Raw genomic sequence first — 71,730 nt, 5'->3', positions numbered from 1 at the left:
GGACATGCCCTCATGTTCCTCTGTGTGTGTGTGTGTGTGTGTGTGTGTGTGTGTGTGTGACAGACAGACAGAAAAGGTTTTCACATAGAAGTCAGTACATAATAGTAGAGATCATCGCTACATACACACACACACACACACACACACACACACACACACACACACACACACACACACACACACACACACACACACACACACACACACACACACACACACACACACACACACACACACACACACACACGGGTTGCGTCTCAATCTACCGCATCCACATCTGTGGTGGAAAATGTGGCCGAGCTACAGCGGTGTTTGTCAGACCATGAGACATCCCAAAAATCGATAATCTCGCGAAAACGTCTATAGCGTCCCGAACGGTTTGATAACTAATAACTGATACATATTACCCCACTACACACACACGCACACACACACGCACGCACGCATGTATGGAAAGAGTCACACGATGGTGTTCTCTGTTTTGCTCTACATTTTGCTCGACGACCCCCACAAGTATCACAGGACTCATTTGAAAGTAACCGGTACCGTTTGTTTTACATGGAAGTATGGAAAGTGTAAAAAAAAAAAAACGTTAAATATTTGCTTAGCTTTCTAATATCTCATTATGTCTCCTACTTTTTGACTGTGTTAAGGCTGTGTAAGGGAGGCGAAGTGCAGGAGAGCAGAGTAAAGTAAACAGGCGCACTTTTATTCCGTTCAACAATAGGCACAAAAAATGACATAAGTGCCCAAAACCACAGAACATAAACTATAAAAGTATCGTGAGTGAACATACACCATTAACAATGAACAATTACACACAAAGACATGATGGGGAACAGAGGACTAAATACATGTAGATTGATTGGGGAATGAAAACCAGGTGTGTATGGAACAAGACAAAACAAATGGACATATGAAAAATAGAGCGGTGATGGCTAGAAAGCCGGTGACGTCGATCGCCGAACGAACAAGGAGAGGAGCCGACTACAGAGGAAGTTGTGACAGACTGTCTGTTTTGCCATTTATGAATGTGTTACTCAATGCGTTTCTATGGGCTCTAGCAGTAAAGGCAAAATTATATATTTTATCAAATATTTTTTTTTATATATACAGTACCAGTCAAAAGTATGGACACACCTACTCATTCAAGGTTTTTTATTTCTTGTTATTTTCTACATTGTAGAATAATAGTGAAGACATCAAAACTATGAAATAACACATATGGAATCATGTAGTAACCAAAAATGTGTTAAACAAATCAAAATATATTTTGATCACAGATTTGCACATTCTTGGAATTCTCTCAACCAGCTTCATGAGGTAGTCATCTGGAATGCATTTCAATTAACAGGTGTGCCTTGTTAAAAGTTCATTTGTGGAATTTCTTTCCTTCTTAATGCGTTTCAGCCAGTCAGTTGTGTTGTGACAAGGTAGGCGTGGTATACCTAAGATAGCCCTATTTGGTAAAAGACCAAGTTCATATTATGGCAAGACCACCTGCGGGACACACTATTCAAATTTCTCAAACATACAACTATTATATCCCATTTTAAAGATACACTTCTCGTTAATCTAACCACATTGTTCAATTTCAAAAAGGCTTTACGGCGAAAGCATAACATTAGATTATGTTAGGACATCGCCGAGACAAGAAAAACCACACAGCCATTTTCCAAGCAAGGAGAGGCATCACAAAACCAGAAATACAGCTAAGATTAATCACTAACCTTTGATGATCTTCATCAGATGGCCCTCATAGGACTTCATGTTACACTATACATGTATGTTTTGCTCGATAAAGTTCATATTTATATAAAAAAAAACATTTTACATTGGCATGTAATGTTCAGAAATGTTTTTCTGAGCACATCAATTTACAGAAATACTCATCATAAACGTTGATAAAATATTCAACTGTTATTCAAAGAATTATAGATTCACTTCTCCTTAATGCAACCGCTGTGTCAGATTTCAAAAAAGCTTTACAGCGAAAGCACACTTTGCAATAATCTGAGTACGGCGCTGTCACAAAACCAAACCCGCCATTTTATGGAGTCAACATAACCCAGAAATAGCATTATAAATATTCACTTACCTTTGATGATCTTCATCGGAATGCACACCCAGGAATCCCAGTTCGACAATAAATGTTCATTTGTTTCGATTAAGTCCATCCTTTATGTCCAAATACCTCCTTTTTGCTTGCACGTTCAGTCGAGTAATCCAAATCCACTGCGCTTGCGCAGTGAGTTCAGACGAATAGCCAAAAAAGTTACATTACAGCTCGTAGAAACATGTCAAACAATGTATAGAATCAATCTTTAGGATGTTTTTATCATAAATCTTCCATAATATTCCAACTGGACGATTCCTTTGTCTTCAAAAAATAAAAGGAACACAGCTAACTCACCTGGGCGCGCGCCACTGAGCTCATGTAATTTTTTTCAGTCATCTGATTCCAATGGCTCTTATTCTCTCCCCATTCACAGTAGAAGCATGAAACAACGTTCTAAAGACTGTTGATATCTAGCGGAAGCCTTAGGAAGTGCAAAATGACCCCACAGACACTGTATACTGGATAGGGAATCACTTGAAAACTACAAACCTCAGATTTCCACACTTCCTGGTTGGATTTTTTTCTCAGGTTTTTGCCTGCAATATGAGTTCTGTTATACTCACAGACATCATTCAAACCGTTTTAGAAACTACAGAGTGTTTTCTATCCAAATCTACTAATAATATGCATATCTTAGCTTCTGGGACTGAGTAGCAGGCAGTTTACTCTGGGCACCTTCTTCATCCAGACGTCAAAATACTGCCCCCTACCCTAGAGAAGTTTTAAGACATGAAGGTCAGTCAATACGGAAAATGTCAAAAACGTTTAAAGTTTCTTCAAGTGCAGTTGCAAAAAGCATCAAGTGCTATGATGAAACTGAGTCTCATGAGTACCGCCACAGGAAAGGAAGACCCAGAGTTACCTCCGCTGCAGAGGATAAGGTCATTAGAGTTAACTGCACCTCAGATTGCAGCCCAAATAAATGCTTCACAGAGTTCAAGTAACAGACACATCTCAAAATCAACTGTTCAGAGGAGATTGCGTGAATCAGGCCTTCATGGTCGAATTGCTGCAAAGAAACCACTAATAAAGGACACCAATAAGAAGAGGAGACTTGCTTGGGCCAAGAAACATGAGCAATGGATATCAGACCGGTGGAAATCTGTCTTTTGGTCAGATGAGTCCAAATTTGAGATTTTTGGTTCCAACCGCCATGTCTTTGTGAGACGCAGAGTAGGTGAATGGATGATCTCCGCATGTGTGGTTCCCACTGTGAAGCATGGAGGAGGAGGTGTCATGGTATGGGGGTGCTTTGCTGGTGACACAGTCAGTGATTTATTTAGAATTCAAGGCACACTTAACCAGCATGGCTACCACAGCATTCTGCAGTGATACACCATCTTATCTGGTTGGCACTTAGTGGGAGTATCATCCAGGCACTTGTCATCTCCCGTCTGGATTACTGCAACTCACTGTTGGTGGGGCTCCCTGCCTGTGCCATTAAACCCATACAACTCATCCAGAACGCAGCAGCCCGTCTGGTGTTCAACCTTCCCAAGTTCTCTCACGTCACCCCGCTCCTCCGCACACTCCACTGGCTTCCAGTGGAAGCTCGCATCTGCTACAAGACCATGGTGCTTGCCTACGGAGCTGTGAGGGGAACGGCACCTCCGTACCTTCAGGCTCTGATCAGTCCCTACACCCAAAGAAGGGCACTGCGTTCATCCACCTCTGGCCTGCTCGCCTCCCTACCTCTGCGGAAGCACAGTTCCCGCTCAGCCCAGTCAAAACTGTTCGCTGCTCTGGCACCCCAATGGTGGAACAAGCTCCCTCACGACGCCAGGACAGCGGAGTCAATCACCACCTTCCGGAGACACCTGAAACCCCACCTCTTTAAGGAATAACTGGGATAGGATTAAGTAATCCTTCTAACCCCCCCCCACCCTCCCCCCCAAAAAAGATATAGATGTACTATTGTAAAGTGGTTGTTCCACTGGATATCATAAGGTGAATGCACCAATTTGTAAGTTGCTCTGAATAAGAGCGTCTGCTAAATGACGTAAATGTAAATGTATCATTTGTTTTTCAACAGGACAATGACCCAAAACACACCTCTAGGCTGTGTAAGAACTATTTGACCAAGGAGAGTGATGGAAAAGCAGCCAACAAGTGCTCAGCATATGTGGGAACTCCTTCAAGATTGTCGGAAAAGCATTCCTCATGAAGCTGGTTGAGAGAATGCCAAGAATGTGCAAAGCTGTCATCAAGGCAAAGGGTGGCTACTTTAAAGAATCCAAACTTTTGACTGGTACTGTATATATATGTATATTTTTGTTATACCTACAGGGGACCTAAAATTCTGAATCAAATAGATAAAGATGGCTATGAGACATAAAGATGTATTGGTCAAAATCCATGAATAGCTAAACAACCAGTTTGATCCATGAGAAAGACCCTGGACGAAGTGGACAGAATCTACATTTCCATAAAGAATACTTTGGGAGGAAGATGGAAGTTCAATAAAAGGTATTTATTTCTCATTAAAACCAACATGTTTAGTCTTCAATAAAGCATTCATGGTGGAGCTTTAGAAAGTGGACAGAACATAGCTCAGGGACAGTCAGAGACTTATCTTGGAGGTGGGGAGGGGGCGATGGAGGGAGAAACTTTGTAACCCTGGAAACTGTTGCTAAGTAGCGGAACGAGGGATGCAGGGAAAGAGGGACAGAGATGGAACTGTGAGAATGTGAGGAGGGAAGAGGAGAGAAAAGTGGGGGAGACCTGTGTGTGTGTGTGTGTGTGTGTGTGTGTGTGTGTGTGTGTGTGTGTGTGTGTGTGTGTGTGTGTGTGTGTGTGTGTGTGTGTGTGTGTGTGTAAATATATATCATATAGCCTATGTCTTTTATTTATACATCACATGCGACCCATGATAAGAGTATCTAATTTGTATGTTAACAAATTCTATTAAATGAATTATCTGACTCCATAAAGATTATAAAAATTGTTGATCTTGACTAGCAAGAATTGGTCTGAGAGTGGAATACTAAAGGCAAATAGATTTAATGACATTGTAAAATGGATGATAACATTATACAAGGCATAAGCTTAAGTTACAAGGCAATGCTGACATTAATCAAGGAATTTAGTATATAGACATGATCAGACAGGGAGAGAGAGACAAAGAATCCATGTCTTGAGCCATGGCCCATTGCTCATGGAAGAGGGAGAGAGAGAAAAAATGTATATCTAACCACCGCAGGTCAGGAACAAAGGTCAGAGAAAGAGAGGCACAGTGAAGCTAAGACCCTTTTATCACCATTTGATCATGTTAGATTTCCAAACCTGAGTTATTGACCAATAGCATTACTGTTGTGCTAACTTCCCATCAGATATCAGACCTACAGGATGTCATCACAACAGCACCTACTGCTTTACAGAAGTGTGACAGAATTGGGGATGTGGAGAGCAACACAGAGAAGGCTAGATTCCTGAGAAGACAATAAAACCTTTTGCATACAGTGTTGATAAAAGAGAGATAGAAGTTTGGGCTGTTCTGTGTGTAACTGTAGTCTGTGAATCGAGTCACTCACACAAACATGGAGCCTTAAAGTGCTTTTACCCTCTGTGGACCCTGCCTTTGGCTGGTAGGATAAAAATAACCAGGGTCTGGCTGTCCTACACCACAGTAGCCTACAGACACACACACGCAAGCACACATGCACAATTATGCGCACAAGCACAACATTTCCATTCAATCTCCTCTCACTTCAGTTCCTTCCTCTTGATGCCTAGTTGAACTAAAACATCAGTTCTCTCCATTCTTCTCTCCATCCCTTCTCCCTTTCTCCACAATTTTTTATCCTCTCCTATCTCTCATCCTTAGCTAGGAAATATGAATGACAAAATGTGGACAATGAGGACATCTAATTCATATGCTAATCCATGTGCGTTGATTCCCGCACGGTCGTACAAGTTAACTATAAATCAATTTGGATTAAGGCAGAGGTCGCCAACCTTTTCTAGCACGAGAGCCACCCAGATAGCACAGTGGATCTGGGCTGATTCCGGCTGAGAGTCGGGGCACTCGGCTGCGAGTCAGACTCGGGCCGACGTCATGTGGCCCGAGTCTGGGTCGCCTTAGGCAGTATTACTTATGGCTAGGATGCAGGGATTGAGCTCGGGCCGATTCCGGTGTGAGTTATCTGGCCCAAATGTATTACTTGGGACTCGGGCCGATTGCGGTGAGAGTTATCTGGCCCAAATGTATTACTTGGGACTCGGGCCGATTGCGGTGAGAGTTATCTGGCCCAAATGTATTACTTTGGGCTCGGGCCAATTCCGATGAGAGTTATCTGGCCCAAATATATTACTTTGGTCTCGGGCCGATTTGGGCTACCATCTGGCAGATGATTGCTTTACATAATTAATCCAAATCCAGACAGCTGATGTCCTGAAAGAGCTGCAGAATCCAGATCCCTACAAATCAGCAGGGCTAGACATTCTGGACCCTCTCTTCCTAAAATTATCCGCCGCCATTGTCGCTACCCCTATTACTAGTCTGTTCAACCTCTCTTTCGTTATCGTCTGAGATTCCTAAAGATTGGAAAGCGGCTGCGGTCATCCCCCTCTTCAAAAGGGGAGACACTCTAGACCCAAACTGTTACAGACCTATATCCATCCTGCCCTGCCTTTCTAAAGTCTTCGAAAGCCAAGTGAACAAACAGATCACCAACCATCTCAAATCCCACCGTACCTTCTCTGCTATCAATCCGATTTCTGAGCTGGTCACGAGTGCACCTCAGCCACGCTCAAGATCCTAAACGATATCATAACCACCATCGATAAAAAACAGTACTGTGCAGTACTGCCGTCTTCATCGACCTGGCCAAGGCTTTCGACTCTGTCAATCACCGCATTCTTATCGGCAGACTCAACAGCCTTGGTTTCTCAAATGACTGCCTCGCCTGGTTCACCAACTACTTCTCAGATAGAGTTCAGTGTGCCAAATCGGAGGGCCTGTTGTCCGGACCTCTGGCAGTCTCTATGGGGGTGCCATAGGGTTCAATTCTCAGGCCGACTCTTTTCTCTGTATATATCAATAATGTCGCTCTTGCTGCGGGTGATTCTTTGATCCAACTCTACGCAGACGACACCATTCTGTATACATCTGGCCCTTCTTTGGACACTGTGTTAACAAACCTCCAAACTCCTTCCGTGGCCTCCAACTGCTCTTAAACGCTAGTAAAACTAAATGCATGCTCTTCAACCGATCACAGCCTGCACCCGCCCGCCGAGCATCACTACTCTGGATGGTTCTGACTTAGAATATGTGGACAACTATAAATACCTAGGTGTCTGGCTAGACTGTAAACTCTCCTTCCAGACTCATATTAAGCATCTCCAATCCAAAATTAAATCTAGAATCGGCTTCCAATTTCGCAACAAAGCCTCCTTCACTCATGCTGCCAAACATACCCTCGTAAAACTGACTATCCTGCCGATCCTTGACTTCGGCGATGTCATTTACAAAATAGCCTCCAACACTCTACTCAGCAAGTTGGAAGCAGTCTATCACAGTGCCATCTTTTGTCACCAAAGCCCCATATACTACCCACCATTGCGACCTTTATGCTCTCGTTGGCTGGTCCTCGCTACATATTCGTCGCCAAACCCACTGGCTCCAGGTCATCAATAAGACTTTGCTAGGTAAAGCTCCACCTTATCTCAGCTCACTGGTCACCATAGAAACACCCACCCGTAGCACGCACTCCAGCAGGTATATTTCACTGGTCATCGCCAAAGCCAACACCTACTTTGGCTGCCTTTCCTTCCAGCGCTCTGCTGCCAATGACTGGAACAAATTGCAAAAATCTCTGAAGTTGGAGACTTATATCTCCCTCACTAACTTCAAGCATCGGCTGTCAGAGCAGCTTACCGATCGCTGCAGCTGTACACAGCCCATCTGTAAATAGCCCATCCAACCAACTACCTACCTTATCCCCATATGTTTTTTTTCTGCTCTTTTGCACACTAGTATTTCTACTTGCACATCCTCATCTGCACATGTATCACTCCAGTGTTAATTGCTAAATTGTAATTACTTTGCCACTATGGCCTATTTATTGCCTTACCTCCTTACTTCATTTGCACACACTGTATACAGATTTTCTATTGTGTTATTGACTGTACGTTTGTTTATCCCATGTGTAACTAACTCTGTGTTGTTGTTTTTTATCTTGGCAAGGTTGCAGTTGTAAACGAGAACTTGTTCTCAACTGGCCTACCTGGTTATATAAAGGTGAAATAAAAAAATACAAAATAAAAAACAGCTCCTGGTATATGTCCATTAAGTTTACAGAGGGGTCAATTAAGGAAGACATCCACTTCTGCAAACCAGTGGAAATCAGGACAACAGGAGATAATTTTTTTAAAGTACTGACATCAAATGGACTTTGGTGGTCAAGATGTGTTTGTATCTGTACTGATGGTGCAAAAGCCATGACAGGGAGACATAGTGGAGTGGTAATGCGCTTGCAAGCAGTTGCTCCAAACGCCACTTGGGTACACTGCATTATCCACAGAGAGGCTCTTGCTGCCAAGGGAATGCCTGACAGCTTGAAAGACGTTTTGGACACTACAGTGAAAATGTTAAAGCAAGGCCCCTGAACTCTTGTGTATTTTCTGCACTATGCAATGATACGGGCAGCGATCATGTAACGCTTTTACAACATACAGAAGTGCGCTGGTTATCAAGGGGCAAAGTGTTGACACGTTTTTTTTTAATTGAGAGACGAGCTTTTCTCACACAACTGGCCTATCTGGGTGATGTTTTTTCTTGCCTGAATGATCTGAATCTAGGATTACAGGGCCTCTCCGCAACTATATTCAATGTGCGGGATAATATTGAGGCTATTTTTAAGAATTTGGAGCTCTTCTCTGTCTGCATTAACCAGGACATCACACAGGTCTTTCCATCATTGTATGATTTTTTGTGTGCAAATGAACTCAAGCTTATGGACAATGTCAAATGTGATATAGCGAAGCACCTGAGTGAGTTGGGTGCGCAATTATGCAGGTACTTTCCCGAAACGGATGACCTAAACAACTGGATTCGTTATCCCTTTCCTGATCTGCCTCCAGTCCACTTACCAATATCTGAACAAGAGAGCCTCATCGAAATTGTAACAAGCGGTTCTGTGAAAATTGAATTTAATCAGAAGCAACTGCCAGATTTCTGGATTGGGCTGCGCTCAGAGTATCCTGCTTTGGAAAATCGCGCTGTTAAGTCACTGATGCCCTTTGCAACCACATACCTATGTGAGAGTGGATTCTCGGCCCTCACTAGCATGAAAACTAAATACAAGCAAAGACTGTGTGGGGTAAATTATTTAAGACAGAGACTCTCTTCAATACAACCCAACATTGCAGAGTTATGTGCATCCTTTCAAGCACACCCTTCTCATTAACCTGTGGTGAGTTATTCACAATTTTCGATGACAAATACGTTTTTATATGTAAGATGGTTAAATAAAGAGCAACATTATTGATTATTACTATATTATTATTTGTGCCCTGGTCCTATAAGAGATCTTTGTCACTTCCCACGAGCCAGGTTGTGACAAAACTCACACTCAATGTATTGTATAGTGTGTGTGGCAGGCTTACAATGATGGAGCAAAAAACAACATTTGAGAGTGCGCTGACCCTGGTGCTAGAGGAGGTACGCAGCTTGAAGGGGTATGGGACTATAAAAAGTTTGGGAACCACTGCCATAGATGATAAAATGGTTATTGGTAGAACCCTTCTTAGAGGGTTCTAGGCAGAACCCTTTATAGAGGCTTCTCGGTAGAACCATATACAGCGGGGGTAGATTAGAACCCATTGCAGAGGGTTCACCCAGCCCTAAAAAGGGTTCCCCTATGGGGACAAACCGAAGAACCCTGTATGGATCTACTTAGCATCTTCTTTTCTAAGAGGGTAGTCGGTGCTCCCTCTACACCCATCTATACCCAGAGTAAAACCAAAGTAACCTGCACTCCTCTCTCTATCTGTAACGCAGCTCTCACAGCGTTAACTAATTTCCCTGTGAGAAGAGGGCGTTTCGCCCTGTCTCCTTATCTCGCCCTGTCTCTGTCCCAAATCCCACATCTCTAAAAAGCAATTTACAGACTAGACAGAGAGAGCAAGAGAGCACTGAGAGAGAATGAGACAGAATGAGAAAGAGAACAAGAGAGAGAGAGAAAGGAATGCACTAGAGAGATAAGTAAGGTAGAGTAATGAGCAGAAAAGCTGAGTAGGCAGAAAGGGCACTCCAGGACAGAGTGAAAAGCATACTGTATACTGAATATGTAGAGGAAAGAAATCATTGCCTGATCACTGAATTTACACTGAACAAAAATATAAACACAACATGTAAAGTGTTGGTCCCATGTTTCATGAGCTGTAATAAAAGTTCCCAGAAATGTTCCATATCCACAAAAAGCTAATTTCTCTCAAATTTTGTGCACACATTTGTTTACATCCCTGTTAGTGAGCATTTCTCCTTTGCCAAGATAATCCATCCACCTGACAGGTGTGGCATATCAAGAAGCTGATTAAACAGTATGATTATTATCCATGTGCACCTTGTGCTGGGGACAATAAAAGGCCACTCTAAAATGTGCAGTTTTGTCACACAACACAATGCCACAGATGTCTGAAGTTATGAGGGAGTGTGCAATTGGCATGCTGACTGCAGGAATGTCCACCAGAGCTGTTGCCAGAGAATTGAATGTTAATTTCTCTCCCATAAAATTTGATTTGATTTGACATCAGTGAAACGCTCAACCACACAGCGGTTGGGAGGCCGGTTGGACATACGGAACAATTCTCTAAAACGACGTTGAAGGAGGGCGCTGGGTGTGGGTGAGAGGTTTGCTCATGTCAAATCAAATCACATTTTGCAAATAGTCTGGGTAGCCATTTGATTAGCTGCTCAGGAGTCTTATGGCTTGGGCGTAGAAGTTATTTAGGAGCCTCTTGGACCTAGAATTGGCGCTCTGGTACCGCTTGCCGTGCAGTAGCAGAGAGAACAGTCTATGACTAGGGTTGCTGGAGTATTTGAATATTTTTAGGGCCTTCCTCTGACACCGCCTGGTATAGAGGTCCTGGATGGCAGGAAGCTTGGCCCCGGTGATGTACTAGGCCGTACGCACTACCCTCTGTAGTGCCTTGCGATCGGAGGCCGAGCAGTTGGCATAACAGGCAGTGATGCAAGCCATCAGGATGCTCTCGATGGTGCAGCTGTACAACCTTTTGAGGATCTAAGGGCCCATGTTAAATCTTTTCAGGCTCCTGAGGGAGAATAGGTTTTGTGGTGCCCTCTTCACGACTGTCTTGGTGTGCTTGGACCATGTTAGTTTGTTGGTGATGTGGACGCCAAGGAACTTGAAGCTCTCAACCTGCTCCACTACAGCCCCGTCAATGAGAATGGGGGCCTGCTCGGTCCTACTTTTCCTGTAGTCCACAATCATCTCCTTTGTCTTGATCACTTCGAGGGAGAGGTTGTTGTCCTTTCCCCACACGGTCAGGTCTCCTCCTTATAGGTTGTCTCATCATTGTCGGTGATCAGACTTACCACTCTTGTGTCATCAGCAAACTGAATGATGGTGTTGGAGTCATGCCTGGCCGTGCAGTCATGAGTGAACAGGAAGTACAGGAGGGGGCTGAGCATGCACCCCTGAGGGGCCCCCGTGTGAGGATCAGCGTGGCGGATGTGTTGGTACCTACCCTTACCACCTGGGGGCGGCCCGTCAGGAAGTCCAGGATCCAGTTGCAGAGGGAGGTGTTTAGTCCCAGGGTCCTTAGTTTAGTGATGAGCTTTGAGGGCACTATGGTGTTGAACGCTGAGCTGTAGTCAATGAATAGCATTCTCACATAGGTGTTCCTTTTATCCAGGTGTGAAAGGGCAGTGTGGAGTGCAATAGAGATTGCATCATCTGTGGATCTGTTGGTGCGGTATGAAAATTAGAGAGGATCTAGGGTTTCTAGGATAATGGTGTTGTTGTGACCCATGACCAGCCTTTCAAAGCATTTCATGGCTACCGATGTGAGTGCTACGGGTCGGTAATCATTTAGGCAGGTTACCTTAGTGTTCTTGGGCACAGGGACTATGGTGGTCTGCTTGAAACATGCTGGCATTACAGACTCAGACATGGAGAGGTGAAAATGTCAGTGAAGACACTTGCCAGTTGGTCAGCGCATGCTCGGAGTACACGTCCTGGTAATCTGTCTGGCCCTGAGGCCTTGTGAGTGTTGACCTGTTTGAAAGTCTTACTCACCTTGGCTGTGGAGAGCGTGATTACACAGTCGTCCGGGAACAGCTGATGCTCTCATGCATGTTTCAGTGTTACTTGCCTCGAAGCGAGCATAGAAGTTATTTAGCTCGTCTGGTAGGCTCGTGTCACTGGGCAGCTCTCGGCTGTGCTTCCCTTTGTAGTCTGCAATAGTTTGCAAGCCCTGCCACATCTGACTAGCGTCGGAGCTGGTGTAGTACGATTCGATCTTAGTCCTGTATTGACGCTTTGCCTGTTTGATGGTTCGTCGGAGGGCATAGCGGGATTTCTTATAAGCTTCTGGGTTAGAGTCCTTGAAAGCGGGAGCTCTACCCTTTAGCTCAGTGCGAATGTTGCCTGTAATCCATGGCTTCTGGTTGGGGTATGTACGTACAGTCACTGTGGGGGCGATGTCCTCGATGCACTTATTGATAAAGCCATTGATAAAACTGGTGCTTCCTGCTTTAATTTTTGCTTGTAAGCAGGAATCAGGAGGATAGAATTATGGTCAGATTTGCCAAATGGAGGGCGAGGGAGAGCTTTGTATACGTCTCTGTGTGTGGAGTAAAGGTGGTCTTAAAAAAATTTCCCTCTGGTTGCACATGTAACATGCAGAAAGAAATTAGGTAAAACTGATTTAAGTTGCCCTGCATTAAAGTCTCCGGCCACTAGGAGTGCTGCCTCTGGATGAGCGTTTTCCTGTTTGCTTATGGCAGTATACAGCTCATTGAGTGCGGTTTTAGTGCCAATACAGATGAAAACTCTGTAGGTAGATAGTGTGGTCTACAGATTAACATGAAATACTCAGGCAAGCAAAACCTTGAGACTTCCTTAGATATCGTGCACCAGCTGTTGTTCACATATATGCATAGGCCCCCGCCCCGTGTCTTACCAGAGGCTGCTGTTCTGTCCTGCGATGTAGTGTATAACCCCCAGCTGTATGTTCTTAATGTCGTCGTTCAGCCACGACTCAGTGAAACATAAGATATTACAGTTTTGAATGTCCCGTTGGTAGGATATACGTGCTTTCAGCTCGTACTTTATTTTCCAGCGATTGAACATTAGCTAGCAGGACGGAAGGCAAGGGAAGATTAGCCACTCGTCGCCTGATCCTCACAAGGCACCCAGATCTTTTTCCACTAAATCTCAGTTTCCTTCTCCAGCGAATCATGGGGATCTTGGCCTGGTCGGGTGTCTGTAGTAGTATATCCCTCCCATCCGACTCATTGAAGAAGAACTCTTTGTCCAGTTTGAGGTGAGCAATCGCAGTTCTGATGTCCAGAAGCTATTTTCGGTCATAAAGAGACGGTAGCAGCAACATTATGTACAAAACAAATTACGAACAACGCGGGAAAAAAAATACCATTGTTGGTTGAGTGCCGATAAGACGGCAGCCTTCCCCTCCGGCGCCATCGTGAGAACGTCAACGTTGTGAACAGAGTGCCCCATGGTGGCGGTGGGGTTATGGTATGGGCAAGCATAAGCTACGGACAACGAGCACAACTGCATTTCATCAATGACAATTTCAATGCAGAGATATCGTGACAAGATCCTAAGGCCCATTGTCGTGCCATTCATCCGCCACCATCACCTCATGTTTCAGCATGTTAATGCACGGCCCAATATCGCAATGATCTATTTAAATTGACTGATTTCCTTATATGAACTGTAAATCGTTGCATGTTGCATTTATATTTTGTTCAGTATAATTCCACTGCTCTATCTATCGCTACAGATATTCAGTCTGAGACTGCCATCGTAGAAGACGTAGATGCTGACGTCAAAGAGAGGGGCGTTGTACAAAACAAGTCATCAGCGATTGGATCGTTTCTAATCAATCAGAGCATTAAAGCCAATCACTAGTTCCGAAAATATGCTTAACCCAGGTGTTTAGGCTCTGGCCCAACCAATCGGTTTCTGGGACCAATGAGAACGATCGGAATGTGTTCACATTCCAATAGCCTCTGCTGAGTCCCCAACAACTGGATGTTCCTGTTGTCAGGGGAAATGGAAAGAGAGCTTTTTGAATGTTAACAAGGCAACATTCCATCTTAACTCCTCCTCCACATTTACTGGATTGGTTGAACAGTGCAGAAGAGAACCTCCCCCGACAGTTTTTTTTTGTTCTCGTCAAGACCACTATGTAGGGGATCTAGTTTCAGGCATCTATTTTACGCCTGCTACATTAGGTTAACATTAGAGAAGTTGTCGGGGAGGAGATCAAATCCAGACTCATCGTGGAGCAGAAACGTTAGTGGGTGAGGCATTTGGCCGAAGCGATATGGATGAGTATAGCCAGGCAAGAAAAATCATACTTCATATAGGCTACTGGGTGAATCTTTATAAATAATCAGAAATAACCATTTAATAAACATGGCTGGAGGAAGTGAAAAGCAAGGGAGAAGGATAGAGAGACAAAGGATGGAGGAGAGAAATGCAGGGGCTAACCAGAGAAGAGACAGACCTGTCACCAGAGGACTAGACTGATAAAGACATGTCCAGTTAAGCTGTGATAGCTCCCTCAATATTTAATTAACCACTCACATCAAGATAAAGATGAATTACTTTATGAACTGAAAGTCTTCAGGAGAAGAATTCCCTACCTAGATTTCCTCCCAGATGAGGGGGAAGGATGGAATCATTACCTGGAGTGAGCAACCAATGAAAGGTCTTCATTTTACCTCCAGTGGAAGTTGGTCACTTTCGCTGAATCTCAGTGATGCGTAAACTTTTCACAGGACACTGCAAACTGTGAAACATGGAAATAAAGGTTTTGAGGGAGCATCAGAGATTTAGAGAACATTTTCTAGATCAAAAACCATTTTCCCCTGGTTGCTTTTGATACTAACTCAGTGCAGGTCAGCAGATGAGTTTTGTGAGAGCCTGTGGAAGCTGGAAATGGAATACAGAAATGCGATCTACAGTGAGATTGTAATCCAGTCCCCCCCTTGTTGCTTTTGGGCTGTTTGAACCCAGTGATATGCCAAGGTTGAGAGTACAGTGGAGGAAGGGGAGTGGTGTAACTGGAGCCAGATGTATCAATGGGATTAAGGCTTTAGTTTAGAAAACCCAGATTTACTGAGCTGAGTTGGCCAGCCCCATAGAGATATAATTGCCAGAGGACATACAGTACATAGCTCATTTACTTATAGCCTTAGCGTCAGTCTGTTTGTACTATCATGGCAAACATTGCTTGGTTTGATAATGTCAGCAATAGTTGTCGAAGGCACAAACAGATCTGGGGCCAGAGTACTTTACACTGCAGTCAAAAGCCAAGATTTTTTCCCAGTCAAAAGCCAATAGCTTTATCACATCTATGGCAACACAAAGTAATGCATTGATGCTGCATGTGTACAATGAGAAAGGCAAGATTGCGAGGAATTATGTTAAGGCTCTAGGTAGTAACCACAAATGTGATCAGATTGCTTTAGCCCAATCAAACCTTAATTTGAAGAACCACCTGACCCGATATGTTTAGTGAGAATGTATGCCTACACCTATGACGGTTCATTGGTATTAGCATTAAAACATGCACCATTAGTTTAAATACGCTTAAATTGTTCAGGATAAAGCATCCATTATTTAAAAAAATGGTAACACATTTATTTTTATTTTTAATCCAGTTCTCAGGGACACAAATTAAGCCAATCCTGTAATAACAATGACATTCAAATGATTCCCCATTGCAAGTGCTTCTTAGTCCAAAATTAATTTGAATCGGTTTCCAGGAATCCAGCCCCCAAATTAAACAGCACAGTCAGTTCAGATAGTTGTATGGTCATGGGCACCACCTTGTGGTTGCAAATAAAATGTGCATACTACATAAATCACAATCAAATTATTTATTGGGACATTGAGTTCATGAATACAGAACTGGGGTGGTTAACATGACCACAGAAAATATTTACAGACATATCTACAAATCAGAATGAGTATTTGTTTTCCAAACAGATGACAGGGAAAGTGAGAGAGGGATGAGTGGACAAGTCTGTTGATCTTCCTCAGAGGGCTGGATAGGTCATAGGTTAACAACTGAGCTTCAATAAGATCACTGGTCATACAAAAGAAAGGGGATCCATTAGAACCCTTTCACCCATCTTGAAGTAATTCAGTCTCACTTTCCCTATCAATTTCGTCAATAATATTGTGTAGATCTGTATACCTAGACTTGGCCTTTGATTTTCCAGATTTAGTTGCCATAATTCTTCAGATAAGATAGCGGAAAAAGCTCTTGAAACAATACTGCTATGCGTAACCAGCTTGGCTGCTTCAGGTAAAAATGTGCGAATGTCTGTCGTTACGCTCGAGTTTCAAACAAGGGCTAGTCTTCCCAGATATAACCATTACACAGCCAATGAGCTGAGGTAAACGGCAATCTACCAAGCTAGATTTCAAGACGATCAGTGGTCATTGGGCCAAAATACAGTCAATCAACGAAGCACTGGTCATATCATTGGTGCGCAATGAAGTTATTGTTTGGTGTGTTCAAATCAGTTCCTCCTGGTCAATACGTCCCACGAAAAGAACCATGAAGTCTGGTTGCATTACTAACAACCAGAGGATTGCAATGAAACCAACCATGACTGGATAAACATACGTTTAGTGAGTAATTACATGGAATGTTTCGAAAGTTGGAGACGGAATTCACGACAAGTCGTTTACAAAATGTTTCGTGTTAGGCTATAAAAATTGATTTTATCGAACAAAACAACCATTTATTGTGTAGCTTGGACCTTTTGTATTGCCAAAAGATCGTCAAAGGTAAGTGATTATTTTGCCATTTCTGACTTTCCATCCAAGGACAGGAGTCACGAAAATGTTTATTATGCTTTTCTAAGTGGGCGGTGTCCTCAGATAATCGCAGTGTGCTTTTGCCGTAAAGCCCCTTTGAAATCTGACACAGCGGCTGGATTAACAAGAACTTAAGCTTTATTTAGTTGTATAACACTTATTTTATGAATGTTAAATATTTATATTCCTTTAATTTGAATTTCGCGCTCTGCAATTTCACCGGATGTTGTTGAGGTGTGCCGCTAGCGGGACGCCTTTCCCAAACAGGTTTAAACAGCGCAGTCAGTTCGCATATTTGTATGGTCATGGGCACCACCTTGAAGTTGCAAATACAATGTGCATACTACATAAATCACAATCAAATTATTTATTGGGACATTGAGTTCACGAATACAAAACTGGGGTGGTTAACATGACCACAGAAAATATTTACAGACATATCTACAAATCGGAATGAGTATTTGTTTTCCAAAAAGATAACAGGGAAAGTGAGAAAGAGGGATGAGTGGACAAGTCTGTTGATCTTCCTCAGAGGGCTGGATAGGTCATAGGTTAACAACTGAGCTTGAATAAGAACACTGGTCATACAAAAGACGAGGGATTCATTAGTAGAACCCTTTCACCGTTGTCTAGCCACTATCAATCTCAATTCAAACTGCATGAATCAAACAGCTGATATCAGTGAACGTATCCAGATACATTAACCTGTATTTAGACCCATATTACCATAACCCCACTCATGGATGCTGGAAGAGCTAGCCAAACTATCACCACGCAGAAATGTAAAATACAGATAAAACCAAAACCCAACAGCGATACCATCCCTTCCCCTCTCTCACAACAGGAAGTTCCTCCTCCCCATCCACAGGAAGTAGAAACCAACCCACTGTTTTTCCATTGGACTTTTGACTAGGGAGGTTTAGGAAGCCTCCTCATCGATCTTGGGTGCCAGGTAGTACTTAATGTGGCCCATGTCGGCTATCTTGTACTCCACCACTGTCAAAGAACAGATTAGTCAAATTAGATCAGTCAGACATCAGGAAACAAAACCCCACAGTACATACTAAGATGTGTTTATGGGTCTCGTTAAGGGGCAGGGTACCTACCGAGGGGGATGTCTGCAGACATGCTGAGGATGACGGTCTTGGAGAGGGGTGTGGCCTTGGTGAAGAAGTTAAGGTAGTTCAGTGCGAAGATCAGCTGGACTGGTTCATTCATCTCAATAGTCACCTGAGAGTAAAGAAGGAGGGATTGGTCTCAAATAATATGGTGCATTATACAGGTAATGAGTCCTCATTTGGGACACAGACCACCCCTTATACTTACAGCTTCCTCCTCCTTGTCCACATTGCTGGTCTGGGACAACTTGACGTTGCCGGTGCCCAGCTCTCCCGTGGCAGAAAACTTAACTCCATCCTTTGCACAAGAGATCATGACGGCGTCACCAATCTGAGAAAGGTCACGGCAGATACGGGCAAACTCCCCTGATGGCATCCTCACCACACAGCTGTACTCCTGCTCCTGGGGTGGGGAAGAGAATGATGTGAGAAAGATATGAGAGAATGTGGCTACTGAGGTGGTGTGAGCCGGTGACAAATGCTACTGCCACGACTATTATTACTTAATGGAATGTTGGGATAAGACTTACTGGGATTCCCAACTGTTCTACATCAAGATCCATCAGCTTCATCTCATAGTCAGACACCTTTTCCTGGTCTGAAAGAGCGAGACAGATTAACACTCATCTCTAATTAAACATCTAAATACATTACCAAGCATACATAAATGAGAACAATGGTTTCATCATGGTTCCTGACTCTTCAAGTCTTACTACTGGTATGAACCTCTATTTGGGGAATATATAAAATGAAGCTCAAAATGAATTCCCTAAAGTAAGAGTAGAGCTATTGATACAGATAGATGGATAAAGGTACTCACTGAGTGTCTCAAAGACCAGGGCGAGTGTGTCTGCGTTGTCTTCTGCTCTGAGAGTGATGATGTCCTCATTCCCAGCACACTTCAGAATCTTTGACATACTAGGAGGAAGAGGGTGGTAGACCAGTCAGTATCTGGCATACTGTTAAAGGAACAAGTTTTAAAACAGTATTCCTTCTTTTGAGTGATCAGTATAAAAAGTTGTCACCATTATCAGGTCTGTCCCGAAAGATGATATGCCATCATTTCACTCAAAAAACACCATATATTCTTAAATTGCTGACGCCCTGTAAAGATGACAAGTAGATTCGATATGTTGTGTGTAAGGCAATTTGAATAATTTAACTCTGCTCTTTCATTGGCTATGTAGCAATGTCATTCAAATGTAAGTCATCATGCCACTACATGAAGCACCATTGTCGAAGTCAAGATCTACTAAAAGTTAGAGGATACATTATAATAATGTGGTTGGTATGCGTGATCATTTGATCCATTTAGCCAATGTCAGAACAATAGTGACTGACGTCAGCTGACCTTCGCGGGTTCGAGAAATTCGCGCCAACCATCACGCAGAGAACGCAGTGGATTTGGCGCTCAAATTACGTCACAATTTTCAAAAGGCGGCTTTGCACCACACATGTTGCAGTATAACGGCAACATGCCGATTTACCCGTAACTAAAACTTAACATATAAAACGTCCTCTTGTTACAGTAAAACAATTGTATGACAGGAGAGTACACCTTCAAGACGCCAACTCAAGCTAGACTAATGCTAGGTACCTTGCTAACTGGCTGTAAATTCAGCCAATTAGACAAATCATAAAATATATAAACTACAATCCTGCTAAACTAACGCTAAGTTATCGTTATCTGGCTTACTAGCTAGCTAAACTTCACAATCATACTGCCATATTCAACCAGTTCTGCTCTAGCTAAACTTCACAATCATACTGCCATTTTCAAATTAGTTCTGCTCACCTGCTAAGATTGACCCCCATGGCGAGGTTGCGGTCGCAGCGGTAAGAGTCGAACCCGTCGCTGCGGAGGGTAAGCTGGACTAGGGAGACGTGGGACGAATCCATACTCTGGAGAGAAATACCCGACGAGCTCACGTCCCAACAGGCCTCTGTGATCAGGTCCTTCAGAGCCTCCAAAACTTTCTTCAGGATGGATCCCTGTACCAAGCGAGCCTCAAACATGGTGGAATCTGTGTTTGGTTCAAGTAGAACTAAGAAAATATTTACTGAGACGTCTTTAGGTCTAAATGTTACTAGCTTGGTTACAAAAGAGCTCCTATTCTCGCTTCACAAAATGCGACACAAGTTATCTCTTCTCTTTCTGGACGGGAAATGGTTTGTGCAGCTCACTCGCGCGCGCTAAACTTGCTTTAATGCGATATCGTCATTTCCGTAGAAACGTGCTAAACAGGCTCCTCCCACGGAAGAAACTGAGGTACGCTATTCTCCATCTTGATCTAATTTTAGCCACTTGTCCATACCCGTCATACGCATGCATTGAGCCAAAATGGTATGTGTTACAACCTATTTGCGACCGCCTCTCCAAATGCAAGGATATGATCAAAATAAGCAAGTCCGACATACTGCACATTTTCACATCGATTAAACATTTGATCTCAACACAGTTTTCTGTTACCAAAACTAAAATATGTTATGAACAGAGTGAACTAAGTTTTGTAGACTTTACACTTTGCAAAAGTTTACAAAAATGGCGCTGTTTAAGGAGTGCAAAGGCGAATTAAGTTATTGTACACGCACACTTCACATTGTAGCCGTTGCGCCAATAGGATATCGCTATCGCTTACTGGGCTCTGCCCATAATACCTGCCCACTATGACTCATTTGTTCCCATTGGAAACGACAAGCTGTGGTCTGTTGGTTAAGTTATGAAAAAATATTGTGCAATAGTAAAGACCATTTTCTTTGTTTGCAGACATTGCCGCACGAGGGCGATGCGCGCAAGTTGATGGCAGAGCATGGGGGAGTTCTTTTAGAACACCAGCAAAAATATCAATGAGCATTAGCATTCTAGCTAACAACTGCGGCATCCAAAATATTTATTTTGCAAAGATCACATCCAAATATAATCGTAGTGACTGTTCAAGCAAGAATCAAAACATAATTGTAAGCGCATCAGAACCCAAAGTTATTTTGTTTAGAAGTAATAATGTAAATCTAGGCTATGTTGAATGGGTATTTCTTACTGCCACCAAGAGTCGCGCGCATCTGTGTGTAACGTACTCGAAAAAGGGTCTATAGGCAGCTCATGAGTTTGGGGAAACTTACGATTTCTACTGATCTGGGTGCCAGTTATATTTATTTATGCACATTTTCGTGGAACTTCAATAATAACGTTTTTGTCACGTGGTTATTCATAAAAATCTCAAGTAAAATAAAACTACCATATGGACACATTGATAGAATGTGATCCATAGAGCCCCACAGTGGTGTCATAATACCCATAAAACCTAGCAGTCAAACGGAAATGGTTCCGTTTTTCCACCATTCATTTTCCCCATAGGGGATTTTCGAAAACCTTAAAATAAGGGCTGTGTTTTGTGTAGGCTTACCCTACCGTGTAAATCTCTCGGACAAGGTGACTTATCAATATATTTGGCTCTATTTACTCTGATTCAAAACACACTAATTAGCATCAAATAGACATTATACAAGACAACAAATCCCTGCACATCATCTCTAGCTGGCACCTTTGCTAACAGGTATATTTAAAGAAATGTAGCCAATTTATTAATTTCTACATTTAGCTAACATAGTTAATCCAGAAATTCTTTCCTTTGCCCCGATTTGAGTCTCCTCCATATCATGGCATTTGTAGTTCTTTATGATAGCCACATTAGCAGCTAATAAGCATTTCATTTGTTGTGGGTAAATACAGGCAATTATATTGATAAGTCACCTTGTCGGAGAAAGATTTACACAGTTATCAAAACGGCATGCCAGTGTTAGCCTACATGAAACACTGCCCTTATTTTTAGGGTTTCTAAAATCCCCTATGGGAAAAATGAATGGTGGAAAACAATTGGAACAATTTCCCTGTTTTGACCGCTAGGTTTTATGGGTATTATGACTTATACTTTGGTACTCTATTGGCAGCTCAAGAAATGAGAGCATGGAACTCAGATATATCCTAATGGCCAATGCAGCTGTTGGCCTATTACTTACATTCAACTAACTAAAATACAGAGGCCTAAAGCTGAAAAAAAAGGACAGAAGAAAATATCCTGATAAATTCTGGTTCTTTCAATCATATTCATCCATCTTCTCCACCTGTCTGCCTCCCTTTATTTCTGACCTGACTTGAGCTATTGCTAGAGAATTTCAGTATCAAATTATCACAGGGTCCAGCCTGAAGCAGTTTATGACATTTCCACTCGATATATGGGAACATAATATTTTGTTTTTTCACACCAAGTATTGGTGATTAACGAGGCCGGGAGTGTTGGAAAATGTTTTCAAATGGATGTTAAAAAAAATACTTTGTTGACTTGTGTAAGGTGAATAGATACCTCGTCAATTGTCCAACAATATATTCAACTTAAATGTGTCTTCCACATTTAACCCAACCCCTCTGAATCAGAGCGGTGCAGTGTACGTGGTGAGTTAAGACAATCATGAGAGAAAAGAGAAACCCACACTGCGGACTATGACTTCCTTAAGGGACTTTTTTTTTATTGTAGATATGTGGTAGCATGGGCACAACTTTGGTTTTAGAAGTGGGGGACACACACATAATTATGATATCTTTTTTGTCAGATAAACACTCCAAACAGCCTACCGACTGCTTTATCCAATGATAAAACTGGGGAGGGACAAAAATGCAATTTCAGAATGTGGGGGGGGAGACATGTTCCCAGTGAAAGTTACACCCCTGTGTGGTAGTAGAGTGGTGACCTGAGGGCACACAATGTGTTGTGAAGTGTTATCAAATGTAATGTCATGTAATATTTTAATTGTATAAAACTGACTTAATGTTGTTGGACCCCAGGAAGAGTAGCTGCTGCCCAGCAGCTAATGGGGATCCTTAATGAATACAAATAGACTTACAACCATATGATTGCTGACCTAGTAGGCCTACCTATGTAACCTGTACCCATTTCGCAATACCTGGAACTAGCAACCGCTAACATTGATTGAACAAAAACAAAATGCATTATGCTTGATATGTTCCTTGATATCGTCTGGCACACAACCATGTGACCTGCAACTCACAAAATGGCTGCATGACCAAAGCGTGTTTGGTAATTGAGAGTGAATTCAATACAGTGACTCATGTTAGAAATAGGGGTAAAGAAATTGACATTTGAGGGTGAACGATAAACAGTAGCAGAATCTTAGAAATATAATCTATAGAACAACAGATCTTAGAGGTATCGGAATGTTCGAAATGAACTACCAATATCACAGCATTGATGGATATCTGTGTTCATGAATACTTTGTGAAACATATCAATTGAACTGGCACTATCAGGACTGCTCTATGTGACATTTCTCAAGAGGTGGAAAATAGGGTCCATTTGACACATTCTATTTCTATCATCAAATTGCTAGGCTCTGGGCAGGGCGTCATTGGGTTGATAGGCACTGGGCAGGATGTAGTTGGTAGCCATAGCGAGGATTGGAGCTCCGGTGGGAACACCAGGGAAGGGGCCGCTAGAGCCAGCGATGTCGATGTGAGAGTAAGGCAGAGGAGTGCCAGAGTCCACACCGTGCTGATGGAGGGAAACAAGACAAACACAAAAAAAAGCGATTAGGTTAGATTCAGGGTTATGAACAGGACTGTGGAGTGTGTGTGTGTGTGTGTGTGTGTGTACCTTGTCCAGCCCAGAGGCCATGATGAGGAAGGCAGCGGGGGTCTGATGTCCACGGGGGGTAGCAGAGGATGGTAGGTTGTTGCTTTGCAGAATCTCCTCATACTCTGACTTCCCCTTATGGAAGTCATAGTCCTCACGCCTGATACTGGACACCTCAAACAGATCACCCAGAACTTCCCCTGCTACAGAGAGGGAGAGTGAAAGGACTAACAGGTTACATACACCGTGTTCATACCAGAAAACCCATGTTCCGACCTGTAAACCCTGGTTTGCTGATTTGTTTGAATAGTGTGTGTCGAGCGTCTCACCTTTCTGCCACTGACGGGCATTGCCAGAGCGATGGGCAGCTCCGTTGTCCATGATGATCTATAACCGAAAGAGTTTAAATCAACAACTTTACATTATTAGCAATCATTCTCACCATGGCCAGTGTGCTATTTTATAAAGAGTCTGTGTATGGTACAGTACAGATAATGTGTGTGTAAGGTCCAGTACTCACAGAGTAGTTGGGTCCCATGGCTCTGATGGCATGTCCTGTCAGAGTGGCGATGGTAAACAGCTGAGGAGATACCTCACGTACCGCCTGTAGAGGAAGACATGAGATTAAGATGACAGAGAATAGGTTTGACAGGAGGAACAGGGAGAGTGGGGGAGGACGTGGAATAGAGTTGTGTGTCCTTTACCTTCTCTTTCATCTCACAAAGCAGGTCGACCATCACCATGCGTCCCTCAGCATCTGTGTTCCCTACGCGAACCCTGCGACCCGCACGGGACACCACCAACTCATCAGCTACGTAGCAGTCTGACAGAACAGAGAGAGAAACACAACCCTTAAACCCTCATTCTGTCAGAGAGACAGAACATATCACACACACATATTTAGAGGAGAGAGGGAAGAGGCCAACTACTCAGTAGGTGAAACCATTGAAATATAATCTATATTAGATTTTTATATTCTAGATTCTATTTCTATGGGTGAAACCCCCACCCCACGATGTCACACTGACCTGAGCCCACGCTGTTCCTCACCATCGCCATGCCACCCACCACCTTCAGATGCCTGGGCTTGAGTTTGGCCAAGACCTGACAGGACACAGCTCCATGTTAGCAGGAGTAACAGACTATGTCAGGGACTATGAGTCCACTAGTGATCACTGAAGGGTATCAAAGTGTTAGTTATTTACCTGGAAGAACCCAGCCACGGCAGCAGCACCACACTTATCTCTGTGCATGCCAGCCATGATGCCACCAGCCTTGATGTCAGCTCCACCGGTGTCATAGGTGATGCCCTGAGAGAGAGAGGGAGACACACACACAAATGCATGCATGTTACACACAGAAAAACATGGTCATGACATGATAGGAACACCCCACGCCATTATCAATTCATAATTTTCCCCTCTTCCACCCCCCCCTCCTTCCTCTCTCTCCTGCTCACCTTGCCGACCAGCATCAGTGTGTGTTGAACGGGTCCTTCTCCACAGTACTGCAGTTTGATTACCCTGGCCTGGTGACGAGGCACAGCTACAGAAGACAAACCCACATGGATGAAAGAGACACACACACACACACACACACACACACACACACACACACACACACACAAAAAGTATTTAGGCCCCTAGACTTTTTCCACATTTTGTTACGTTACAGCCTTATTCTAAAAAGGATTATTAAAAAACAGAAATACCTTATTTATATACGTACTCAGACCCTTCGCTATGAGACATGAAATTGAGCTCAGGTGCATCCTGTGTCCATTGATCATCCTTGAGATGTTTCTACAACTTGGTCCACCTGTGGTCAATTCAATTGATTCAACATGATTTGGAAAGGCACACACACACACCTGTCTATAGAAAGGTTGACAGTGCATGACAGTGAATGTCTGAGCAAAAACCAAGCCATGAGGTCGAAGGAATTGTCTGTAGAGCTCAGAGACAGGACTGTGTTGAGGCACAGATCTGGGGAAGGGTACAAAAACATTTCTGCAGCATGGAAGGTCCCCAAGAACACAGTGGCCGCCATAATTTTTAATGGAAGAAGTTTGGAAACACTAAGACTCTTTCTAGAGCTGGAGGGCCGGCCAAACTGAGCAATCCGGGGAGAAGGGCCTTGGTCAGGGAGGTGACCAAGAACCCGATGGAGCTCTGACAGAGCTCCTCTGTGGAGATGGGAGAACCTGCAGCACTCCACCAATCAGGCCTTCATGGTAGAGTGGCCAGACGGAACTCTTCAGTAAAAAGCACATGGCAGCCCGCTTGGAGTTTGCTAAAAGGCACCTAAAGACTCTCAGACCATGAGAAACAAGATTCTCTGGTCTGATGAAACCAAGACTGAACTCTTTGGCCTGAATGCCAAGCGTCACGTCTGGAGGAAACCTGGCACCATCCCTGCGGTGAAGCATGGTGGTGGCAGCGTCATGCTGTGGGGATGTTTTTCAGTAGCAGGGACTGGGAGACTAGTCAGGATCGAGGGAAAGATGAATGGAGCAAAGTACAGAGAGATCCTTGATGAAAACCTACTCCATATCCAAGAAGACTTGAGGCTGTAATCGCTGCCAAAGATGCTTCAACAAAGTACTGAATACTTATGTAAATTAGATATTTCAGTGTTTTCTTTCTAAAAACCTGTTTTTATGGGGTATTGTGTGTAGCTTGATGAGGGGAAAAACAATTTAATCGATTTTAAAATAAGGCTGTAACGAAACAATGTGGAAAAAGTCAAGGAGTCTAAATACTTTCCGAATGCACTGTACACACACTTACCATTGGCACAGCGGTTCACAGCAGCGAGGCAGGGATACTCCTTCTCCAGCACCTTCAGATCACTCACCACATCCACCTGAGACAGGCCAGTTCAGCATTATCACATTAACACTAATATATTAGTGAGATCCAGTACTTGAGAGAAGTAGAAATGACATATGCTGGCTCTACTAAAGGCTTCTATGGAATGGGGTGCTCATCTACGTATAGTCATATTCCAAAAAAGAAAAGGTGATGGCATCTCCCAAAAAGACCACAACCCCTATGAATAAAATACTTGTGTTGTTGTCTTTTTGGGAGATACCATCACCTTTTCTTTTTTTGGATGAATGATTAAAGCCTCTCACCTGCACTGGGCTCTCCTTAAAGAGGGCCTGGACATACTCAGCTACTCGAGGAGCAGCCATCCTCTCAGGATCAGACCCTCCTATGTCACGGCAAGCAAGCCTGGAGAGAGAAAGATCATATATACACTACCCTTCAAAAGTTTGGGGTCACTTATAAAATGTCCTTGTTTTTGAAAGAAAAGCACATTTCTGTCCATTAAAATAACATCGAATTGATCAGAAATACAGTGTAGACATTATTAATGTTGCAAATGACTATTGTAGCTGGAAATTGCAGATTTGTTATGGTATCTCTACATAGGCGTACAGAAGGCCATTATCAGCAACCAACTCCTGTGTTCCAATGGCACGTTAGTTAATCCAAGTTTATCATTTTAAAAAGGCTAATTGATCATTAGAAAACCGTTTTGCAATTATGTTAGCACAGCTGAAAACTGTTGTTCTGCTTAAAGAAGCAATAACATTTAGACTTGTCTAAATTTAGACTAGTCAACTAGCCTTCTTTAGACTAGTTGAGTATCTGGAGCATCAGCATTTGTGGGTTCGATTACAGGCTCAAATTGGCCAGAAACAAAGTATTTTCTTCTGAAACTCGTCAGTCTATTCTTGTTCTGAGAAATGAAGGCTATTCCATAACTCAGCCATCTTTTGACCAATCCCTTAACTTTTCTCAAACTAAGTTAAGACATTTGGAATGTATGCCTACGGTGGTACATGTGGTGTCATTTGGTCCTATTGTTCATGAGAAGAAGATTAAGTATATATATTTTTTTAGCATATTTTGGCATGGATCTACTGGTATAGTGTGGCCATCTTTGAATGCAGACCATAAGAAGATTTGTTTTATAATTAAATAGTCAAATAAGTGAATTGTTAATAGATTCCTTATTTTGTAAGATATCAATGCCAAACTTCACATGGTTCCTTATGTTAACGTCTTTGATTACCCTTAAGTTGATAGGCCATCGTGAAGACCAATAGTATGAAAAAAAACTATTTTTGGCCCTACTGCTATTAGCCCATACAATAACAGATTCACTACATGGAACAACAGATGGTTACATACATTGGGGGACTCTTTATTTTTGGCACTAAACAGTCTCCATATATACACTTCCATACATTTTTTCAACTCTACCGGGCGACCTTCAGACGAGTCTTGTAAGGCCTGTGGTCGTCCTAAAGCAAAACAACCGATGCCTCATGGTCTGACACCGCTCTAGTGCCGTCACCTTTCACCGCAGATGAGGAAGTGCGACATTGGCGGATGCGGTGGATTGAGACAGATAAGTTTACCTTATACCGACGGATGTTAATGGGGATTTGTATTATTATGCTAATTAGGCTTCCTCTGGGGCACAGACAGACTCTAGTGGGATAAATGAACATGTAAAATCTGATTTCCTTATTTATCAATAACCCAGCCATTTTTTAACCAATCTTTACTTTTTTCCCCAAACTAAGTTAAGAAATGTACCATGGGCCAACATTGGTATGATTTGGACGTATGGTTCCTGAGAATACGTTTTTAAAACGTTTAATTTAAAAAATGTTTATTCCAAGATGGAGGAAAATCTATCCCAACAGACCTAATGGGTCCTTGAGGAAAATCTGTTCAGCATGAGGACATTTAACATATAATTTAACATATGTCTCCCCATAAGAGAGATCTCTCCTTTGTTACAGATGAAAATATGGGTGTGCGCAACTCACCGTCCACTCTCCAGAGCAGAGACCAGATCCACCAACTCCTTCCCCTGGGCCTCCTGGTCCACCCACAACCCTAGAACACACACTTTATACTGGCTAGGCTTCACAGACACCTCCCTCACCTCCAGAGGCTGGAAAAGAGTGAGAGAGGGGAAAGAGAGAAATTGTGGATAAAGGATGAATGTCTGCACCACATTTGGAGCAAAAGACAATTGAGCTCCACCTGTGTGCAAAGGGTCTTTTTTTTAATGGGCATAGGAGTGCCTTCAGCTCGAAACATTGCCCAATAAAACAACGAGAGAAATCGTCAGTGTTCAGGTATCTATTGCTTATTTCACAGTGTTCTCACCATGTAGAGGGCGTGCAGGGCCCCTAGGGCAGCAACGACGGTGCTCCTGTCATAGCTGCTGTGACGAGGACAGACCAGCAGGGGACGCTGCATGCCTGCTTTCATGGCCCTGAAGAAATACCCACAGTACATGGTAATGAATGGGAGAGAAACACACAGGACAGGAATACAGATACACAGTAACCTCTTGGTACATTTTGTGTGTGTGTGTGTGTGTGTGTGTGTGTGTGTGTGTGTGTGTGTGTATATATTTGGTGTTGACTTGGACCTCTTGATGCCTTTAACGGCTGCATCGCTGAAGCGTCGGACGTCATCGTAGTCCCGGTTTACGGGCCCGGTAGACGCAAACACCAAGCGTTTACCAGGCAACCCCGGAACCATCAACACCACCACCTTATCTCCCAGACCACAGTCCACCTTGAGGAGAAAGGAGAGAGAGGAGAAATGAGAGAGGAGAAGAGAAAGTAGGAGGGGTATCTTCATCTTTCTATGTTGTTGGTGTGAGTGTGTGCGTGACTCACAGAGCTGTAGTCCTGCAGAGGTGCTTTCAGACATTCCAGCTCCTTGGGCAGCGTGTCATAACTCTGGGTCACCAAGACTATGCCATCATAACTAGGAGAAAACACACACAGAGCACACACACACACATTTTGTTCTTCCACCCTTGTGGCGAAATAAAATTAATTTCCAAATCCTATCCCCCCCCCCCCCCCACACACACACAAACACGACATGTGACCTGACCAGCAGTTCCTCAATACTCACTTCTGGTTCTTACAGTCAGTGGTCCACTCGATGGGCTGGACACTATAAAGAGAAATGCACATTCAATACAGCTCAATATAGGCTCAATAGTATTGTTCTTGAAGGTCCAACTCAGTAGCCTGGTCCCAGATTTGTTTGTGCTCTTGCCAACTAATTCCATTGGTGTCATTGTTAAGCCAAACATTGTTTGGCATGACAATGGGTGACCAAGGAGTTGGCTACAATTATAGCACAAACAGACGGCACTGGTTACCAACTCAGAAAAGGGTGATAGAATATTGCTTTAAATTCCTGTCTGGTATTCTCTACTGCAGGGTTAGTGATTTTAGTGACATTGGGTCAAAGTCTGGCTTCAGAAAAACCTTCGGTCTCCAAATAATCTGCAGGATTTGTGCACTTTGGATTCTCAATAGTCTAAAGCAGCTCTTTTGCATTCCCCTGTCCAGTCTATTCACATCAGTACAGATGCAGAAAGAAAGGAGATGAGGAAAGGACATACCTTTAGACCATTGAAATGCACCCTATGTGATTTAATGTATGCGTAAGTTAAGCGTATGTGTTTAGACAGAGCGCCAGGATTAAACAGAGCGTGGGGATTGTAGTTCACTTGGAGCCAGCTGTGGTCCTTACCATCAGCTGAGAACCCAAAAGGGGGACCGGCTGTAAACTGGGTATACCCCCTTGGGTTCTAGAGAGATACAAAGGACCATGAGATGCACCCTGTGTGATATGCAGAGCTGCAGACTATATGAGCCTAACTTAGTACTCATCTTTCCATTGCACAAACCATGCTTTGAATTAAATGCAGTATTCTAAAAAGGACATTGTTCCCTTTCTCTCACCCTCCCTTTCCTGTCATGTGTGTACATTCATGCATTTGGAACGAGAATAATATGTAATGCCATCATATGGGGAACATTTCAATTTGAGATACTGATTTGAGGGAAGTAACAAGAAGTAGGCACATGACCTAGCAACAGAAAGTACAAATTGGCAGATTAGATATAGGCCAATAGGGCTTTAATAGAAAGCTAGCTTGCTGGTAATTGGAGGAAAAATTGCAACGATCTGGATAAGTAGCTGTCTGCAAAGACAAAGGACAGTCCACTCCATGCAGACAGAAAAAGGGGATTTAAATACAGTGCCTTCAGAAAGCATTCATACCCTTTGACCATTTCCACATTTTGTTTTACAGCCTGAATTCAAAATGGAATAAATATATTTTTTCTCTCACCAATCTCCACACAATACCCCATAAAGACAAAGTGAAAACATGCTTTCAAAAATATTTGCAATTTATTGAAAATGAAATGCAAATTCTAAATTACATAAGTATTCACACCTCTGAGTCAATTCTTGTTAGAATCACATGAGGCAGCTGTGAGTCTTTCTGGGTGAGTCAAAGAGCTTTGCACACCTGGATCGTACAATAATTCTTCAAGCTCTGTCAAGTTGGTTGTTGATCATCGCTAGACAGACATTTTCAAATCTTGCCATAGAGTTTAAAGACAATTTAAGTCAAAACTGTAACTTGACCAGTCAGGGGCATTCAATGTCATCTTGGTAAACAACTCCAGTGTATAGTTGACATTGTGTTTTAGGTTATTGTCCTGCTGAAAGGTGAATTTGTCTCCCATTGTCAGTAAGCAGACTGAACTAGGTCTTTCCTCAAGGATGTTGTCTGTGCTTAGCTCTATTATGTTTATTTTTATACCCCAAAAAAACTCCCTAGTCCTTGCTGATGACAAGCATACCAATAACATGATGCAACCATCACCATGCTTGAAAATATGAAGAGTGGTACTCAGTGATGCGTTGTTTGCCCCAATCATAATACTTTGTATTCAGGACATATAGTTAATTTCTTTGCCAAATTGCAAAAAGGATGTATGTTTTGGAATATTTGTATTCTGTACAGGCTTCTTTCTTTTCACGCTGTCATTTACCTTAGTATTGTGGAGTAATTTCAATGTTTATCCATCCTCAGTTTTCTTCTATCACAGCCATTAAACTAGAACTGTTTTAAAGTCACCATTGGTCTCATGGTGAAATGCCTGAGTGGTTTTCTTCCTCTCTGGCAACAGAGTTAGGAAGGGCGCGTGTATCTGACTGGGTGTATTGACACACCATCAAAAGTGTAATGAATAATTTCACCATGCTCAAAGGGATATTAAATGTCTGCTTTATTTATTTATACCCATCTACCAATGGTGCCCTTCTTTATGAGGCATTGGAAAACCTCCCTGGTCTTTGTGGTTGAATCTGTGCTTGAAATGCACTGCTTGACTGAGGGCCCTTACAGATAATTGTATGTTTGGGGTAAAGAGATGGGGTAGTCATTCAAAAATCATGTTAAAGACCATTATCGCACACAAAGTTAGTCCATTCAACTTATTAAGCAAATGTTTACTCCTGCACTTATTTAGGCTTGCCATAACAAAAACAAATCAAAAAATATTCCACGTTATCAAGATGGGCTATTTTGTGTGTGGGCCTGTGACACAAAATCTAAATTAATCAATTTAAAATTCAGGCTGTAACACAACAAAATTAGGAAAAAGTCAAGGGGTGTGAATACTTTCTGAAGGCACTGTGTGCATTCAATCCTGTTTAGGAAAACCACGTCTCATTAATTAATACGCAATAACAACAGATCCTGCACACATGCATTTCATAAAGTACATATTCTGACGGAAAGTTAGCACAGAACGGGTAAATGTATGAATAAATGGGCTTACTGGGTACACATTGCTGGCATTCCGATGTCTTGAGGGAAAAAGACAGCAAGCTAAGCCGTCAGCTGACAAAACGAAGCTTCCTCGGTCAATCACGTGATTTATCAACGTCCTTTCAACGTAGTCCTGGGAGTTGTAATTTTTACATACTGATTACTACGCGGAAATGTGCAGATTATCTACACATAAAAAGTATCCACATATAGTATCAATTGGAAGTGTTATGTATATGATGTACATACTAGAGAAGTCTCTACACAACTGAGAGCATTGAGTGACAGTATCCAATAAACTGAACTACAAATACCGAACCAGGAAGTCCAATCCTGTGCATGTTGTCTGTTCAGTGGACAAGCCAGCAAGGTGAGTGCCTGATCATTGGTCCAATAATGAGACGGTTTATTAGACTTTTCACCTGACTGACCATATGATATCAGTAAAATGAGCTACTCTTGATTGACTTGGATATATTTGCAGATTTGGTTGTGCAACATTGTTGTTGGCTTGTGGTTATTTTGCATTTGCGGTGTCAGTAATCACTGGTGTTCAGGTAGGACGGTTTTAACTGAATACTGTGCGACTTTATATTATCTTGATTGTAAAGATACTGTAACTGTATGTTATCTACGGGAGTAGAGTTTGCGGTCATGGTGATAACCTTATCACCAATAAAATAATTGACATTGCAACTAAGAGTTTGAAGACACCCGCAAGGGTTTATTAGATATTTTGGAAATTCCTTTGCTCTGTCCATATTCGGGTTTCTGAGATGTCGATGTGCAACTAGCTACCCTAGAGCTCTGAACTCATGAGTCACTTTACTGCATCATAAAACAGTATATAGGCTACTGCACTTTGAGATTATCTACAGAAATTGGGATTGGACAATTCTTAGCACACCCTGTTGTCTGAAACTATTAAATTCACCCCTTCACTTTCTTTCCTTTTTGTACATTTACTCGTTGTCTCTGCTTTCCTCTCTCAGTATTTTTCCTGCTCTCTGTTCTCAGTAGATGAGACTTCCTCTTCACTCCTTGTCTCTCATCTCAAGGAGCTTGTCTGATAGACTGTCTGCTATCCCCGGTAGACGTGTGTGTGGCGCTGCGATGCGATTGGTGCAGTTCTGCCGCCAAGGCGATGAGGGAGGGGTTAGAGTCGGCGTTGATCGGGGGGAGGGGCTAGGGGTCATTGACCTTAAGGCCTTTGACCCTTCGATGCCCATGACAATGAGAGAGCTGCTGGAGATGGGAGCGAAGGGCATGCAGTGTGCACAGAGGTAACACATACATCACACACACACACACACACACTGTCTTGTTGCTTGTCAGTAGCCATCCTTTCCACCAGAGCACATACTATCCTCTTTCTCTCAGGGCACTGGAGGTTAGTCCTGCTCAGTGTGTGGTTCCCTTTGCGGAGGTGAGGCTGCTGTCCCCAGTCCTAGCCCCAGAGAAGGTGGTGTGTGTGGGGATGAACTACCGGGACCACTGCCTTGAGCAGAACGCCCCTATCCCTAAAGAGCCAATCATCTTCAGCAAGTTCCCCAGCGCCATTACTGGGCCCTTCGATGACATCACACTGCCCGACGAGAGCCAGGTGAGAGCAGCTTTAGTCACTGGGCGTGTTCCTCTGCCCAGGCGTTGCTGATGCATGCCAGATCTTACAACACCTGGATAGGTATTTTACGTATCAGCTAACCACATAATATGTTATAGCAATCTGGTGCCCGACGGCACAGTCGATGGCGTGGTACACAACTTCTGAGCAGGAGAACACGACCCCTGTCAGGCCCGGAGGAGAAGATGGAGAATCAGTAGATTTGCATGATCCTAGATCCGTGCCTGATACAATTATAATGTACAGAGGTACTGTAGCCTGGGTGTTACAGTTTCTGCATTCAATAACTTAATTGATGGATTCTTATTCCTGGTTATTCCTGATTGGAGGAGGTGGACTGGGAGGTGGAGCTAGCCTTTGTGATTGGACGAAAGGGGAAACACATTAAGGTGAGGCTGAATGCAACTTGACAGACACAGGGGTTTCATGTCCCACAGATGAGCTCACTCTACCTATGTGTACTCAACCCCCCCCTCTCCACTCTCTCTCCAAGGAAGAGGATGCTATGTCTTACGTGGCAGGTTTCACCGTTGCCAACGATGTCAGCGCACGTGATTGGCAGATGAAACGCAACGGGAACCAGTGGCTGCTGGGAAAAACCTTTGACAGCTTCTGTCCTCTCGGCCCTGCCTTAGTGACCACCTCCGCTGTGACGGGTGAGAGAGGGAGGGAGAAACACAAGATAAAACGTATACATATAATTTGCTTACTTTGGCAGAGTGGTTGCTAAAATGTATCTGTATTTGTCGTCAGACCCCCATAACCTGGGAATCCGCTGTCTGGTGAATGGAATTGCAGTCCAGAACAGCAACACTGACCAGCTGATCTTTAAGACTGAGCAAGTGGTGGCCTGGGTCTCACAGTGAGTGACACACACACACACAATGTGTTCATAGTTTTTGTGATGGTAATACTTTACTTGAGCCCTCTATCACAAGGTATACATAAGTCACTAACAGTTATGACAACTGAGTTACACTGTCATCACAAAACCAATATTTGTGACAGCTAATGAGTAGTCTACAGTTGCTCTATGATAAAGATTTGCGTGTGTGTTTTCTCCTGTGTTAGGTTTGTGACCTTGTCTCCAGGTGACGTGTTTCTGACGGGGACTCCTCCAGGTGTGGGTGTGTTCAGGAACCCACCTGTCTTTCTCAAGGTCAGCATCACACACTTATATAAAGACATTGGTTGTGTACCAGGCTAACTACTTTGCAGATGTTGTAATGAATCAATCAATGGTTATGTGCCACTACGACTGATTGCTAAATCATATGATTTGGTTAGCTGACATGTTAAACACCTATCCAAGCATTTTGAGATCTGACATATGTCTGTAATGTAGTTAGCCTGGAATGAATCCATATTGTTACATATAGTAGTAATGAACTCCACATCCACCCCAAACTCTTATAGGGCTAGGCACTTCCCATAGATCTGAAAAGATCAGATAGGGCACAAGAGTTACAAGCGTTGCCTGTTGTGGTCCTGTCTTGTGAAAGGTGTAATGAAGTGTTCCTGTGTGTGTTTCAGAAAGGAGATGTGGTGGAATGTCAAATAGACCAGGTCGGGGTCATACGCAACAATGTTGTCTGAGCTCTGACCCCTGAAGCAGCCAGCCTATTGGACAGCTCTCTCTTCAATCTTGATTCAGCTATCTTTGGACCCAAGTGTCATTAATCTAGTCTACTGTAAATCAGATCTAATCTTTGTTTACACAGGAAGCCCAATTATGATATTTTTCCCAATTATTGGAAAAAGCTCATCTGATTGGTCAAAGGATCCAAATTAGACTGCCTGTGTAAATTACAAACCTAATGGTGAATTAGGTTTGTAAACTCTATCAATCTAACTAAAGTTGCACATTTTTTGTGGAATGTATATAGAATTGAATAGATTACTTTTATAAATCCAAGTTCTTTATTCTTGTTTTCTGTGATCCTTCTTATACAAAACATATACTGTCATGATTCTACAGTACCACTAAATGTGTGACTAGTCTTCACAGAAATCATAACACTGCTTTCCAATGGCACCCTATTTACTACATAGTGCACTACTTTTTATTAGGGCCCAAAAGTCAAAAGTAGTTAACTATATAGGGAATAGGGTGCCATTTGTGACCAGTCAAGTGACATTTGGAACACACAGAACAGTGATTATTTTTTGGTACGCGATGTCTAATATTAAAGAAGTCTCAAGTTAATTGCTCGCCTGAAGTAGAGTACCTTATGATAAGCTGTAGACCATACTATCTACCAAGATTTCTCATCTGTATTATTCGTAGCCATCTATTTACCACTACAAACCGATGCTGGCACTAAGACCGCACTCAACCAGCTGTATAAGGTCATAAGCAAACAAGAAAATGCTCATCCAGAAGCGGTACTCCTAGTGGCCAGGGACTTTAATGCAGGCAATCCGTTTTACCAAATTTCTACCAGCGTGTCACCTGTGCAACAGGGGGGGAAAAAACTCTAGATCACCTTTACTCCATATACAGAGACGCATTCAAAGCTCTCCCTCGCCCTACATTTGTCCAATCGGACCATAATTCTGTCCTCCCGATTCCTGCTTACAAGCAAAAAATAAGTAGGAAGTACCAATGTCTCACTCAATATGGAAGTGGTCAGATGACGTGGATGCTACGGTACAGGACAATTTTGCTAGCACAGACTGGAATATGTTCCGGGATTCATCCAATGGCATTGAGGAGTATACCACCTCAGTCATTGGCTTCATCAATATGTGCATCGACGATGTCGTCCCCACATTGACCATACGTACATATCCCAACCAGAAGCCATGGATTACAGGCAACATCCACATCGAGCTAAAGGCTAGAGCAACTGGTTTCAAGGAGCGGGACACTAATCCAGACGCTTATAAGAAATCCCGCTACGCCCTCAGTTGAACCATCAAACAGGCAAAGATTCAATACAGGATTAAGATTGAATCCTATTACACCGGCTCTGACACTCGTCGGATGTGGCAGGGCTTTCAAACTATTACGGACTACAAAGGGAAACCCAGCCGTGAGCTGCCCAGGGACGCAAGCCTCCCAGACAAGCTAAATGCCTTTTATTCTTGCTTCGAGGCAAGCAACACTGAAGCATGCATGAAAGCACCAGCTGTTCCTGGACGACTGTGTGATAACGCTCTCTGTAGACAATGTGACCAAGACCTTTAAACAGGTCAACATTCACAAAGCCGTGGGCCAGACGGATTACCAGGACGTGTACTCAAAGCATGCGCGGACGAACTGGCAAGTGTCTTCACTGACATCTTCAACCTCTCCCCGACGAGTCCCTGTGCCCAAGGAAGCGAAGGTAACCTGCCTAAATGATTACAGCCTTGTAGCACTCACGTCGGTAGCCATGAAGTGCTTTGAAAGGCTGGTCATGGCTCACATCAACACCATTAACCTGGATACTCTAGACCCACTCCAATTTGCATACTGCCCCAACAGATCCACAGATGACACAATCTTAATCGCACTCCACACTGCCCTTTCCCACCTGGACAAAAGGAATACCTATGTGAGAATGCTGTTCATTGACTACAGCTCAGCGTTCAACACCATAGTGGAGCAGTGGCTTCTTCCTTGCTGAGCAGCCTTTCAGGTTATGTTGATTATAGGACTCGTTTTACTGTGGCTATAGATACTTTTGTACCTGTTTCCTCCAGCATCTTCACAAGGTCCTTTGCTGTTGTTCTGGGATTGATTTACACTTTTCGCACCAAAGTACGTTCATCTCCAGGAGACAGAACGTGTCTCCTTCCTGAACGGTATGATGGCTGCGTGGTCCCGTGGTGTTTATTCTTGCGTACTATTGTTTGTACAGATGAACGTGGTACCTTCAGGCGTTTGGAAATTGCTCCCAAGGATGAACCAGACTTGTGGAGGTCTACAATTGTTTTCTGAGGTCTTGGCTGATTTATTGTTATTTGAAATACATCCACAGGTACACCTCCAATTGTTTCAAATTATGTCAATTAGCCTATCAGAAGCTTCTAAAGCCATGACATCATTTTCTAGAATTTTCCAAGCTGTTTAAAACCTACACTAAGTTGACTGTGCTTAACTTCTGACCCACTGGAATTGTGATACAGTGAATTATATGTGAAATAATCTGTCTGTAAACAATTGTTGGAAAACTTAATTGTGTCATGCACAAAGTAGATGTCCTAACCGACTTGCCATAAATATAGTTTTGTTAACAGGAAATTTGTGGAGTGGTTGAAAAACAAGTTTTAAGGACTTTAATGACAATCAGACATGCTGACCAGACCGGACACGTCGTATGCGCGAGCGTTGCAAAATACATTTTGAAATCCAAGTTATTCAATTATTGCACCCACACTGCTCACGCGTGCCAATGAGCATCTGCGTTGCCAAGGGCTAAAATAGAAGTCATTCCTATTTCTGATGCAGTCCTGCCTCTCCCATCTCCTCATTGGTTTATAGAAGCAGGTACCCACGTGCCATCTCCTCATTGGTTATACCCACGTGGGTGATTGAAAGACGGACCGTTTTGCCGGTTGTCGTAGGTAATACTATGAAAGTTTAGATGCCAATCACCATATAAGTTCAAAGATGAAAAAGCCTGGAAGGAGGAGAGATGACTAGAAATGATTCAGTTGACCGTTTTATGTGTGGATTAATTGTCGGAGTAGAGGACCTTGTGCATTTCAGGTAAAATAACAACTCAATGTTTATATCCCAGGACAAATTAGCTAGCAACAGCAAGCTAGCTAAATAGAACAAATTAGCTAGCATGTGCAAGCTAGCTAGCTAAATTGCCATACATGTTTAATGCTTTTCGATCTGTCCCCAAATTAATGTAATTGGTTCGGAGTTTGTTTTGATATTTTAACCTGCGTGTCGTGATCGCGTTTGGTGTGGGGGGACAAAATAAATGTATGCACGATGGCACACGCGCGCAGCTGGTTTGGGTTCCGTGTAAGTGTATGTAAACTTCAGACTTCAACTATATATTTTCAGAAATGTTTACAAATTTGTTTAAAATTAAAAGCAGAAATGTTTTGAGTCAATAAGCATTCAACCCCTTTGATATGGCAAGCCTAAATAAGTTCAGGGGTGAACATTTGCTTAACAAGTTGCATTGACTCACTCTGTGCGCAATATGTTATCAACATGATTTTTGAATGACTACCTCATCTCTATACCCCACACAGACAATTATCTGTAAGGTCCCTCAGTCAGACAGTGAATTTCAAAGACAGATTCAACCACAAAGACCAGGGAGGTTTTCCAATGCCTCACAAAGAAGGGCACTTATTGGTAGATGGTTAAAACATTTAAACAGCAGACATTGAATATCCCTTTGAGCAGGGTGAAGCTATTAATTACACTTTGGATGGTGTATCAATACACCCAGTCACTACAAAAGATACAGTCATCCTTCTTAAACTCAGTTGCTGGAGAGGAAGGAAACTGCTCAGGGATTTTATCATGAGGCCAATGGTGACTAAAACAATTACAGACTTGAATGGCTGTGATATGTAAAAACTGAGGATGGATCAACAACATTGCAGTTACTCCACAATACTATTGTAAATGACAGAGTGAAAAGAAAGATGCCTGTACATAATAAAATATTCCAAAACATGCATCTTGTTTTCAATAAGGCACTAAAGTAAAACTTCAAAACATTTGGCAAATAAATGAACTTTATGTCCTGAATACAAAGCGTTATGTTTGGGGCAAATCCAACACAACACATCACTACCACTCTTCATATTTTAAAGCATGGTGGTGGCTGCATCATGTTATGGGTGTGCTTGTCATCGGCAAGGACTAGAGTTTTGTTGGGGATAAAAATGAATGGAATAGAGCTATAAGCACAGGCAAAATCCAAGAGGCAAGCCTGGTTTAGAGTGCTTTCCAACAGACACTGGGAGACAAATTCATCTTTCAGCAGGACTATAACGTAAAACACAAGGCCAAATATACACTGGAGTTGCTTCCCATGACGACATGGAATGTTCCTGAGTGGCCTAGTTTTAAAAGATTTTACATAAATGGGCTTGAAAATCTATAGCAAGACTTGAAAATGGCTGTCTAGCAATGATCAACAATTAACTTGACAAAGCTTGAAGAATTTTTAAAAGAATAATGTGCAAATATTGTACAATCCAGGTGTGCAAAGCTCTTAGAGACTTACAAATCAAATCAAATTGTATTGGTCACAAACAGATATTTAGCAGATGTTATTGCGGGTGTAGCAAAAAAATGCTTGTGTTCCTAGCTCCAACAGTGCAGTAGTATCTGCCATGGGTCCTCAGATCCTTAAAAGGTTCTACAGCTGCACCATCGACAGCATCCTGACTGATTGCATCACTGCCTGGTATGGCAACTGCTCGGCTTCCGATCGCAAGGCACTACAAAGGGTAGTACGTGCGGCCCAGTACATCACCGGGGCCAAGCTTTCTGCCATCCAGGACCTCTATATCAGGTGGTGTCAGACTCTAGCCACCCTAGTCATAGACTGTTCTCTCTGCTACCGCACGGCAAGCGGTACCGGAGAGCCAAATCTAGGTCCACGAGGCTTCTAAACAGCTTCTACACCCAAGCCATAAGACTCCTGAACATCTAATCAAATGGTTGGTTCTCTATTGGGACAGTATATCTGGAGAGAACCATGATTCTGTGAAACAGAGAATGTTACACTCCCTGATGTCTCTCTGGAAGGAGACCCTTGCCCTGAGCTCATCTACTTTATTGTCCAGAGGCTGAATATTAGCGATTAATATACTCAGAAGCGGTGGATGGTATGCACGGCTGTATGTAATAATAACAATAAACGTTCTGGGCAAAAAATGTAAGAAATACCACACAAAAAAGAAATACTGCAAAGTTGCTTAGGAGCTACATTTGTGTCATTTAGCAGACACTCTTATCCAGAGCGACTAACAGTAGTGAATGCATACATTTCAGTTCATGCATTTTTTTTTTTGGACTGGCCCCCCGTGGGAATCAAACTAGAAGCAGAGCTGCCATGTCTGTCAGCGCCATCTACCCAGAAAGACTCGCAGTTGTAATCGCTCCCAAAGGTGATTCTAACATGTATTCACTCAGGGGTGTGAATACTTATGTAAATGAGGTATATCTGCATTTCATTTTCAATAAATTAGCAACATTTTCAAAAAACATGTCACTTTGTCATTATGGGGTATTGTGTGTTGATGGGTGAGAAAACAAATATTTTTACGTATTGTACATCCTTGGCCAAAGGCAACTTCTGAACTGAAGCAAGAACCAAAGTTCTGGTCCCTTATAGACTCATGCAAAGTCTAATACTGAACTGAAAAACACATTCAGATTTAACACAAAACAACCTGATGTGGAGAAAATGAAATGTAAAATGCAAACTTAATGTCAACAACTTGATCATGTAAACACATGGAAATCAATAAGAGCATGCTTAGCGACTGGGATACAAAGTTGTGGAGTTTCTGTCTGTTTTCTGTCTGTTGGGAGGGTGGACTGACTCCCAGGAACACACATAATCTCTGCTGAACCTGAGGACGGACACACACACACACAAACACTTTATTTAGATACATGTGCAAGGACCAGTGAGTCACTGATAAAATGTTAATCACAGCATCCTGACTGCCTCATATGCCACCTCCTCTGAGCTGCTCTCTGTGAAACACACACACACACACACACACACACACACACACACACACACACACACACACACACACACACACACACACACACACACACACACAGAGAGAGACAGACACACACACATACACACACCAGTATTTGTGAATGGTGTGTAAGTTGGAGTAAATGTGAATGTGTGAGTAGTGTGCGTATTCTCCAAACAAATAAGCTGGTTATTAAAGAGAGGTGTTTTTCATTAGACAAATGTTTGAAGTATGGGTATTAGCATTCTGTGTGTGTGTCATTGTGTAGTTCTAGTCTCACCATAGTGTCACCTGTCCCTCTGGGCGGTGTCACACAGGTGGGAGTGTATCTGGGCTAAACATACAGCCTCTGCAGGGGGAGACACACATCTGGTAGGGGAAAGTTTGGGAGGTGCAGCCTTTCTGTAGCCCAGCAGACGGCCCCCGGGTTGCCAGCAATCAGACTGCATAGGAAGGAGAGCAGCTCCGGACACTGGCTGGGCTGGCTCAACTACAGAGATAGTGTGTGTGTTTGTTTAGTGACTATTCCAGTATATCCCGGGGCAATAGGTGTGTTTGTGTACTACTCACCTGTATATACCTGGGGGCAGTGTGTGTGTGTGTGTGTGTGTGTGTGTGTGTGTGTGTGTGTGTGTGTACTCACAGCAAGTGTTATAACCGGTTCAGGGAAAAGAACAGAAAACCAGAAAATAACTGCATTTTTCGAGGAACAGAATTAGAACTGGGAACAAAAGTGATATATACTGTTCTGGAATCATGGGAACCGGTTAATAACGTTATTTTACTTTCAGGGCATTTTTCTCCAGTCCCACAAAAAACTCAACAAAGCCCTCACTTAGAAACATATTCGAGTGTCTGCCTGCCAGCTGAAAATCTTTGTGTGCTAGCTGCCCCTTCCCCTCCGAAGCATAGGCTACTAGCCTAATGACGTTGCAACCAGGATTCAGAAATTAGCTTGCTAGCTAGCTCTGGTCTAACATTAAGACAACCCTCAGAAGAGCAAAGACATTCAAAGTTCCTTCATAGAAGCCGCTCCTCCGTAGGTATAATTCTGTGGGCCTAATTCAGATAATGCATGTCATCATAACAAGATGCCCAGTGCTTCAAGCCAAGCCTCTTCCTCCACCCTCTCTTGCTCTTACCCCACCCACAAAATTTGAGTCGCATCCCGCGCCCTACACTTGTCTGTCCAATGAATGTAAACAACTATTGTAGCTTGCCCACTCCATAGCAAGCTGCTCTATCCGCAGTGATTGGTGAAGTAATTCAATGTCGAGCTAAATGTAAAAAAAATTACGATATAAACTGTTACTGGTTCAGAACTTTATTTTGCTTGTCGGAACGGTGGAACGGAACGAAAAGAAACACAATGGTTCTGTTCAGAACGATTGGGAAATCATTTTGGTTCCAACCCCTGACTCATAGGTATACTGTGCCTTCGGAAAGTTTTCAGACCCCTTGACCTTTTCCACATTTTGTTAGGTTACAGCCTTATTCTTATTAAAATGTTTTTTCCTCCTCATCAATCTACACACAAACAGGAGACAAAGGGCTGTGAGACATAGGTTTAATACTAGACACATGAAAAGTGGGATGTATACGGAGGGTACGGGGCAACAGAAGGCGAACAGCAGAAGGGCTAATGATCTTGGAGATGGGGAAAGAACCAATAAAATGAGGGGAAAGTTTGCGTGGACTCCACCCGGAGGGGCAGATCTCGACTGGACAGGCATACCGTCTGCATGAGACAATACCGGGGAGCCGCGGTCCGGTGGCAGTTCACTTGTCACCGATACCTGGAGGTGGTCTTGAGAAGAGCCGACCGGGCTCTCTTCCGGGTACGGCGACAGCGGCGGACAAACATCTGGGCCGAGGGTGGCCGACCTCTTCCTCTTGCTCTGGGAAGAGCGGGAGCTGATAACCCAGGGAACACTAGAAAGGCGAGAGCCCGGTGGCAGAGCAGGGGAGGGTGTTCCGGGCATATTCAACCCACACGAGTTGCTGGCTCCAGGTGGTGGGGTTGGCGGAGACAAGGCAGCGAAGAGTCATCTCCAGGTCTTGATTGGCTCGCTCCAACTGGCCGTTGGACTGAGAGTGGAACCTGGAGGACAGGCTGGCCAACGACCCAATGAGTGTGCAGAACACCTTCCAGAACCGGGACAAGAACTGAGGACCCCGGGAGTCCATGGATCTGGAAGACATGCTGCACCATGAGCTGGGCCGTCTCTTTGGCAGAGAGTAGCGTGAGGAACGGAATGAAATGGGCGGCTTGGAAAACCGGTCAACTACTGTCAGGATGGTGGTGTTGCCATCAGATGGGAGGAGACCCGTGACGAAGTCCATGGATATGTGAGACCAAGGACGATGAGGGACAGGCAGTGGTTAAAAGAGACCAGCTGGAGCTTGCCGAGGAGTCTTATTCTGTGCACAGATCGTGCTGACAGCGACGGACGCGGAGACGTCCGAAGCGATTGGTAGGTAACCAAAGCATTGCCGCACAAAGGCCAGGATCCGATGGAAGCCCGGGTGTTCGGTAAGCGTGGAGGAGTGGGCCCACTCCAGAACCGAGGGGCGGACAGTGTCAGGAACAAACATCAAGTGTTACCTGCCCCCGGGGTTCAGGCTGGGAACGCTGTGCCTCACAGACATGCTTCCCAATTCCCCAGCTGAGTGCCGTGGCCAGGCACCAGGTGGGAAGTATGGTCTCAGGGTTCCGAGGGTGTAGTCGCGGGGCTATAGCGGCGTGACAGAGGATCCGGCTTGATATTCTTGGATCCCGGTCGGTAGGAGAGGGAGATGTTAAACCGAGTGAAAAGCAGGGCCCACCTAGCTTGCCTGGAATTGAGACGCTTGGTGGTCCGGAGATATTCCAGGTTCTTTTGATGTGTCCACACAATGAACGGATGTTCCGCCCCCTCCAAACAGTGTCTCCTTTCCTCCAACGCCATCACCGCGAGAAGCTCACGATTCCCCACATCGTAATTCCTCTCCGTGGCATTGAGGCAATGGGAGAAGAAGGTGCAGGGATGTAACTTGAGGTCCCGGGCAGAATGCTGGGACAGGACAGACCCTACTCAGACATCCAAAGCATCGGACTCTACCGCGAACTGACGGGATGGGTCAGGATGAACCAATATGGGAGCAGTGGTGCTTGAGGTCCCGATACGCCCGGGTCAGCAGCTGGGGACCACGTGAACGGAACCTTGGGAGAGGTAAGTGCAGACAGGGAAGCCAGGATGCTGTAACCCCGGATAAAGTGGAGATAAAAGTTGGCAAATCCCAGGAAACATTGTAGCTGCACTCTGGACGTAGGCTGGGGCCAATCCAACACTGCTCTCACCTTCCCAGGATCCATCTGTACATTTCCTGCAGCAATGATGTAACCAAGGAAGGGGATGGTGGAGCGATGGAATTTGCATTTCTTCACTTTCACTAAAAAATGGTTCTCGAGGCGGCACTGGAGGACCTGTCAGATGTGGAGCATGTGTTCTTGGGCTGAGTGGGAAAAAATGAGGATGGAGTCGAGGTAGACAAAGATGAACCGGCTCAACAGGTCGCAGAGAACGTCATTAACCATGACCTGGAACACAGCTGGGTCGTTGGTAAGGCCAAATGGCATGACCAGATATTCGTAGTGACTGCTGGCCGTGTTGAAGGCAGTCTTCCACTTGTCCCCTTCGGTATCTGCACCAGGTGGTAGGCATTCCGCAGGTCCAACTTGGAAAGAACGGTGGCCCCCTGGAGCGGCTCGAAGGCTGAGGCGATGAGTGGTAGCGGGTAATGGTTCTTCCCTGTGATGACATTGAGGCCCCAGTAGCCAAAAAGAAGAACCCTGCGCCGGTGGGGGAGGCAGAAGGATGGATAAACCCTACAGCTAGGGAGTCCACGATGTAGCTCTCCATAGCCTTGGTCTCCGGACCCGACATAGAGAGAAGGTCAATCCCGCAGTCATAGGGTCGGTGCGGAGGAAGTGAAGAAGCCCGGGCCTGACTGGAAATTCCCGTAGGTCCTGGTGCTCTGCGGAAATGGGGGAAAGGTCTGGGGCAACTTCCGAGCCACAGGAAGATGTCCCGGGGCAGGCTGCACTGACTTCAGACAATGGCCGTGGCAGAACGGGCTCCAGCCCAGGATGGCACCAGCAGTCCAGTCTATGAGGGGATTGTGTCACTGGAGCCAAGAGAATCCCAATACCACGGGAACCGGAGGAGACTTACTTTGCATAAATTGCCTCGCTGTGGTTCCCTGACAGTCGTACGTTTATGGGAGTGGTATTGTGGGTGACCCGGCCTATAGAACGCCCATCCAGCGCTCTAACATCCATGGGAGTGGAGAGGGGCTGAGTGGAGATGCCCAGCTCGGACGCCAGGGTAGCGTCCAAAAACTCTCTTTGGCCCAGGAGTCAATGAGTACCCAGAGAGATTTTAATTGGTTCCCCCACAGCAGGATGGCATGCAAAGGGGTAGGAGTAAGGGGAGAGGAAAGGTTTTCTGTATGGCCCACCAAAGTACTTCGCCCTACCATTGAGCCTGGTCTTTTAGTGGACAGGAGGACACAAAAGGACCAGTAGTCCCGCAAAACAGGCAACTCTTTGTGTGAAGCCGGTGTAGACATTCGGCTCAGAAAGAGGTGAATCGGCAGACTTCGGAGACTCTCAGGGGAACTTGGGTAGCTCCCGGGCTGCTAGCTCATCCTTCACTTCGTCCAATAATCCGTGTAGGAACGTGTCGAACAGCAATTCTGGGTTCCAGGCACTCTCAGCTACCAACGTGCAGAAATCCACTGCATAGTCTGCCACACTGCGGGAGTCTTGCCAAAGCTAGAGTAACTTTTGGGCAGCCTCTCTCCCGGACAATGGAGAATTGAAAACCTTCTTCACCTCTGCCACAAACTCCTCCAGACTGAAGCATACGGCGACTGTTGTTCCCACACGGCCAGAGCCCAGGCGAAAGCCCCCCCGGACATCAGCGTGATGAGGTACGCAATCTTCGAGCGGTCCAAGGGGAAGGAGGAGGGCTGCAGCTTGATGATGAGAGAACACTTTGCAAGAAATTCCCAACAGTTTCCCAACTTTCCAGTGAAGCGTTCCTATGGGAGGTAAGCGGGGTTCTCAGGAAACCGGGGTTGCCGGGAAGGCCGAGCTGTTAACAGCCAGGTTACTGAGGGGCTGGGAGGTTACCGTTGTGGTAGGCTGCCTGACAGACAACCCGCGGAATTGCTCCAGCAATGTGTTTAACGCGTAGTCATGTTGTTCAGCCAAGGTCTGGAACCCCTCCATAAGACAACGAAGCAACTCCTAGTGCCTTTCAATGGTGGCTCCTTGGGAGGAGATGATGTTGCGGAGCTAGTCAAAGTCTGCTCGGTCCGTCACGGCCAGTTCGTACTGTCAAGGCTCAGGAGAAGACCCAGATGCAGACAGTTTCGAAGTAACAAAAGTTTAATACAAAAACAGTGGGGGCAACAGGTCAAAGGTAGATAGAGGTCAGTAATCCAGAGCAGAGTCTGAAATGTACAGAACGGCAGGCAGGCTCAGGGTCAGGGCAGGCAGAGGTCATAATCCAGTGTGGTGTGACAAGGTACACAACGGCAGGCAGGCTCAGGATCAGGGCAGGCAGAATGGTAAAACCGGGAAAACTAGAAAAAAGAAACTAGAGAAAGACAGGAGCACGGGAAAAATGCTGGTAGGCTTGACGAAACAAAACGAACTGGCAACAGACAAACAGAGAACACAGGTATAAATACACTGGGGATAATGGGGAAGATGGGCGACACCTGTAGGGGGTTGGAGACAAGCACAAAGACAGGTGAAACAGATCAGGGTGTGACAGCTACAAGCTTGGTGCACCTGTATTTGAAGGAATCAAAGGAATTATTCTTAGAGCTCTGCGACAGGATTGTGTCGAGGCACAGATCTGGGGAAGTGTACCAAAAAATGTCAGCAGCATTGAAGGTCCCCAAGAACACAGTGGCCTCCTGTTTTCACTTTGTCATTATGGGGAAATGTGTGTAGATTGCTGAGGATATTTTATTTATTTATCCATTTTAGAATAACGCAACAAAATGTGGAAAAAGTCAAGGGCTCTAAATACTTTCCGAAAGCACTGTGTACCCTGGGGGCAGTAGGTGTGTGAGTTGCAGGGCACTCTCTGTCAGTTCATCCTGACACAGCTTCACCTCAAACTCCATCTCCCTTCTGACCTCTTTACCTTTATTTTCTTCACCCCTGCCCCTGCTGCTGCCCCTGATGCTGCCCCCTGCCACCTCACATAGCATGGCCTACACTCCACACACACACACACACACACACACACACACACACACACACACACACACACACACACACACACACACACACACACACACACACACACACACACACACACACACACACACAGTTTTATGAAAAATAGTTATATAAATAATGAATCTTTAAAGCAGACTAGCCAACCAAGATTGTGAATGTGGTAATGAATTTGCACACACACACATTCATCCATGAGGCTGTCGATGGTACATGTGTGTGAGTATCTGGGCTTGGTGGGAAAGAGAGGGAGTGGTGGAGAGAGAGGGGTGGGGAGAGAGGGGTCGGGAGCGATGAGGGAATCATATAGAGATTGAGGGAGAGAGAGACAGAGAGAGAGTGACAGAGAGAGACAGAGAAAATGAGAGACCGAGAGAGAGAAAGAAAGAAAGAAAGAAAGAAAGAAAGAAAGGAAAAGAAAGAAAGAAAGAAAGAAATAGTGGGTCAGAGGGAAAGAGAAAATGGGGTGAGCTGAGCAGACTGGATAAAATTATATTTTTTCTTTGACCCGTTGAGCATAAAGAGTCAGCGTCAGCTAGTGATGTGCAGTTCAAGAACAATTCGTCATTCTTTTTATGTTTTTCCGAGTGACACATTAATTTTTGTTGTTCGTTTGACCTGCTGGTCGCAATTAATTCTACAGGATAAATACGAGCTCAGCGGCGTGCTCCGACCACCAACTGTCTATCATGTGCGCACAGACAAATAGATAATTCTGCAGGAGGCATAGAGAAGAAAAAACGAATGATAAAGACATGATAATTGATTGAATGGTGAAAGAATGAATGCAATTACAGTTTTTTCCAATCGCTAGGACCCATTTCTCAATACTTAAGTCACTTTTTCAAAACTCTTCACACAGTGAGCATAACAGCAGTCTATGTGGGCTAAACTATGGATCATTTTTCATTGCTTTGGCACAAAATGCATTCAATGACTACATCTTTCAATTTTCATTAACTCTTTTCTCACTCAGACACAACCACCACCAAAACTCTATGTACCTACAGGCCAATTTGCACATGTTTAGATACTCTTTTCAAAACTGTTAAACTTAAGTTCAAAACCTAAAAGAACCCAAAATTGAATAAGACATACATTTGCTACATTTCTACAGTAATACCGTATTGAAATATATTCCAAATCTAAAAAATGAAATACTATCAAAATAATTAGACCAACCACAGCTGATTCCCATTGTAGCTGAACATCTACACAGGTGTTAGTTTTTCAATTACATTACCATCTATACAAAAGGGGACAACTTAGGAATAATGCTGTACTGTCATGTAAACATGGACCCAGCCAGAGATAGAGAAGTGGCCGACAGAGGAAGAAGAGTGGCTGGGTTGAGGGAGAGGGAGAGGGAGAGGAGTACGTACACGTGGTGGAAGAAGACTGGGAGGAAGATCAAGAGCTGTAGTCTCAGATGAGATTAGGGCTACTATAATTGATCATGTAATAAATCATGGTCTATCAATGAGAGAGGCAGGTCTGAGAGTGCAGCCAAATCTGCAACGCTCAACAGTGGCATCTACTCTGAGAAATTTCCAGCAAAACAACAGGTAAGATGTGCATTCTGCAAGCGCATCTGACTGAACTGCACATTACAGAAGTAAATTGAGCAAAGCCTCCAAACCTACTTGTGTGTAATTGTAATTGTTTTTGTATTTCTGCTAAGGACCCAACGGTTACCTCCTACAGGCGGGAGAGGTAGGATTTTCACTGCTGTGCAGGAAACTGCAATCGTGGTCATCAGAAACAATGGCATAAAACTGACAGAGATCCGGGACGAGTGTTGGCAGACAATGTAAGCATAACAAATATTTCTAGAGTCCTGAAACAACATTAAGTCAGGATGAAGCAGTTGTACACTGTCCCCTTTGAGAGGAACTCTGTATGAGTCAAGCAACTCAGGGACCAATAAGTTCAGGCAGGGGCGAAAATCTCATATCCACTTTGGAGGGGACAATTACATGACATTTTCTCAAGAGCAATTCCAGAGGGGGACACCAAAAGTAGTGCTGTAACACATAGCCTACATTGTAATATGGTAAATGTATATTGAGGAACCAAAGAAATAAGGTGTTTGCCGTACTCCTAACTACCGGTACCCAAAACTACACAACTAATCACAACAGCAATACCATTGCCTTTAACAAATCTTAGTTCAGTCACCAGTTTAAGTTGAGAGTGGGGGTATCCATGGCATTTTCCAATTATGTTCTTATTTTACAAGTAAAAAAAATTGAGAACCTTTCATAATGTTGCCAAACAAAGACTCAACAAACTTACCTGAGACTCCCTGTCTCTGCCAGTCTGTCCCTGCATATCTGTCCCCAACTCTGCTGTCTGTGTGCCATCTGTTGCCTGCTCTGCCTAATGACATCATTGTGAAACATTTCCATTAGAATTTCATTTATTTCTTATGAACATTTTATCAACTAGTCTTTGAGATATTAGGCTACTAGGGTTCTTACTATGCGTTTTGGTGTATTGAAAAATACTCTGATGTCCGTCTTTTATTTTTCTGCCATTTTTCTACCTGGCTGGCTGGCTGGCTACACACAGGTTATTTACAGGTAGGTTATTTACAGTAGGAGATGGGCTTCTATCATCTTCAATCATTCTATATGGGCTGCGATCTAAAAGGTAGCTAGCAAATGTGAAACGGATTAAAATGACAAGAGTTGACAGCTGTATGAGTTCACCATTTACACAACATATGCTGCAACCTTTTGTAATTGTAATAGTTTGTTTCATATTGGCTGGCTTCCAACAATAGCTGAATTTGCAAAGCTAGCGAGCATCAATTCAGTTTCAGTGGTGTTTGCTATAATCTTTGCTACCCGGGTTAAATAAAGGTGAAATTAAATAAATAAAAGTTCCCTTGCGACAATTTAGCTTTTGCAACGAGACCATTAAATATATTTAAGACAATGGTAGATGAGAGTGTAGTTCTGTTCAGTTTGGACTTCTGCATGCTGCATGCTGATTCCATCTTTGACGACGCCACATAAATGGAATAGGTACTAGCTAGCTTAATAGTTAATATTTGCGCGCTAGCTCTGCATATTCAGCTAGTGTGTGTGTGCGCGATTGACTGGATGAACCTCACGGCAGTTACGTAGCAAGCTAAGGAACTGGCAGTGGATCAAACCAATGTGAGTCATAGGGCGGGGGGGTCGCAATCTTTTGAAACTTAAAAACGTGCTATTAAGTGTCTATAATCAGCACAATTGCTTTCATTGCGTATTATTAATATTATTTAAATTACATAGTTATGTTTCTAGTGATATATTTGGGGGGACAAATCATATTTTTCCCAGGATGGGGGGGTCGTGGCCCCCCCGTCCCCCCCGGGATTTCCGCCCCTGAGTCCAGGTAAGATGACTATAAAATACAGAACTGGTTTTGAACAAAACCAAACAGGGCAGAGGCACACAATGGCATGTTTTAAGGTATAATGTAAACTACCGTAATAGCCTTGTGGATTTATTTGAGAGAGTCATGGAGATTGAAGCAAGGCAAACAACCCACATATTCATCTTTGAATATCTGGTTTCAACTTGGCCAAAACACGGCGGCGAGGAAGGAATGGGATTGGAAAAAGAGCCACAGTGGATGTCCCGGGCCAGAGGGGTGCCAACATCACAATGTGTGCAGCAATATCCTCTGATGGATTGCTGTTACACAAACTGCTAATTGGGCCATACAATACCAAGCGTCTCATTTCATTCCTGGGTGACCTCTATGGAAGGGTTGTACCAGGTGAGGAAAGGGTTGCAGTGAGGCAAAAACAGCCAACATTTGTAATTGTATGGGACAATGTGGCATTTCACCACTCCCGTGCAGTCACAGAGTGGTTTGCAGCCCATTACATTTTAGTCATTTAGCAGACGCTCTTATCCAGAGCAACTTACAGTAGTGAATGCATACATTTCATACTTTTTCCCCCCATACTGGTCCCCCGTGGGAATCAAACCCACAACCCTGGCATTGCAAACACCATGCTCTACCAACTGAGCCACACAGGACCCCATCACAGGATGATGTCACTTTTCCTCCTTCCTTACTCTCTATTCCTCAACCCCATAGAGGAATTATTTTTCTCATGGAGGTGGAAGGTTAATGACCAAGGTTAATGACCACATGATTAAATGTCTCACCTGGATGCAATGAATGCTGGATGCCTGGACATATCTGCAGAAGATTGCCAGGGATGGACCAGGCATGCCAAAAGATTCTTTCCTAGGTGTATTGCCCAAGATGACATAATATGTGACGTGGATGAGAACCTGTGGCCAAATGCATAAGACAGGGTTGACTAATATTGCTACTGTATCTGTATTGATAGATGGTATATACACTGCTCAAAAAAATTAAGGAAACACTAAAATAACACATCCTAGATCTGAATGAATTAAATAATCTTATTAAATACTTTTTTCTTTACATAGTTGAATGTGCTGACAACAAAATCACACAAAATTAATCTATGGAAATCCAATTTATCAACCCATGGAGGTCTGGATTTGGAGTCACACTCAAAATTAAAGTGGAAAACCACACTACAGGCTGATCCAACTTTGATGTAATGTCCTTAAAACAAGTCAAAATGAGGCTCAGTAGTGTGTGTGGCCTCCACGTGCCTGTATGACCTCCCTACAACGCCTGGGCATGCTCCTGATGAGGTGGCGGATGGTCTCCTGAGGGATCTCCTCCCAGACCTGGACTAAAGCATCCGCCAACTCCTGGACAGTCTGTGGTGCAACGTGGCGTTGGTGGATGGAGCGAGTCATGATGTCCCAGATGTGCTCAATTGGATTCAGGTCTGGGGAACGGGCGGTCCATAGCATCAATGCCTTCCTCTTGCAGGAACTGCTGACACACTCCAGCCACACGAGGTCTAGCATTGTCTTGCATTAGGAGGAACCCAGGGCCAACCGCACCAGCATATGGTCTCACAAGGGGTCTGAGGATCTCATCTCGGTACCTAATGGCAGTCAGGCTAGATCTGGCGAGCACATGGAGGGCTGTGCGGCCCCCCAAAGAAATGCCACCCCACACCATGACTGACCCACCGCCAAACTGGTCATGCTGGAGGATGTTGCAGGCAGTAGAACGTTCTCCACGGCGTCTCCAGACTCTGTCACGTCTGTCACATGTGCTCAGTGTGAACCTGCTTTCATCTGTGAAGAGCACAGGGCGCCAGTGGCGAATTTGCCAATCTTGGTGTTCTCTGGCAAATGCCAAACGTCCTGCACGGTGTTGGGCTGTAAGCACAACCCCCACCTGTGGACGTCGGGCCCTCATACCACCCTCATGGAGTCTGTTTCTGACCGTTTGAGCAGACACATGCACATTTGTGGCCTGCTGGAGGTCATTTTGCAGGGCTCTGGCAGTGCTCCTCCTGCTCCTCCTTGCACAAAGGCGGAGGTAGCGGTCCTGCTGCTGGGTTGTTGCCCTCCTACGGCCTCCTCCACATCTCCTGATGTACTGGCCTGTCTCCTGGTAGCGCCTCCATGCTTTGGACACTACGCTGACAGACACAGCAAACCATCTTGCCACAGCTCGCATTGATGTGCCATCCTGGATGAGCTGCACTACCTGAGCCACTTGTGTGGGTTGTAGACTCCGTCTCATGCTACCACTAGAGTGAAAGCACCGCCAGCATTCAAAAGTGACCAAAACATCAGCCAGGAAGCATAGGAACTGAGAAGTGGTCTGTGGTCACCACCTGCTGAACCACTCCTTTATTGGGGGTGTCTTGCTAATTGCCTATAATTTCCACCTGTTGTCTATTCCATTTGCACAACAGCATGTGAAATGTATTGTCAATCAGTGTTGCTTCCTAAGTGGATAGTTTGATTTCACAGAAGTGTGATTGACTTGGAGTTGCATTGTGTTGTTTAAGTGTTCCCTTTATTTTTTTGAGCAGTATATATAAATTATTGTATTTTGGAATCACTCAATGCCATAAAATGCCATAAAACATATTGAAGCATATTGCATCATGTCTGATACATTCCTGTAACATACACTGCAGTGAATTCTAAACAGTAGAGAGTTGTCATTCTTGTTTTGTAAAGAAAACATTGCGTAATGCTACCTGTTGTTAGTGTTGTTTAGGTCATTGTTTTATGAGTGACAACGTGTGCTTGTTGGGTGACAACCTTTCCTAGTGTTATGGAAGAACGAGTTGATTTGAGACATGTATGAAGTGTTTTGGTAGTTTTTGGGCATTTTGAACGTGAAATGAACTGCTGTGCCAAGCTGAAAGTTAGTTAGGAGAACTGTGTGAAGAGTTTTGAAAAAGTGACCTAAGTATTGAGAAATGGGTCCTAGCGATTGTAAAAAACTGTAATTGATAATTGAACGTTATCGATGGACACAGCTTTGTAAAACGAAACCATATATACTTGTGATATTTCAGTATTATATTTTTCATAAATTAGCAAACATTTTAAAAAAAAGAAGTTTTTGCTTGGTCATCAAAACACTCGATAAATTAATCTTAAATGGCACTTGCTTTTTAATTGACTGAATATACTGTATATGATGCAATTAGGATTTGTTATCTGTAATGGTTATGATAAATTAGGCGTTGTTGCACACTGTTGGCATAGGCCTATAGATAAATGTGCACATATTTTTTTCTCCAGTGAGGGCCTGTGTTCTAAAAATAGTTTACATTTTTTGTACTGGAGTACTCAACATAAAAAATCACTAGAGTGCTCGAACAGTCAGAAAAGGTAATATGCCCATCCTTAGGCATAATATGAATACAGACACACGTACGCGCACACACCTGTTGTGTAGGATTGTAAGGAGCAGGAGGGTCTGTAGAGAGTGAACTCCATCTTCCTGTGTCACACATCTCCTACACACAGAGCAGAGAGAGAAGTCAAACACACACACACACACACACACACACACACACACACACACACACACACACACACACACACACACTAGACTTCAGAAAGACTAAGCTGTCAGTGTTTTTCAATCCCTGTCTGTTGGAGAGAGTTCATTTTAAGATAAGCACCACAGTCCTCCAAGAAGGAACAACAATAGCAAGCCAGTCAGTCCTTTGTCCAAACAAGGTTGAGACTACACTAGACTGAACATACACTACCGTTAAAATGTTTAGGGTCACTTAGAAATGTTCTTGTTTTTGAAAGAAACGCACATTATTTGTCCATTAAAATAACATCAAATTGATCAGAAATACAGTGTAGATATTGTTAATGTTGTAAATGACTATTGTAGCTGGAAACTGCAGATTTTTTATGGAATATTGACATAGGCGTAAAGAGGCCCATTATCAGCAACCATCACTCCTGTGTTCCAATGGCACGTTGTGTTAGCTAATCCAAGTTTATAATTTTAAAAGGCCTAGAAGTCCAGCATCCCGGAGTCACCTTTTCACCGTTGACGTTGAGACTGGTGTTTTGCGGATACTATTTAATGAAGCTGCCATTTGAGGACTTGTGAGGCGTCTGTTTCTCAAACTAGACACTCTAATGTACTTGTCCTCTTGCTCAGTTGTGCACCGGGGCCTCCCACTCCTCTTTCTATTCTGGTTAGTTCCAGTTTGTGCTGTTCTGTGAAGGGAGTAGTACACAGCGTTGTACGAGATCTTCAGTTTCTTGGCAATTTCTCGCATGGAATAGCCTTCATTTCTCAGAACAAGAATAGACTGATGAGGCCTCCCGGGTGGCACAATGGTAAAAGGTACTGCATTGCAGTGCTAGCTGTGCCACCAGAGATTCTGGGTTCGCGCCCAGGCTCTGTCGCAGCCGGCCGCGACTGGGAGGCCCATGGTGCGGCGCACAATTGGCCCAGCGTCGTCCGGGTTAGGGAGGGTTTGGCCGGCAGGGATATCCTTGTCTCATTGCACACTAGCGACTCCTGTGGCGGGCAGAGTGCAGTGCATGCTCACCAGGTGTACGGTGTTTCCTCCGACACATTGGTGCGGTTGGCTTCCGTGTTGGATGTGCATTGTGTCAAGAAGCAGTATGGCTTGGTTGGGTTGTGTTTTGGAGGACGCATGGCTCTCGACCTTTGCCTCTCCCGAGTCCGTACGGCAGTTGCAGTGATGAGACAAGACTGTAACTACTACCAATTGGATACCACGAAAAAGGGGTAAAAATAAATAAATAAAGAATAGACTGATGAGTTTCAGAAGAAAGTTCTTTGTTTCTGGCCATTTTGAGCCTGTAATCGAACCCACAAATGCTGATGCTTCAGATACTCAACTAGTCAGTTTTATTACTTATTTAATCACCACAACAGTTTTCAGCTGTGCTAACATAATTGCAAAAGGGTTTTCTAATGATCAATTAGCCTTTTAAAATGATAAACTTGGATTAGCTAACACAACGTGCCATTGGAGTGATGGTTGCTGATAATGGGCCTCTGTACGCCTATGTCAATATTCCATTACACATCAGCCGTTTCCAGCTACAATAGTCATTTACAACATGAATAATGTCTACACTATTTCTGATCAATTTGATGTTATTTTAATGGACAAAAAATAGCTTTTCTTTCAAAAACAAAGGACATTTCTCAGTGACCCCAAAGGATTGGCGAAGTGGATCCTCACACTGCCTCCCTGTTTGCTGCTGCACAGCAAGGAGAACACACATCTCAGAGCAGACAGCAGGCCAACCTGGGGTATAGGGAACACATACAGTATCAACACACACACAACCTGAACACTGCAGAACACTGACCCAAAACCCCTTCAGCATCACCCAGCCAACATTCTTAGAAAAAAAGCGTTCCTAAAGGGTTCTTCGGCTGTCCCCATAGGAGAACCCTTTTTGGTTCCAGTTAGAACCCTTTTGGTTGTTTCATCGCCCCTAATGAACAAGTTCAAAGGATCACGGCTGACTGAAAAGCCTAGCTAGCTAGCTAACGTTAGCCTACCTTAAGGCAACTCGGATTTGGCTTGGAAAAATGATAAGATTTCAAAAGGCAAATAATTAGTAGGAAAACCTTTTGTCATGATTGTGATGTCGCCAGATTGAATTTAGATGCAGTATAACTTTAGCCAGCTGACTAAGATTGAGGGAACCACCGTATTTTAGCAAGCTAACATTAGCATTGCTAGCTATTTTTGATGACGTTTGCTAGTAGTAATGGCAACATTGCAATCTCTCTGAAGTAAATTTGATAATATGGAAAAGTTGTTTCCTACTAATTATTTAGTAATTTATTATTTCCATGCCACTCTAAGTTAGTGTAATTTAGATGAAACAGTCACCAGCCTCCGAGGTGCAACCCATGTCTAGGGCACAAATACATATTGGATGCAGCTATGGTGGTACTTGCTAACTCATGTCGGACTACAACGTTGTACTAAGTTGTAGCAATAAAGTCAAACCAAGCCAGGGCCATAGCAAATCATGTCACAGTTGATTGTATAGTGTAACGGCATCACAGGCCTGAATCTAATCCAATCTGGAGCCAGTGTCTACATCTGTAAAGCATAGAATTAGCTTCCAAACAAGATTATGTTATTTCTCGAGCTATGTTTATAATTGATGGATGATGACCATCGTTGACCCTGTTTTTCTGTTAGACAATGTGCCCAGTTGGGTGTCAGACAGGTCCCGGCATCCGTTGCTGACCAGGGGATCAATCAGAAGGAGCAAAGGTGGGTATCATAACATGTCCACCAATGTGATTGCAATGGTTTAGTGACCTCCAAAAATAATTTTATTCAATGGTCACTTGCTATTTTCACAGCTTGTCAGGCAAGAATAAAAGTACATTTCTGACACCTCCTCCGTTGTTGCCAGTCTCCCTCGACTCCTATGAAAAGGACACGCCATCATTAGGCCTCTGATAGTGACCCGAGTTACTGCCCTGAAGACACAGACGGCTTCATCAACAAAGACAAGTAATGTGTGTTATGTGAAATGTGAAAAGTTGTGTAAAAAAACTACCTGGCTTGATAAAATAGTTGTCACGTCCTGACCAGTAAAGGGGTTATTTGTTATTGTAGTTTGGTCAGGACGTGGCAGGGGGTGTTTGTTTTATGTGGTTCGGGGTTTGTTGGTATATGTACTTATGTAAGAGGGGTGTTTGTTTTATGTGTTCCGGGGTTTTTGGGTATTGTTCTATGTTTTGTATTTCTATGTTGTGTATTTCTTTGTTGGCCTGGTATGGCTGTCAATCAGGAACAGCTGTACATCGTTGTTGCTGATTGGGAGTCATACTTAGGTAGCCCTTTTTTCACCTGTCTTGTGTGGGAAGTTGTTTTTGCATTGCTGTGTGTAGCCTGCAAGACTGTTTGTCGTTAGTTTGTTTTCTTGTTTTGTTATTAAGTGTCTCAATAAAAGTAAATATGAGCACTCAACCCGCTGCGCCTTGGTCTACTCCATACGACGACCGTTACAATAGTAGGCTAATTTCCCTGCCAAGCAGATACAACTAGTAGAGTAATTCTGGCTGTGAAGTGCATTAGCAAGAAAGCTTAGTCCTTTCTTTAGAACAGAATACAATTTACCACTTGGCTGTCTATTATATCACCCTGTCACAGGCACTCCCAGTCAACACCACCTCATAAGATTGCCTGCTACAGTTGTAAGAGAGATGTCCAGTTTGCAGCCAAACATGCAGCATAGAGAAGTCCAGCAAGGGGGCTTTCATCAGCATCATGTAGACCAGTGGAGGTCGATCCCGTTTAAGATGAGGGAGGATGATGCTTTTTTTATGAGCATGGCCTTATTTCTATCACAGCATATCGGATGACTGTCATTCACATTCCATTCACCCAGCTCAATGTGAGACCGATAGGTTTAGGCTACAGCATGATGCTCAACTTTTCCCTATACCCATCATGAGGTTACTACAACCTAGCCTATGAATGAAAGTTTACAGGTCGAGAGAATTTTAAGTAATCAAGGTGACAGACAGTGACACATTCAATACTGCCTTGCACACTCTTGCCTGCATCTAGCTGATATAGTCTAGCATTTGCAAATTTGAATTTCTACTGGACAAGTTCAAGTATGTTTATCCCCATTCTGTTTGCTTCTGTTTAAGAAACGTTTATCAACAGAATTGGCGGAATACACCCCTGATCACATGCAAACACAGTTCACTTTCATAGAAGCCACATTAAAAACAGTACGATCACGTTGCCTGTTGTACCGTATATACAGTGCCTTCAGAAAGTATTCAGACCCCTTGACTTTTTCCAACATTTGTTACATTACAGCCTTATTCTGAAATGGATTACATTTAAAAAAATCTACACACAATACCCCATAATGACAAAGCGAAAACCTTACTTCCATAAGTATTCTACTTGATTGGAGTACACCTGTGGTGTCCAATTGGTTGGACATGATTTGGAAAGGCACACACCTGTCTATATACAGTTGACAGTGGATGTCAGCGCAAAAACTAAGCCATGAGGTTGAAGGAATTGTCCGTAGAGCTCCGAGACAGGATTGTGTTGAGGCACAGATCTGGGGAAGGTTATCAAAACATTTCTGCAGCATTGTGACGGTCTCCAAGAACACAGTGGCCTCCATCATTCTCAAATGGAGTTTGGAACCAACAAAACACTTCCTAGAGCTGGCCGCCTGGCCAAACTGAGCAATCAGGGGAGAAGGGCTTTGGTCAGGGAGGTGACCAAGAATCCGATGGTCACTCTGACAGAGCTCCAGAGTTCCTCTGTGGAGATGGGAAAACCTTCCAGAAGGACAACCATCTGTGCAGCACTCTACCAACCAGGCCTTTATCATAGAGTGGCTAAATGGAAGCCACTCCTCAGTAAAAAGCACATAACAGCTCACTTGGAGTTTGCCAAAAGGCACCTAAAGGACTCTCAGGCCATGAGAAACAAGATGCTCTGGTCTGATGAAACCAACATTGAACTCTTCAGCCTGAATGCCAAGCGTCACGTCTGGAGGAATCCTGGCACCATCCCTACGTTGAAGCATGGTGGTGTCAGGATCATGCTGTGGGCATGTTTTTCAGCGGAAGGGACTGGGAGACTAGTCAGGATCGAGGGTAAGATGAACGGAGCAAAGTACAGAGAGATCCTTGATGAAAACCTGCTCCAGAGCACTCAGGACCTCAGACTGGGTTGAAGGTTCACCTTCCAACAGGACAACGACCCTAAGTACACAGCCAAGACAACGCAGGAGTGGCTTCGGGACAAGTCTCTGAATGTCCAAGGGGCCCAGCCAGAGCCCGGACTTGAACCCAATCTAACATCTCTGGAGAGACCTGAAAATAGCTGTGCAGCGATGCTCCCCATCCAATCTGACAGAGCTTGAGAGGATCTGCAGAGAAGAATGGGAGAAACTCCCCAAATACAGGTGTGCCAAGCTTGTTAGCGTCATACCCAAGAAGACTCAGGGCTGTAATCGCTGCCAAAGGTGCTTCAACAAAGTACTGAGTAAAGGATCTGAATACTTATGTAAATATGATATTTCAGTATTATTTTTGAATTAGCAACAATTTCTAAAAACCTGTTTTTGCTTTGTCAACATGGGGTATTGTGTGTAGATTGATGAGGGGAAAAAAACGATTTAATCAATTTTAGAATAAGGCTGTAACGTAACAAAATGTGGAAAAAGTCAAGGGGTATGAATACGTTCCAAACGCACTGTATAATTCTTTCTCGCAACTATCTACTCGTTCTCCTCTCACCTTTTCTTGTGGACTTCAATGCACAACTGTCACGTCCTGACCAGTAGAGGGTGTAGTTGGGTCAGGACGTGGCAGAAGGGAGTGTGTGTTTTTTATTGTTTCATTGATTTTGGCCGTGTGACTTCCAATCAGGCACAGCTGTAGAGGGTTGTGGTTGATTGGGAGTCACACAAGTTGCCTACGTTTCCTTTGTGTTTCGTGGCTAATTGTTCTTGTCATTGTGGTTGCACCTGACAGGACTGTGTTGGCTGTCAGTTTTGTTGTTTTTTGTGAATTGCATAGTGTTCGTGTATTAAATATGACGAACCCTAACTCCGCCGCATTTTGGTCCACTTCTTCCTCAGACAGCTGTTACAGAATTACCCACCAAACCAGGACCAAGCGGCGGAGGAGGAAGGAGCAGCAGGAGTACAGCGTTATAGACAAATGGACTTGGGAACAAATCCTGGACGGAGAGGGACCATGGACTCAGGCTGGGGATTATCGCCTCCCGCAGTGGGAGATTGAAGCGGCGAGAGCGGAGAGGCGCTATTACGAGGAGAGAGAGCGCAACGAGCGCGAGAGGCAGCCCCAATAATTTTTTTGGGGGGGGCACACGGGACAGTCGGTGGAGCTGAGGTCGGAACCAGAGCCAGTCGGGATGACATTGGAGGTGAGCGAGGGAAATATGAGGCAGAGACTGTGACGGGGTTAATGGGGAAATTAGGAGAGAGAGAGATGAGAGAGCTGCTAGTGTGGTGCATAAAGTACGGCATTCGCCCTAATGAGCGTGTCGTGGGAATGATGTCACCTGAGGCAGCTCTCCATACTCGTCCTGAAGTGCGTGCTGGTTGTCTGGTAAAGACTGTGCCTGCGCCCAGAAACAGGCCTCCTGCATGTCTTCCCAGCCCTGCACATCCTGTGCCTACGCCCAGAACCAGGCCTCCTGCATGTCTTCCCATCCTGGTCAAGCCCGTGCCTCCTCCACGGACCAGGACTCCAGTGGGTCTCCCTATCCTGGTCAAGCCCGTGCCTCCTCCACGGACCAGTCCTCCAGTGGGTCTCCCTATCCTGGTCAAGCCCGTGTCTCCAGTGGGTGTCCCTATCCTGGTCAAACCCGTGTCTCCTCCACGGACCAGTCCTCCAGTGGGTCTCCCTATCCTGGTCAAGACTGTGTCTCCTCCACGGACCAGTCCTCCAGTGGGTCTCTCCACCCTGGTCTCTCCTGTGCCACCTCCTCAAACCAGGCCTCCAGCGGGTCTTCCCAGACTGGTGAGTCCAGGGCCTGCGCCCAGAGCCAGGCCTCCGTTATGTCTCCCCAGCCAGGTGAATCCTGAGCCGGGTCTGCCAGAGTGGCCCGACTGCCCGGGTCTGCCAGAGTGGCCCGACTGCCCGGAGCTGCCAGAGTGGCCAGACTGCCCGGAGCTGCCAGAGTGGCCAGACTGCCCGGAGCTGCCAGAGTGGCCAGACTGCCCGCAGCTGCCAGAGTGGCCAGACTGCCCTCCGGCCCAGCCCGAGGGGCCCTCCGGCCCAGCCCGAGGGGCCCTCCTGCCCTCCGGCCCAGCCCGAGGGGCCCTCCTGTCCTCCGGCCCAGCCCGAGGGGCCCTCCTGCCCTCCGGCCCAGCCCGAGGGGCCCTCCTGTCCTCCGGCCCAGCCCGAGTGGCCCTCCAGTCCTCCGGCCCAGCCCGAGTGGCCCTCCAGTCCTCCGGCCCAGCCCGAGTGGTCTGTCTGCCAGGGTCAGCCCGAGTGGCCCGTCTGCCCGGCGCAGCTATCGGCGCCACCAAAGTGGGCGACGCCGAAGGTGGAGCGAGGTCCACGTCCTGCACCTGAGCCTCCTCCTGGATAGGTGGGTTGGGGAGGGAGGGTGTAGCACAGTGCCGTCGGTGACGGCAGCCACCCTCCCTTCCCTCCCTTATTGTTTAGGGGTTATTTTTTGTTGGGGTATTGGGGATTTTCTTGTGTGTTCTTTTTTTAGGTGCATCCCGGGGTCTGCACCTTGAGGGGGGGTACTGTCACGTCCTGACCAGTAGAGGGTGTAGTTGGGTCAGGACGTGGCAGAAGGGAGTGTGTGTTTTTTATTGTTTCATTGATTTTGGCCGTGTGACTTCCAATCAGGCACAGCTGTAGAGGGTTGTGGTTGATTGGGAGTCACACATAAGTTGCATACGTTTCCTTTGTGTTTCGTGGGTAATTGTTCTTGTCATTGTGGTTGCACCTGACAGGACTGTGTTGGCTGTCAGTTTTGTTGTTTTTTGTGAATTGCATAGTGTTCGTGTATTAAATATGACGAACCCTAACTCCGCCGCATTTTGGTCCACTTCTTCCTCAGACAGCTGTTACAACAACACATCAGCTGTCTGTGGCCAGGTGAAAAAGGCTTTCCAAGCCAAACCTTCATACCATGACCACCAACCACTACACACAGCCTACATTGTTGTGTTATTTTATTTTATTTTATTTCACCTTTATTTAACCAGGTAGGCCAGTTGAGAACAAGTTCTTATTTAAAACTGCGACCTGGCCTAGATAAAGCAAAGCAGTACAACATAAACAACACAGAGTTACACATGGGATAAACAAACGTACAGTCAATAACACAATAGAAAAATCTATATTCAGTGTGTGCAAATGTAGTAAGAATAGGAAGGTAAGGCCATAGTGGCGAAATAATTACATTTTAGCAATTTAACACTGGAGTGATAGATATGCAGAAGATGAATGTGCAAGTAGAGATACTGGGGTGCAAAGGAGCAAAAAAATAAATAACAATATGGGGATGAGGTAGTTGGGTGGGCTATTTACAGATGGGCTGTGTACAGGTGCAATGATTGGTAAGCTGCTCTAACAGCTGATGCTTAATGTTAGTGAGGGAGATATAAGACTCCAGCTTCAGTGATTTTTGCAATTTGTTCCAGTCATTGGCAGCAGAGAACTGGAAGGAAAGGCGGCCAAAGGAGGAGTTGGCTTTGGGGATGACTAGTGAAATATACCTGCTGGAGCGTGTGCTACGGGTGGGTGCTGCTATGGTGACCAGTGAGCTGAGATAAGGCGGGCTTTACCTAGCAAAGACCTATAGATGACCTGGAGCCAGTGGGTTCGGCCACGAATATGAAGCGAGGGCCAGCCAACGAGAGCATACAGGTCGCAGTGGTGGGTAGTACATGGGGTTTTGGTGACAAAACGGATGGCACTGTGAAAGACTACTTCCAATTTGCTGAGTAGAGTGTTGGAGGCTATTTTGTAAATGACATCGCCGAAGTCAAGGATCTGGATGATCAGTTTTAGGAGGGTATGTTTGGCAGCATGAGTGAAGGATGCTTTGTTGCGAAATAGGAAGCCGATTCTAGATTTAATTTTGGATTGGAGTTGCTTAAATGTGAGTCTGGAAGGAGAGTTCACAGTCTAACCAGACACCTAGGTATTTCTAGTTGTCCACATATTCTAAGTCAGAACCGTCCAGAGTAGTGATGCTAGACGGACGGGCGGGTGCGGGCAGCGATCGGTTGAAGAGCATGCATTTAGTTTTACTTGCATTTAAGAGCAGTTGGAGGCCACGGAAAGGGTGTTGTATGGCATTGAAGCTCGTCTGGAGGTTTGTTAATACAGTGTCCAAAGAAGGGCCAGAAGTATACAGAATGGTGTCGCCTGCGTGGAGGTGGATTAGAGAATCACCAGCAGCAAGAGCGACACCACTGATGTATACAGAGAAAAGAGTCGGCCCAAGAATTTAACCCTGTGGCACCCCCATAGAGCCTTGCCAGAGGTTCGGACAACAGGCTCTCAGATTTGACACACTGAACTCTGTCTGAGAAGTAGTTGGTGAACCAGGCGAGGCAGTCATTTGAGAAACCAAGGCTGTTGAGTCTGCCGATAAGAATGCGGTGATTGACAGAGTCGAAAGCCTTGGCCAGGTCAATGAAGACGGCTGCACAGTATTGTCTTTTATCGATGGCGGTTATGTTATCGTCATAGTAGACATACTGTTGCTACTACAACTGTGTTAGTAAACCCGCTACAATCATGCAGTACAGTGTAGACAGAAAGCAGTTTAGCAGTTACACTGATGGGCCCTGATTTCAATAAATACAACCAAAAGCTTACCATGTTGGAAGAGTTCCAGTGTTGGATAGCCATAGCCAACATAGCTAGTTAACATAGCACTCCTCTCGGTTTGAGCTGGGTGTTTGAGAAGGCTAAACTAGCTAGCTCCATTCACTAGCTAAGTGAAAAAAAGAAAGTGAAACCAAATATAGTTAGCTCTCTTTTGCATCTCGCTAATTTTGGAAGAAATTAATTTGTTCAAAACTGTTCAACTATTGTCTCTCTGAGTCAGCTACTCACCCCATTTTATGTACTGCAGTGCTAACTAGCTGTAGTTTATGCTTTAATTACTAGATTAATTCTCTGATATTTTGATTGGGTGGACAACATGTCAGTTCATGATGCAAGTGCTCTGATAATTACCGTGTAAGTCTATGGAAGGGGGTGAGAACCATGAGCCTCCTAGGTTTTGTATTTTTAGCCAATGTACACACAGGAGGACAGAAGCTAGCTGTCTTCTGGCTACACCATGGTGTTACCCTACAGAGTGCTGCTGAGGCTACTGTAGACCTACATTACAAAACAATGTGTTTTAAGCAATTATTTGTTGACATATCTAAATAGGATAACTTTTAATGTTTCACTATTTCTATTAAATTAATTGAGGAGGATGGTGTGACATATACACTGGGAGTCAAAACGCAAGTGCAGGTGGTGAGTTTAATAAACAGCCCATAGACCAATACAAGAAACACAAGCAGCATATAGACATGAAACAGTCAATACCTCCTGGGGGAATGGAATAAAGGAAATGACAGATATAGGGGAGGTAATCAGTGAAGTGATGGAGTCCAGGTGTGTTTCATGATGAGACACAGGTGTGTGTAATGATGGGTGCCTGGTGCGCGTAACGATGGTTGCCAGGGCCAGTGGTTAGTAAACCGGCGACGTCCCGGAAATGAAGAGCGAAGTAGATGTGACAGATGGTCCTCCGAGCCTCCACTGATTCAGACATGCCCCCGCTGTGAATATTCCTATGAATGAAACAGTCAGACACATGTTTGCAAGTATCCAGCCAGCAACTTTCACCTGTCATCGGCAACAGCTTTCAGAGGCTCATCATTTGCACAAATACAGAACGTAGCCCACTTCATTATTTTGATAAATTTGATAACCCAATTGTGAAACATCATTTATGTAAACTGACTTTATTTGTTGCTTATTTTCTACTTCTTAGATGCGTATAATGTCCAGGGCATGACCAAGCCTGTGGAACCAGCCTGATTTGCTGTGTTCACCATTCTATTTCACTTCACATTTTATGATATCTGAAGTGAAATAGAAAGGTTGGTTACACCAGAATATTCATAACCACCATTTATAATGTAATCAGTGCTGTGTGTGTGTGTGTGTGTGTGCGCGACCAGTATCTTTGAGGGGCCAGGAGCTGATCTATGCTGCTATGCCAATCAATGGGGCTCTGCAAAGACCTCACCTCCAGTCTCTTGCCTGCTCACCAATGGTTGTCGATGGGTAGAACAGAATTAGGTAGGTTTAGTCTTACCTGTTCAAACTTCAACATAGTACCTATCCTAACTGACATTGGTAATAGAACAGTGACTATGTGTTCACAGATACATGTATGGAGCCAGCACATGGAGACTTGCAAGATGATGTGATGAAGTCCAGACTGACAGACGGGCTTGATACTGATGTCTCTGAATGGAGAGAGACCTGGCACTCGGCATTACTTTTACTAGACATAACTTTTACTTGTATTGTCTCTTTTTATTGTTGGATTGAATGGTATCAGTCAATATGGGGTGGGAGAAACCCTTTGTATTCTGCACCAGGATCAGGGAACACATGTTGTATACGGTACACCACACAGGAAGGTATGACTAGGGCTGTTGCGGTGACCTTATTACCGCCACACCGGCAGTCATGAGTAGGGCTGTTGCGGTGACCTTATTACCGCCACACCGGCAGTCATGAGTAGGGCTGTTGTGGTGACCATATTACCACCACACCGGCAGTCATGAGTAGGGCTGTTGTGGTGACCATATTACCACCACACCGGCAGTCATGAGTCATGACCGCAGTAAAATTCCACGTGTCATGGTTAATGCACTCTGGACATGCTTAGGTAGTACCCAACTTCCTAACTACCATCAGGTCCTAATGGCCTGGTACTCAGGGCTCTGTTGTTCCTCTAACCACTCTGATATCAATGCAATTGAAATTCACATCAAACACTTATCATTTAAACAGTAGGCCTATAGTACTTTTAAAACTCACCTCACTGTGATGAACAATTTGAAGAAAGAAGTTCAACAGCAGGTTGAAACAGCGTAAAACATGGTTGCTGTGGATGTTGTTTCAAAGTCTAACCTGATGAAATGACCAGCGCTTTCTAAGGTGATGATCAATTCAACACTTCCATATCAATATTAGAGCTTATGCATAGGCTTATGAGCCCAAGCCAAAACATTTTTTTTTAATTATGATTGTGCCTTTTATACAATAAGCAGCCTACCACATATTATGCATGGAAGAAAAACATAAGACAAAACTGATTTAAGATGTCTGTGGTACATAATTGGTCTAGCCTGTAGGCCGTCATTGTAAATAAGAATTTGTTCTTAACTGAATTGCCTAGTTAAATAAAGGTTAAAATGAATGAATAAATTAATAATATATACTCCAAAATTAAACAAATTTGAGTAATTGCCTTTGAGTGTGGACTGTATTATTATGCATTACTGGATGGACTTATGCACCAAAATGTCTATTGATGAGTCTGGTAGAGAACGTAAAGCCCTAGGCGATGCTGTTGGTTCATCGATTGTGCAGGGCGGCTTACAGTTAGCCTACAATTAGTGAATTTGTAGGCTATTTGATTTTTGAATAGCCTAGTAATAGGGAATTGTTTATATTTCCATAATTAAATTGGGTGACACATTAACTTTAGCTATACAGAATATCTCATCCTCTCTATCCTTTATTCCTGTCTCGAGCACTCTGACAGGCTGTCAACTTGCCATTGGAGTGCACACAGATGACATGTATTTTTTTCTCCTGCCCCTGTTCCTTCCCATTTCATAATGGGCCATTCGAAATTGAAACAAATTTTACATATTAGGAAAGACAAGATTAAATTGAGAATAGTCTGGTGGGTGGAAATACACAGAACAAAAATATAAAAGCAACATGCAAGAGTTTAAAATATTTTATTGAGTTAAAGTTCATATAAGGAAATCAGAAATAAATTCATTAGGCCCTAATCTATAGATTTCACATGACTGGGAATACAGATATGCATCTGTTGGTCACAAATACCTTAAAAGAAAGGTAGGGGAGTGGATCAGAAAACCAGTCAGTATAACCGTTAGCCTCATCCAGTGCGACATCTTATTCCTATAGAGTTGATCAGGCTGTTAATTGTGGCATGTGGAATGTTGTCCCACTCTTCAATGGCTGTGCAAAGTTGCTGCATATTGGCGAGAACTGGAACACACTGTTGTACACGTCGATCCAGAGCATACCAAACATGTTCAATGGGTGACATGTCTGGTGAGTATGCAGACCATGGAAGAACTGGGACATTTTCAGCTTCCAGGAATCGTGTACAGATCCTTGCGACATGGGGCTGTGTTTTATCATGCTGAAACATGAGGTGATGACGGCGGATGAATGGCATAACAAAAGGCCTCGGGATCTCGTCACGGTATCAGTTTGCATTCATATTGCCATCGATAAAATGTAATTGTGTTCGTTGTCCGTAGCTTATGCCTGCCCATACCATCACCACCATGGGGTCACTCTGTTCACAACATTGACATCAGCAAACCGCTTACCCACACAATGCCATACACGCTGTCTCCCATTTGCATGGTACAGTTGAAACCGGGATTCATCTGTGAAGGGTAGTCAGAGAAAGGACAGACCAGTGATATTATAGGAGGAGCTGCAGTAGATGCTTCCAGAGCCTCAAGTTGGGTTTTTGCTTCTCAGACAAAGTGAATTCAATTACTATTGACCAGCAGAAGTGCAACACTGAAACATTTACTCAATAAACTTTGAGGTCTATTAACACTGATGCACAGCCAATAAACAACTAGCTTATTCCAACACAAACACAACCAATAAGCAACCTGTTTACTCATACACAACAAATAAACAACAAGTTTACTCACAGACAGCAAAGAAACAACCAGATTACTCAAACACAACCAATAAACAGATGTTGCAGATCAACAGATGTTGTTTACTAATACACGGCCAATAAACAACTAGCATACTCAAACACAACCAATAAGCAACCTGTTTACTCATACACAGCCAATACTCATGGTTCACCATCCAAACCTGCTTGCTTCCTCACAATAATAAGGCATTTTGATGTGTGATTTAATCTTGAGGATACCCTAGGATAGGGGGCGCCACAGCGCATTTTGAAAAAAATTCGTTCCCATTTTCAACGGCCTACTAATCAAACTCAGAAGCTAGGACATGCATATACTTATTATTTATGGATAGAAAACACCCTAAAGTTTCTAAAACTGTTTGAATGGTGTCTGTGAGTATAACAGAACTCCTATGGCAGTCAAAACCCCGAGAGCGATTGAAACAGGAAGTGGAATTCAGAATTGTGGACTCGACTTCTCATCTTTCCCTATTAATCACACCGTTAACAATGGTTCAGTGAGCACTTCCTATTGCTTCCACTAGATGTCGCCAGTCTTTTCACAGTGGTTTGAGCCTTATACAGTCGAAACTCAGTGAATGAGACGCGTTGGAAATTGGTCACAGGGGATGGGCCATCACCATTATGACGCCGGCGGCCATGTCTACCCCCACCTTTGTAAACGGTTTGAAACACAATGAAATCATCCCCCTCGAATCTTATTGGCTCTCTTGATGTTACAGGCCCTGAAGATTAATGTTTTACAACGTTTGACATGTTTGAACGAACCTAAATGGGAAAAAAACGTTTCATTTCGAAACGGCTGTGCCGCGCCCGGCAGAGTATTTGGATACAGCATTCAGACGCGCTAACAACAGAAAGCTAATGGAACATAAATGATGGACTTTTTCGACCGAAAATACATCTGTTGTGGACCTGGGATCCCTGGAAGTGCTTTCTGATGAAGACAACTAAAGGTAGGCGATTATTGACAATATTATACAAGATGAGATGTGACATGCGATTGTTCCAAGATGGCGCCGAGCTCGGTTTATTAGCTCATTTTCTGTGTATCGCATCTCCTTTTATCGCAAAGTGTGATTACCCAGTAAAGTTAATTTAAAATCTGGTATGACAGGTGTTCTCAAGAGATATTCATCTATAAATGTTAGATTGACAATATAAATTAAAAAAATCGTTTTCGAATAGTAATAAATGGAATTATGCGCTGTTTCCCGGGACGCATTTGAGGGGAAAATAGTCAGTCAACGTTACGCGCCGATGTAAAATGCTGTTTTTATATATAAATATGACCTTTATTGAACAAAAGAATGCATGCATTGTATAACATGATGTCCTAGGTGTGTCATCTGATGAAGTTTGTAAAAGGTTAGTGCTGCATTTAGCTGTTTTTGGTTATTTGTGATGCAAGTGGTTGGTCGGAAAATGGCTATGTTGCTGCTTTTTACGATGGACTCATCTAACATAATCTAATGATTTGCTTTTCCTGTAAAACCTTTTTGAAATCGGACGACGTGGGTCGATTCAGGAGAGGTGTATCTATAAAAAAAATATATATATATTAATTTTTTTACAAAAAAAATTATGATTTTTTTTAATGCTAATTGGCGATATGATTTTTCGCTGGATTTTGATCCCGCTAACGGGATCAGACGCTGAAGAGGTTTTAACAAGGCATTTTGTGCCCTGAACAAAATGTATCAAATCAAATGTATTTATAAAGCCCTTTTTACATCAGCAGATGTCACGAAGTGTCAGGATACTCTAGAAATGCAGGAGGGGTGAAGTCAGGCGCAGGAGACCAAAGGTACGTGAAAACACGTTTAATAGATATCCAGTCCAAAAATGCCAAACACAGCCCAGGGAAACCCGTACTTGCAAATAAATCAAGGCAGAGAAAAACAATCCCCAAACCCCACGACAGCAAACAAACAATCCCACACAACCCTAAACCTAGAGAGACAGACTAAATACCCCCACTAACAAACTAACTCAAAACAGGTGCTAACACAAAACAGACATCACCAAATGAAAATGAAAAGGGGATCGGTGGCAGCTAGTAGGCCGGTAACGACGACCGCCGAGCGCCGCCCGAACGGGGAGAGGCGCCACCTTCCGTAGACGTTGTGACACTAAGTGCTTATACAGAAACCCAACCTAAAACCCCAAACAGCAAGCAATGCAGATGTAGAAGCACGGTGGCAAGGAAAAACTCCCTTGAAAAGGCTGGAACCTATGAAGAAACCTACAGAGGAACCAGGCTCTCAGGGGTGGCCAGTCCTCTTCTGGCTGTGTCGAGCGGAGATTATAACAGTGCGTGGCCATTAAGGCCAGATTGTTCTTCAAGATGTTCAAGAACCAGCAGGGTCAAATAATAATCACAGCGGTTGTAGTGTGCAACAGGTCAACACCTCAGGATTAAATGTTGATTGGCTTTTCATAGCAGCAGGTAGCCTAGTGGTTAGTGTTGGACCAGTAACTGAAAGGTTGCTAGATCGAATCCCTGAGCTAACAAGGTAAAAATCTGTTGTTCTGCCCCTGAACAAGGCAGTTAACCCACTGTTCCTAGGCTGTCATTAAAAATAAGAATTTGTTCT

The 71,730-nt window shown here is 44.0% G+C and overlaps 3 protein-coding genes and 1 non-coding gene across 11 annotated transcripts; 1 reads left to right on the top strand and 3 right to left on the bottom strand.

The window, feature by feature from the left end:
• Positions 1 to 17,515: 17,515 nt before the first annotated feature.
• On the bottom strand, positions 17,516 to 20,475 carry LOC106585071 (proliferating cell nuclear antigen). The gene is made up of 6 exons (XM_014170843.2): positions 20,077 to 20,475; positions 19,102 to 19,199; positions 18,812 to 18,879; positions 18,490 to 18,684; positions 18,270 to 18,393; positions 17,516 to 18,159 (listed from the first exon to the last, which is right to left on the bottom strand). The coding sequence occupies exons 1-6, from the start codon at positions 20,295 to 20,297 to the stop codon at positions 18,083 to 18,085; spliced, it is 783 nt and encodes a 260-aa protein (XP_014026318.1). The 5' UTR covers positions 20,298 to 20,475; the 3' UTR covers positions 17,516 to 18,082.
• LOC123730466 (small nucleolar RNA SNORD2) lies at positions 19,281 to 19,351 on the bottom strand. Its single transcript, XR_006761910.1, has one exon. It is a non-coding gene; the product is annotated as a small nucleolar RNA SNORD2 (small nucleolar RNA).
• Positions 20,476 to 22,778: 2,303 nt separating the features above from the next.
• Positions 22,779 to 32,902, bottom strand: LOC106585072 (putative aminopeptidase W07G4.4). Its single transcript, XM_014170844.2, has 16 exons — positions 32,625 to 32,902; positions 29,887 to 29,928; positions 29,643 to 29,733; positions 29,390 to 29,538; positions 29,122 to 29,230; positions 28,776 to 28,903; positions 27,063 to 27,162; positions 26,716 to 26,791; positions 25,386 to 25,471; positions 25,132 to 25,236; positions 24,955 to 25,030; positions 24,631 to 24,749; positions 24,447 to 24,530; positions 24,256 to 24,313; positions 23,948 to 24,129; positions 22,779 to 23,845 (listed from the first exon to the last, which is right to left on the bottom strand). The coding sequence occupies exons 1-16, from the start codon at positions 32,642 to 32,644 to the stop codon at positions 23,681 to 23,683; spliced, it is 1,590 nt and encodes a 529-aa protein (XP_014026319.1). The 5' UTR covers positions 32,645 to 32,902; the 3' UTR covers positions 22,779 to 23,680.
• Positions 32,697 to 36,161, top strand: fahd2a (fumarylacetoacetate hydrolase domain containing 2A). Of its 8 annotated transcripts, none has more exons than XM_014170848.2 (8): positions 32,697 to 32,984; positions 33,709 to 33,897; positions 33,995 to 34,217; positions 34,568 to 34,627; positions 34,732 to 34,894; positions 34,992 to 35,100; positions 35,310 to 35,397; positions 35,772 to 36,161. In XM_014170848.2, the coding sequence occupies exons 2-8, from the start codon at positions 33,728 to 33,730 to the stop codon at positions 35,832 to 35,834; spliced, it is 876 nt and encodes a 291-aa protein (XP_014026323.1). In that variant the 5' UTR covers positions 32,697 to 32,984; positions 33,709 to 33,727; the 3' UTR covers positions 35,835 to 36,161. The 8 variants fall into 8 exon arrangements, with proteins under 8 accessions (XP_014026323.1, XP_014026322.1, XP_014026324.1 ...); XM_014170847.2 differs by having other exon boundaries at positions 32,716 to 32,984; positions 33,607 to 33,897; XM_014170849.2 differs by having other exon boundaries at positions 32,717 to 32,984; positions 33,673 to 33,897.
• The last annotated feature ends 35,569 nt before the right edge of the window (positions 36,162 to 71,730 follow it).

This window comes from Salmo salar, chromosome ssa24, assembly GCF_905237065.1.
Source record: "Salmo salar chromosome ssa24, Ssal_v3.1, whole genome shotgun sequence".
NCBI lineage: Eukaryota > Metazoa > Chordata > Actinopteri > Salmoniformes > Salmonidae > Salmo > Salmo salar.
This window is presented reverse-complemented; position numbering and strand designations above follow the sequence as displayed.

What these genes read in the sequence shown, in the direction of transcription:
- LOC106585072 (XM_014170844.2), bottom strand. Translation starts at nt 32,644, where the DNA reads ATGCCAGCAATGTGTACCCA. An exon ending in CCCTGCACGCCCTCTACATG is followed by an intron (nt 28,904 to 29,121) that starts GTGAGAACACTG and finishes ACTCTTTTCCAG; the next exon opens with CCTCTGGAGGTGAGGGAGGT. An exon ending in CCGTGGCTGGGTTCTTCCAG is followed by an intron (nt 25,031 to 25,131) that starts GTAAATAACTAA and finishes GTGTCCTGTCAG; the next exon opens with GTCTTGGCCAAACTCAAGCC.
- LOC106585071 (XM_014170843.2), bottom strand. Translation starts at nt 20,297, where the DNA reads ATGTTTGAGGCTCGCTTGGTACAGGGATCCATCCTGAAGAAAGTTTTG. An exon ending in CCTGGTCTTTGAGACACTCA is followed by an intron (nt 18,880 to 19,101) that starts GTGAGTACCTTT and finishes TCGCTCTTTCAG; the next exon opens with ACCAGGAAAAGGTGTCTGAC. An exon ending in TGGACAAGGAGGAGGAAGCT is followed by an intron (nt 18,394 to 18,489) that starts GTAAGTATAAGG and finishes CTTTACTCTCAG; the next exon opens with GTGACTATTGAGATGAATGA.
- fahd2a (XM_014170847.2), top strand. Translation starts at nt 33,635, where the DNA reads ATGAGACTTCCTCTTCACTCCTTGTCTCTCATCTCAAGGAGCTTGTCT. An exon ending in GACCACCTCCGCTGTGACGG is followed by an intron (nt 34,895 to 34,991) that starts GTGAGAGAGGGA and finishes ATTTGTCGTCAG; the next exon opens with ACCCCCATAACCTGGGAATC. An exon ending in ACCCACCTGTCTTTCTCAAG is followed by an intron (nt 35,398 to 35,771) that starts GTCAGCATCACA and finishes TGTGTGTTTCAG; the next exon opens with AAAGGAGATGTGGTGGAATG.